At 36.5% G+C, this 72,089-nt stretch overlaps 4 protein-coding genes and 1 pseudogene across 5 annotated transcripts; 2 read left to right on the forward strand and 3 right to left on the reverse strand.

Moving 5' to 3' along the window:
- The first annotated feature begins 14,779 nt into the window (after window positions 1-14,779).
- Window positions 14,780-20,394, forward strand: LOC136222602 (transcription factor MYB30-like; annotated as a pseudogene).
- A 6,166-nt stretch (window positions 20,395-26,560) lies between these two features.
- On the reverse strand, window positions 26,561-31,984 carry LOC136223159 (uncharacterized). Of its 2 annotated transcripts, none has more exons than XM_066011024.1 (7): window positions 31,803-31,984; window positions 30,970-31,439; window positions 30,723-30,883; window positions 29,728-29,823; window positions 28,636-28,892; window positions 27,358-27,578; window positions 26,561-27,235 (listed from the first exon to the last, which is right to left on the reverse strand). In XM_066011024.1, the coding sequence occupies exons 2-7, from the start codon at window positions 31,321-31,323 to the stop codon at window positions 26,879-26,881; spliced, it is 1,446 nt and encodes a 481-aa protein (XP_065867096.1). In that variant the 5' UTR covers window positions 31,324-31,439; window positions 31,803-31,984; the 3' UTR covers window positions 26,561-26,878. The 2 variants fall into 2 exon arrangements, with proteins under 2 accessions (XP_065867096.1, XP_065867097.1); XM_066011025.1 differs by having other exon boundaries at window positions 31,798-31,984.
- Window positions 31,985-42,078: 10,094 nt separating this feature from the next.
- On the forward strand, window positions 42,079-42,852 carry LOC136223657 (uncharacterized). Its single transcript, XM_066011772.1, has 2 exons — window positions 42,079-42,413; window positions 42,501-42,852. Exons 1-2 carry the CDS (start codon window positions 42,126-42,128, stop codon window positions 42,639-42,641), a joined length of 429 nt encoding a protein of 142 aa, XP_065867844.1. The 5' UTR covers window positions 42,079-42,125; the 3' UTR covers window positions 42,642-42,852.
- A 7,765-nt stretch (window positions 42,853-50,617) lies between these two features.
- Window positions 50,618-54,724, reverse strand: LOC136224135 (ubiquitin-conjugating enzyme E2 7). The gene is made up of 6 exons (XM_066012393.1): window positions 54,509-54,724; window positions 54,289-54,391; window positions 53,416-53,513; window positions 53,227-53,327; window positions 51,299-51,376; window positions 50,618-50,951 (listed from the first exon to the last, which is right to left on the reverse strand). Exons 1-6 carry the CDS (start codon window positions 54,552-54,554, stop codon window positions 50,874-50,876), a joined length of 504 nt encoding a protein of 167 aa, XP_065868465.1. The 5' UTR covers window positions 54,555-54,724; the 3' UTR covers window positions 50,618-50,873.
- A 14,453-nt stretch (window positions 54,725-69,177) lies between these two features.
- On the reverse strand, window positions 69,178-70,941 carry LOC136224592 (uncharacterized). Its single transcript, XM_066012965.1, has 4 exons — window positions 70,615-70,941; window positions 69,842-70,538; window positions 69,648-69,764; window positions 69,178-69,570 (listed from the first exon to the last, which is right to left on the reverse strand). The coding sequence occupies exons 1-4, from the start codon at window positions 70,893-70,895 to the stop codon at window positions 69,424-69,426; spliced, it is 1,242 nt and encodes a 413-aa protein (XP_065869037.1). The 5' UTR covers window positions 70,896-70,941; the 3' UTR covers window positions 69,178-69,423.
- Window positions 70,942-72,089: the final 1,148 nt, after the last annotated feature.

Here is a 72,089-nt window from a genome sequence, read left to right on the forward strand (position 1 = left end):
CATTGTTAGTTACAGATCACAAACATATGATTAGACGTGAATTTTAAAAAAATATATATATATTGTCTTTTGTACGAGTTAGACAAAAAATTTCAAATATTTCAACGAATTTATAAATATTAATTTTTAATTTTATTATTAAATCACAAAAAAATATGAAATCTCTTTTTTAGAACTAACTATAATATGTGCAATTGATGTAGAATAAGAAATAAAATATGTGTTTTATAATAATATCTGAAATTGACTGAACTTGCCCTTAGCCGCCAACATGATGGATAAAATTGCACCATTTTAGACTTTAAGAGTAAAATTGTTCTTAGTTGTAAATGTTATGGGCATTTTTTCACGTTTTTCCTTTTATAATTTCTTTTGTTGATTAATTTAAAACATGTCCATATTAGACATTTTAAATCTGAACAGCAACAGTTCAATATAATTTTACCAAACACTAGTAATTAAACAGCCAATAACAAACAGCTAACAACAACCGCAACAGCTGAACCAAACAGGCCAAGTCAATCAACCATTTACATACTGATAACATTGAGATATTATCCCGAGGACTAAGAGGGATATTCACCTAAGGAAACGCCGCGTATTGATCAGATCCGACTGGCGGATCTCCGGATCTCCTAGGACCCATCAAAGGAGACCCGCCGGCGAACCTATGAGGCGAATCTCCTTGAAACACTCATTCGCCATTATAACGGTTGGGCCGACCTAGCCATAAAGACCATTAATGAGCTATCAATTAGCTAACCGCCAGCTTAAGGATAACTTGTAACCGCCATTAATGGAACATTATTGGAGACTTTCTAGTTACTGAAGGTTACAACTTTCTAGCTATATATAGCCTACGTCTCAGGCTATCCAGGGACACATTCCTTACCCCCTTTGTCAATTCAGTTTGCTTTCTTGTTCCTCAATACTGACTTTGGCATCGGAGCTTCCCCCCGTCGAACCCAACGACGCTCCACAGGGACGGAAGTTGATCAGAATTTCTCTACTTGTCATCAATTGGTGCGGTGAAGGTGGAATCCTTAAACAAATAAAGGGTTTTCATTCACGGTTAGAAGAAATATGACAAATGGAGATCATAACCCCTCCTCAGGGGTTGAAACACCACTAATAAATAGTGCTGGTCGCACTGATTCTAATGCTCCCCCAACGCAAGGTGAAAGTAGTGTGCCCCCGGACGCATTCATCAACATGTGTGCAGAAGCTATAGGGGAAAAGTTTGGCCCTGAATCAGGTGACCGCATGCGGTCGTTCATGACCATTCCCCCGTTTTGGAGTTTGCCGTCTTCATCTGCAATATCTTCTTGGCCCCAGATGACTATAGGACCAAACGCCTACAATTCTTCATTTCTCCAAGCCCACAATACGGAATCCATGGTAACTACCACGACGGCGTTAGGAGAACGACCAATCAATCGAGAGTTATTCCCTGCTGGCGCAGGAGGGAGTCAACAAAACAATCAAACTCTGGCTGGCGGATCCACTAGCCGTGGGATCAATTTGGGCGGATCGGATATCCCAAGGCGGCCACGGTCAAATCTCTCCTTGGGTGGATCAGAAGGGCGAAAACACAAAAAACATAGAAAAGAGAAAAATAGGCGGTCCGAATCGCCCTCGCCCCGAAGACCGAGATCCTCCCGCAAAGGCAGATCACCCCCACCTACTGGACGTAGACAGAGCAAAAGGCCAGTAGATACGCCACATCCAAGCGGGCCACCACCACCACCCCCACACCACGGGGATGATGGGCATATTCCTTCAGGAGGCTCAAGAGGGGGTAACGGTCAGGCTCCCCCGGGCGGTGGAGGTGGGGATGGAGGAAGTGGCGGACATGGTGGACAGTCACCCTTAGATCCATCTTCAGGATCTAGTTCATCATCTTCTCCAAGAAGATCTCCACGGAGGGGTCGCCCAAGGGCGGATCCGGAGAATTTTGACGATAGAGTTCGAGCTGCGGTGCTTCGCATGAATGAGGAGAATGCTAGGCATAATCCGTTCGCCAATCGAGATTCGCCCTTCACGGCTTGGATTGAAGCAGAGGAAACGGATAGGCATTTTAAAATACCAAATCTCGCCATATATACGAGTGTTGACAACCCAGAGGCCCATGTCAGAAAATACCGAATATTGCTTCGCCTCAATCGTGCGACTGAGCCAGTGTTGTGCAAAATGTTTGTCACCACGTTAGGAGGTCCCGCTTATGGATGGTTCCAATCACTACCACCTGGATCTATAGATAGTTGGGACCAACTAAGCAGAGAGTTTTGTGCTAAATTCGCTGGCTGTATCCCTCCAGTGGTCAAATCTAGGAAGCTCTTTGAATTAAAATAGAAGGCGAATGAATCCCTTCGAGATTATATAAACTCCTTCAACAAATTGTGTATACAAATTGTGGATGTAGATATCTCCATGGCAGTGGAATCTCTGGTAAAAAATACCACTTGTAAGAGTTTACAAGAGGATCTAATTCGCAAGAAGCCTACCAGCATGGCAGAACTAATAGAGCGCTGCAAGGACTTTATGGAGGTAGATGACATTCGCCGTGAATCAGCATCTCCGCCTAGGAGGGACAAAAGCGAATCTCGTCATCGAGATAGGGAAAAGGACAAATATCAAGATTCCTCCTCTAGAAGTAGGCGAAGAGGTTCTAAGAACAAATCGGCATTTGTCACCTCCTTCACACCTCTCAATGCTTCCAAAAGTGAAGTACTTATGTGGATTGAGAACAGTCAATACAAGCGGAGCATTTCATACCCCGAACCAAAAGGGGGGGAGTATACCAATACTGGTAAAAATCCTAAAAATTATTGTAAGTATCACAGGAAAAACGGCCATGACACAGATGCATGCTGGGAGTTAGCTCGAGAAATAGAGCGTCTCATTGAAAGGGGCAAATTGGATCGGTTCATCCAACATGATGGCAAAAAGGGAGATGGTGATAGATCCAAGGATGACTCAAAGAAGAAAGGAAAGGGGACCATCAATGTCATAGCAGGCGGACCTGGATATCAACCAGTACTGAAAAAGGCAAAAACCACTGCTCTTGACAGGACATCATTGAATCGCCCATTTGCAGACGCAGGACTAGAGATCTCTCCTCATGCAGATGCCTTGGTCATTACTATGATGATGGAAGGCTGGGAGATGAAACGGGTGATGATCGATACTGGGAGCTCATGCAATGTCATCACAAGAGGAGCTTTTACCAAACTCATGGTCGATCCAGTCCAACTGGAACCAACCGTAGTGGATATCCTGGGAGTGACAGGACATACCATTCAGACAAAAGTCCGGGTAACGTTGGAGTGTGAGTTAGCAGATGAAGATCAAGTCTGGAGGGGTGATCTGGAATTTTCTATCTTGGATGGTCAGTTAGCCTATAATATTATACTCGGACGGCCCTTTATCTCCGAGGCAGCTGCCCTCATCTCCATACGCCACTTAACTCTTTACATCCCTACGACCAAGGGAGGTGTGATGATCAGAGGGAGCCAAAAGATGGCTCAGGAGACATATTCGGCATCACTAATGATCCGCCCCCAATCTAAGGACGAAGATGAGGAGGAACTCATCACAATGGCCTTGGGCAAGACAGAAATGTACCTCATGGCGGAAGAAAAGCAGGTCCGAATGGCTAAAGGGCTCAAAGGCGAAGTAAAAGAAGCAATCACCAAAGTTCTCCATGAAGCGGAGGACGTCTTTGCCTGGAAAGATGAGATCCTCCCAGGGATCAGTCCAGACATGATCACTCACAAACTTAACATCGACAAGGATGCAGTTCCCGTAGCTCAGAAACGGAGAAACCATGGCCTTGAAAGGCAGAAGGTGATAGAAGAAGAGATCACCAAGCTCCAACGGGCGGACGCCATTGAAGAGGTCCTTTATACACAATGGTTGGCGAACGTCGTTTTGGTGAAGAAGGCAGGCGGATCCTACCGCATGTGCATTGACTTTATGGATCTCAACAAAGCTTATCCCAAGGACAATTATACTTTGCCGTGTATTGACATACTCGTAGATGGAACCGCTGGACATGCTATGTATTCCTTCACAGACGTAAAGTCGAGTTATCATCAAATCCCCATGGAGCCTTCGGATAGAATCAAGACCTCGTTCATGACCCACCAGGCCACTTATTGCTTCAAGGTCATGCCATTTGGGCTTAAGAACGCAGGTGCCACCTATCAGCGGATGATGAACAAAATATTCGCAGAAAGCAAAGGTGATAACTACTCTGTCTATTTAGATGACATGATCATCAAAAGCACCACTGTGGAGAAGCATGCAGATGATGTAAGAGAGGTACTGGCCGTACTCCGACGCCACAATATTAAGCTAAACCCGGAAAAATGTACTTTTGGTGCAACATATGGAAAGTTCCTGGGATTCATGATTAGTGAAAAAGGCGTGAGCCCAAATCCCGATAAAGTTAAGGCTGTTCTAGAAATGCAAGCACCACGGAACATCAGGGAAGTGCAACGCCTCAACGAGCGGATCGTGGCCTTGGGCAGGTTTATTTCCTGTTCAGCTCGTAGGTGTCAGCCCTTTTATGAAGTCATCAAGAAGCAAAAGGCATTCGAGTGGAATGAGGACTGTGAAAAGGCTTTCGAGGGGATCAAACGGTTTCTCACGGAACCACCCATGATGAGCCGACCCCTAAAAGGTGAAAATCTCTACATGTATGTCTCAGTTACGGAGAAAGTTGTGTGCACAGTCATGATAATAGAAGAGGATGGCCAATAGTATCCTATCTATTATGTGAGCAAAGTATTGAAGGATGCTGAAACCAGGTATTCTAAACTTGATAAAATGGCTCTGGCCGTCGTCACCACGGAAATTCGCCTTAGGCCATACTTCCAGGCCCACACTGTCATAGTTCGTACGAATATACCCATGAGAAAGGTGTTGCAAAAACCTGATACTTCAGGAAGATTAATGGAATGGGCAATTCGTCTCGGAGAATTTGATGTGCGATATGAGAGCCGAACCGCCTTGAAAAGTCAGGTCTTGGCAGACTTTGTGAATGAATTCACAGAAGAAGGGGTGAATCTCCCTAAATCACAAGTAAAGGAGTGGACAATGTACACGGATGGGGCTTCCTCTGCAGATGGAGCTGGCATAGGTATCGTGATCAAGGGCCCCTAGTACATAAAATTACGGTACGCAGCAAAGTTGGATTTCCATGCCACCAACAATGCCGCGGAATATGAGGCTCTAATATTAGGGTTACGCCTGCTTAAGGAAATCACTCCCGAGCGGATCGTGATCTATAGTGACTCCAAATTGATGGTCAATCAAGTGATCAAAAATTATGAGGTGAAGGATGACGTTCTGGCCAAATACGTTGCCGAAGTCAAAAAGTTGCTGGACCACCTCGAAGCTAAGGAAACCAAATGGGAACTGGTCCATGTGCCCCGAGAATCAAACACTGAAGCTGATCACCTAGCAAAAATGGCTTCCAGTGAAGAAAGTTGGACAGATCCGCAATGTCCCTTCGAGGTTAAAGCAGCTCCGGCATTCACCTCCAAAGAAGTATCCCTACTCACAATAGTAGAGGATGATTGGCGGACAGCCCTTCGCCAATATTTGTCAGATGGAGCTCTACCCCACGATAAGGAGGAGGCTCGGCGGATCGTCAGAAAAGCGGCCTATTTCTCCATGATCAACGATTGCCTCTATAGAAAGTCATTTAGCCATCCATGGTTAAAATGCATTCTGCCAGAAGAGGGACAACAGGTTCTCAAGGAGCTGCACGAGGGATCATGTGGGGCTCATGAGGCATCCGCCACTATCTTAAAGAAGTCCAGGTTAGCAGGATTTTATTGGCCCACTGTCGAGCTTGATGCACAAAAATTGGTGGAATCATGCCATAGTTGTCAGATTCATGCGAATGAATCACGCACGGCCAAACATCTCCAGAGGCCTATTATTGAAGGACGACCCTTTGCCATCTGGGGAATTGACATCGTTGGACCATTTCCTCCAACTCGTCGACAGAGGAAATATGTGGTAGTAGCAGTAGATCACTTCACCAAGTGGGTAGAAGCCGAAGCTGTCTCCTCCATCACAGCCGAACGAATGGTGGAATTTGTCAAAGACAATATCGTGGGAAGATATGGCGTACCCCACACCATCATCACTGATAACGGAACACAGTTCAACTGTGACGAATTCAAAACTTTCTGTGAGAAATTGGGCATTTTGAACAGATTCACCTCCGTTTATTATCCTCAATCCAACGGTATGACTGAAGTTACGAATCGGACGATCGTAAAAGGAATAAAGAAAAGATTGGGGGAACATGATAAGAAGTGGGCGGATCAGTTGATAAGCGTCTTATGGGCGTATCGCACCACTCCTAGAACGGCCACAAGAGAAACACCATTCGCCCTTTCTCATGGCGTGGAAGGTGTAATCCCGGTTGAAATACTAGTCCCAAGTGATAGAGTTGCATTCTATTGCGAGGAGGCCAACAACCACAGACTAACAGAGAGTCTTGATCAAGTGGAGGAGCGAAGGGACAAGGCTTATGTATGTATGGCGGTATACAAACAGCGGATTGCCGCTTACCATGACAAAAATACCAAACCTGTAGACCTGAATGTGGGAGACCTCGTGCTCCGCAAGGCGGACAAAATCCAGTCTTGAGAAGGGAAGGTCAAGCTAGGGCTCACCTGGACGGGACCATATCAAATAGTGGACAAGATTGGGTTCGCCACATTCAAGATTCAAGACATGGAGGGGAACACATTACCACACACGTGGAACCTCCAAAATCTCCGCAAATACTTTGTCAGAAAATGAGATGTACGTACGGTCTTGAGTACTCTTTTTCCTTTAGTAAGCTTTTTTCCCATGTGGTTTTTCTTATTAAAGGTTTTAACGAGGCTCACATGTAAGACCTGCTTGCTGTAATAAGGCATGTCTCCTATCAATAAACATCAATTGTTCTTTTGTCTATGTTCTTTTTAAAAAATTTATTACAACAATATAAATATTCCAGTCTTAAAAAGAAGGGGGGCATCCAACGCTCTCCACATTGAGAAAGTACTGCTATCTTGTAGCTACTTTTTCTCCTCAAAGATAAGAGGACAAGTCTCATGGGCGGATCCATCTTTAGAGGATCCCCATTCGAGATAGAGTTAAAACGATCCTTGGACGCAAGGTCTTTACACTCTCTTACTCCCTTTCCAAAGAAGGGTCTACAAAGTCCTCTAGGCGAATCACTTCACCTCAAAGATAGGTCGCAAGATGATCCCTGAAGGCAGCTTTACTTCCTCTAAAGGAATAAAACAGCTTCAAACCTTCACAAAGGTTCGCACAATGGAGTATGGCTGGCCACCTACTCCAAAATAAATCCTAGACGCTTATATATATTTACTTACGCAAATGTAAAGGTAAAATAAATAGCTATCATGAGGATTAAACAAATTGTACTTAACAAGTTTTACAAAACAAAAAAGGACATCAAGAAATCACAGGAGCATCCTCCTTAAGATTCTTCTCGCCAGAAGCACCCGCTTGAGAAGCACCTGTTTAAGGGGCTTCCTTCTCGACAGCCACAGATACACTCGCCAAGGGGACTTCCTTTTCCACGGAAAGTGTTCCCCCAGGAAGAACGGTGCCATCGGTTATCAGCTCCTCGCCAGACTTCGGAGGTACTTCCTCGAGATCCACTAGCTGGACGGTGGTGGCAGGTTTGCTTTCTTCAACGGGTCCCTTCATCCATTTCCGAACATAGTCTCGGAGATATTCTTTGATGTCAGGGATTTTGTTAAATTTAAGAACATCTTCTGGATCTGGAACGGCAAACTGCGGATCTATAAAATCGATCTCAGGATGCGCCAGCGAGACATACGCCATGATCAGTTCGCCGTAAAAGAAAGCCTGCTCGCCAGCCATGTGCTCAGCTTCTCCTACAGCATTCTCGAGCTCCTTGGCATCAGCCTCGATCTTCTCCTTCAGCTTCTTTATATCGGCATCCTTAAGGGCCATGGCAGTAGTGGCGGATGCTATATTCGCCCTAGCATCGGCTATTTCCTTCTCCAGCCTATCTATGGTAGCCTTATCCGCCACACCTTGAAGGAGCTCCGCCTCCATAGCACGTATGCGAGTGTACATCTGTCAAAGGCAAATCCTTTCATCAAGAATGAAAGAACAAAGGTATAGCTTTTTCGAAAAAAGTTTCTTTCAAACAAGAGGACCAACCGTAAGAAGCTCAGTCTTCCCCCTTTGTGCATGAATTGATCCGGGAATCTGATTCTGATTCCTCTGCACTTCGCCCAATTGGGCCAGAGCCTCATCCAAGTCGTTGATGACCGACTCATTTTCCAAGGATCCCTCGGCCCCATACTTAGCGGACCAGTATTTGCCTAGGTCAGGCTTCGCCGTCTGCACAAAGAAGCAAGGATCAAACCTTAAATTCTAAACATAACGAACGGGCAAGAGATAAAAGCGACCTACTTGTTCCATCTCCCCCGCAGGCATGGCGGATCTCATAGCATCTGCCATAAACTTGGGACCACCAGGAGCTGCAGGCTTCCTCCGTTTCAGAGGCGGATCGACCATCGCATCCGCTAGACGTTTCCCTGTGTCCTTCTGAGGATTCGCCACTTGAGCTTTCTTGCGGGCCTCATCCTCCAACAACTTCCTACGCTTCTCTGCAAGAGCGTGATTGGCCTTAGATAAACCCCTGCCAAGGAAAACAATAAAGTAATCAAAGTTCAAGAAGGAAACAAAGTTACCTTGATCAAACTGTGTAATCTTCGAGTAAATGAACTTGTCCCCCTCTTTGTGAATTAGGGGAATATCGCTCATCATAAAGGCTAGAGCATCCGCGTATGTCCAGGCATCCGCCTTGACACTCTTCATGAGGTCCGCCACTACCTCATCACTCGCCGTCAATATTCGCATATCACCCGCCATATGCAGAGGTTTGGGATTCCAGAATGTTGGAAAACCCAGTGATTCGCCCTCGTTTATCTTCACGTAGAAGAATTTCTCATCCCAACAGTGGACATTGGACATTTTGCCACTGAATGGCGAATACAGTCCAAATTTTGCAAAAGTAAGAAACGACTCTGATTTTCGCTTTGACGGTTTGTGAAAAGCTCTAAAGATCCGCCCAGTGTATACTACCCCTAAGTTTGAAGCTAGATAGCAATCTAAGGCAATATCCAACCAGCCATTGGGGTGTAGTTGGCAGGCGGTGATATCAAAATAGGAAAGGATGTCCGCCATCATCTTGGGAAGAGGAAGTCGGAACCCTCCCTCCACGTGACTACAATACACAGTTAAAAGGCCACTTGGCGGACATGATGGATGTTGATGAGCCGCCGCTAATTGAGTCTCATAATTATTGATCCAGGGGAAGCGAATCGCTAGATCCGCCAGATCTGCGGCACTCATGCGAGACGAAGTGGACTCCGCTCGGGGATTCTTTTTTCTAGGTTGGGAAGAGGAAGTGGCCATTGTTCCCAAAAAACGTCTAAAACCTACGGCCGGCGCGGCACCAGTGGCCGAAGTAGAAAGAGTTTGACTCCTAGTGGAACGAGTTTGGTAGCGATTACATGCCGAGTTACGTAACTCAGCTAAATCGGAACAAGCTGTGTCCTCGAAGGAAGATGAATTTTCCAATGACGATGTAGTCCAACTAAAACTAACCACAATTTCGAGAGGAGGGGTCAAATTAAACAATTCAGAGGTTGATTCAGAGGACGAAGAAGAGCTCCTAAACATTCAGAAAAAGTAGAATAAAAAAGATAAACTTACATGAAAATGAAGCTTCGAGGATTCTGGAACTCTAAGAAGCTCTGTAAATGAAAACGCAAAGGAAAATGGAGAAATGAGGAACAAAGAGAAAGTGGGAAATGAAGAAAACGTTTTCTCTTTCCTTGAGCGGCGCTTGTTACATGTGTCGCTCCGCAATTGGCATCGAACAGAGTGCTCATTAATGCAGGTAATCATAACGGCGCGTAGAAGTTCAAAAGCCCTAAAGGGCTTTAAAGGAATTTAGGGGGGGCTTCTGATAACATTGAGATATTATCCCGAGGACTAAGAGGGATATTCACCTAAGGAAACGCCGCGTATTGATCAGATCCGACTGGCGGATCTCTGGATCTCCTAGGACCCATCAAAGGACACCCGCCGGCGAACCTATGAGGCGAATCTCCTTGAAACACTCATTCGCCATTATAACGGCTGGGCCGACCTAGCCATAAAGACCATTAATGAGCTATCAATTAGCTAACCGCCAGCTTAAGGATAACTTGTAACCGCCATTAATGGAACATTAATGGAGACTTTCTAGTTACTTAAGGTTACAACTTTCTAGCTATATATAGCCTACGTCTCAGGCTATCCAGGTACACATTCCTTACCCCCTTTGTCAATTCAGTTTGCTCTCTTGTTCCTCAATACTGACTTTGGCATCGGAGCTTCCCCCCGTCGAACCCAACGACGCCCCACATGGACGGAAGTTGATCAGAATTTCTCTACTTGTCATCACATATAAAAAAGCTACTCGATATAGGTACATTCTGATTATCTATAAATAATCATTTATGAGATACCGCGAGGTACATAATTAACCACATACATAAACACTTTGTTTTCAAATCTATTTACTTTCTCCAAGTAATATACTGACTTAAGCATTAAAGAGAGTCCGACATTTCTCAGATCGTTTGTTAATTCTATTCTGATGCTTCAAATTGAATCTGATAGTGACATTTTGAAGATTAACAGACATGAGATAGTTTCTGGTAGAAGACACAGGAAATTAAAATTGATTCCATATCCAAATAATGATATAAAACTAGTTTTTTCATCACAACTTAACTTTGTCTTCTCTATTCGAAATTCCAAGGGTCACCCACTTACATACTGCATGCTACGTGTATTAATTCACTTTACTTCCTTAATAACAAATCACTTCACAAAAAAAAAAAAAAAAAATCATCCACTAAACATTGCAAAAATAAAATCCCCAAAAAATGCAATCAACTAAAAAAAAATGAGTTTTACGATCCCCAAATTACTTATTACCACTCTTTTTGAACATTTTTGTCCTTTTTATTTTTCCATTCAAAAACTTAATATCCTCTCTTTCCCGAGCAAAAAATTGGATTTATAAAAAATGGACCCGAGAACATCGAGGAAATCGAATAACTACAGTTCCTATTTACACTAATTGAAATTCGTCTCCAAAAACTAACCGATTTAATCAATATGTAAAAAAAATTCATCCAAAATGTGTTAAACGGGTTATTCACACCATTCCGCCTATCCGTTTCTACCTAGGCGGAAACGGATAGTTCATCCGTTTCTACTTAGGCGGAATGTGTGAATCACCCGTTTAGCACATTTTGGATGAATTTTTTCTTCGAATCCTGAGATGAAACTCGTGTTTTCGATTCGATTTTTAAATAAAAATACTTATCTGGGAAATCATTAGTCTTTTTCCTTTACCGTGTTTAAGTCCCATGAATGTTGTTCGGGTTTTTGAATTTCGAAGCAATTTGAGAGAATTTCAGTTTTTGAATTTAAAAAATGAAAAGGGCAAAAGTGCTCAAGAGAGGACGGTGATAAGTAATTTGATGGCGGTAAAAAATATTGATATGGAATGACTCAATTCTACCAAAGAGTACATTGGGACCTCATTTACATTCCACACGAGAAATTGTACTCTGGATCGGAATCAGTACTCACATACTACCATATCAGCAGATGGATTGATGTGGCATTATCTGAGTAGATGGGACCGATACTGGCGTCAATCCATTGTAAAAAATTTCGTTCCACACATATAAGCACGTCGAACCAATAACCGTCTCAACCCTAAGGATGTTCCTTTTGAGGCAATCCATTAATGATATTGCACTTTTATCTCTCTAAAATTTGACTAACTTTAGTATCTAAGTTTTCACTAGAGGCCCATCTAGCTCAGCACAGAAATCTTCAAATGACTCCATTTTCTTGGACACATCCGATAAAATATGAAAAATAGTACAACATATAAGAGGCGAACAATTTGAGTCTCAATTGATTTGTTTCATTGAGATAGTGATTGACTTACAAGGTGTTTGTTAGAAGGGATATAAGAGGTGGGATATGGATAAAAAAACGAGATAATTTATCATGTGTTTGTTTGGCTAATAGGAGAGTGAGACAAGGAAGTAATAAGTCTCTTATCCAACTAAAGTTATACCTAGAGGGAGTGGTATAAGACATGAGGATAACTTGAAAAAGTCTAATTTGCCCCTCAAATTTTATTATTTATTCCATTTATGTGTTTTGAAAATTTAGTAGGGTGTTCCAAATACTTCTCAAGTTGATTTTAATCTTAACTTTTAAAAACTTAAGTTTGTATATATATTATTGTAATATGAGTTTGTATATATATTATTGTAGTATCAATATCGAATAAAATTAATTAAATTTAATTTATCACCTTAAATATATTAGTTATTCCATTTTTTGTGTTTTGAAAATTTAATATAGTGTTCTAAGTATTTTTTAAGTTATTGCATTTTTTGTATTTTGAAAATTTAATACAATGTTTCACGTATTTGTCAAATTAGTTTGATAGATTAAATTTAATTAATTTCATTCCACGTTTATTTCTAACCCTATCCTATTGAATACCAAATATGGATTACAATTTGAATTCAAAGTTATATAAAGACTAATTCAAAATTTAGTTACAGATTTTGCAAAACTAAATACCTACATTATAATTTACGTGTCAGTCCCCTGCAAGTTAATGAAAGCAAAGAATTGCGTGTCAATCACAGTAAATTATGGTATCGGTTCATGGAAATTTGTGGTGGAGCTAGGCATAAACTTAATTCATTTGAATTGATAGGAATAATAGTGGCAGGTAATGAAACCAAATAATTGCGTGTTGGATAATGAACTGTAGGGATCACAGAAAATGGTGCTTGTGATACATCTCATGGTATTAGTGACTGGGGACATGGACTAGCTTATAGTTGTGGATAAGGCGAGCAACTCACGAGCTAACTCAAGTTTAGTGAAACACACTCTCATCAAAAAGATGATGGCGTGAAAGCACATAGTGATATTCATCACGAGCTAATTCAGATAGGATCTCACATTGCTTAGAAATCACTTTGTGGTGATATTCATAAAGAAATCCTCACAAACTTAAATGTGCTCCGAAGAGTACCTTACTTTTGTGAAAGGGTGAGAATCTACCTAATGCTTAACCACCACATGCGCACCGCTACCGGGCCGAATTGGATTGATATGTTGTAAACTCCTTATTTTTATTGAAAATAATAATAATATTTTTATTATTATTTTAATAAATTCAGTTCGCGACTCTGTTTCATTGTTCTGTTTCGTGATTTTATGTGCTTCTCAATTTTGGTTCCAACATACTATAATCTAGAAAAATACAATATTAGAAAAGGATGATATCATTAAACAATTTTTATAGGAACAGCAATAATTCAACATTGGTACATGTAAGCGGGTAATAACATATGTTGCACAGTCAAAATATAAGTCTAGAATTTTGTTGGCAGACGAGTATGACTAAGTAAAGATAACACTGTTTCAACATGTCCCTTTTTTTTTACTTAGCACGCTCATTTTTTTTTGGGGAGCGTACGGACAAGAGACTTGTTGATAAATACCATTATGGGGGGTTTGGTATTCTTTTGGTTTAGGGATAAGGATAAAAGTTGGGATAGAGATAAAGATAAATGATTGGGATAAGGATAAAAATATGATAGTCGAGAATTATTATTCACAGGGCGTTTGGTATTCTATTGGGATAGAGATAGAGATAAAGGTTGGGGTAGGGATAAGGATAAATGGTTGGGATAAGTATAATAATATGATAGTCGAGAATTATTATTCAATGTTTGGTATGTGGGATAGGGATGATGATAAAATAATACATTTTACTATTTTAACCTTATTTAAACTACATAACATTAATTTGAGAGATAAGATGGACTTTTCCATCCTATTAAAATCACATGAGCTTATCTCACCTCCTTATATCCCCTTGTGGGTATATGATTTGAAGGATAAGACTCATATCTCTCTTGTCTTCCTAACCTATTTCTAAAACAAACATGTGATAACTCATCTCAGTTTTTTTATTCCTATCCCTATATTTTTATCCCCTCTAACAAACACGCGGTTATTAGTTAAGAAAGAAGTAACAACCTGAAATTTGCTTCTCCCCCGAATCCGTTTGAATTGACTTAATTGGTCCGCCAAAATATATTTTTGGGAATTTAATGAAGAAACTTATAATACTTAGGATTTCAAACGAATATAATATAGGGAAAAGTACAAAAATAAACCATGTGGTTACACCTGTTTTCGAACAACACCCATGTGGTTTAAAAGTTTGCAATATGGTACGTTGAGGTTCATTCCGTTAGCAAATACATACCAAATTGACTAACGGTGTTAAAAGTCAAAGGGAAAATAGTTAATTGAGTCCTTATATTTATTTATTTTATAATTTAATCCCCTTTATTATCTAATTATCACAAACAAACCCCAAACTAAAAAATAAAAATCAATTACACCATCTTCTCCATCTCTTTTTAATTTTTAATTTTTCTTCTTCTTTCTCTCTCCTCTTTTTCTCTCTCTTGTCTCCCTTCTCTTTCTTAATTTCTTTATAAAATCAATTGAATTTTGCTAATCCATCAAAACCAAAGAAGTACATACGAACTGAAAATCTCCCGCTTCCAATACCTTAATTAATTACCTCCGCCCAGGTATCAAACGTGGTAATTTCACCGATCATGAAGAGAAGATGATAATTCATCTCCAAGCCCTTTTACACAACAGGTATGAAAAAATTAATTTAATGGTAATGTCTACTCAATGGTAATTAATGTGTCTCTGATGTCTATAGCTTCATATCTTCCACAGAGAACAAACAATGATATTAAAAATTACTGGAATACACATTTGAAGAAGCTGAAGAAGCTTCAAACAAGCACTCAACCTCAATCTAGAGATGGGTTTTCATCATCTTCATCTATTGAAGTATTTGAGAGAATGAAAATGGATAAAACCGAATGAATATTATTGAGGAGAAATACAGCTTATATAGCAGAGTACAAAAACTAAGTTGAGCTATGCTGAGCTGAGCTGTGCTGAGCTGAGTTGAGCCGAGCTGAGTTGAGCCGTGCTGAGTTGTCAACTTATACAGCTGTCAACACCCGCCCCTCAAGTTGAGTGAGTATATATCATCAAACCTAACTTGGATAAAGCTGTATGCATTTGAGCACCAGTAAGGTTCTTAGTTAACAAGTCTGCTAACTGCTCATGTGAAGGTACATAGGGTGTGGAGATAAATCCTTGTTGCAAAAGCTCCCGCACTATATGGCAATCAATGTCTATATGTTTAACCTTTTCGTGGAATACTGGGTTAGCAGCTATGGCAATAGCAGCTTGATTGTCACATCGAAGTTGAATAGGTAGGCTTACAGAAATCTGAATTTCTGGTAGCAGGTAACTAAGCCATTTTAACTCACAAGTTGTAGTTTCCATGGCTCGATATTCAGCCTCAGCTGAGGACTTGCTCACTGTAGGTTGTTTCTTGGACTTCCATGAAATGAGACTATTACCGAGCAAAATACAATACCCAGTCACTGAAGGTCTTGTAGTTTGACACCTGCCCCAATCTGAATCACAGAAAGCAGACAAAACAAAAGTATTCTGAGCTGAATAAAACAAGCCTAACTGTTTTGTGCCTTTTAGATACTTAAGCACATGAATAGCTGCATCCCAATGCATCTCTGTAGGAGCATTCATATATTGACTAAGTTGTTGTGTAATGAAAGCCAAGTCAGGACGAGCGAATCCTAAGTACAAAAGCATGCCAATGATCCTCCTGTATTTGTTAATATCATGAATTGCAGGAGATGAAGTATTAGCATCTGGATCATCTAATTGTATTCCACTTGGAAGAGGACTGGAAACAGATGTACAGTTCTCTAAACCAGTATCAATCAGCAAGTCGGTAATATATTTGCTTTGTGAGAGCAAAATGCCATCTTCAGACCTGTGTAACTCCACTCCAAGAAAATACTTGGCAGTACCAAGATCTTTAATGGTAAATTCCTGGTGTAAAGCAGCTTTAATGTCTTCTATTTGTTGCTGGGAAGAACCTGTCAGCAGCATATCATCCACATAGATGACAATGGCAGTAAAATGTCCATGTGATTGTCTAGTGAATAGACAATAATCATGTACGGATTTAGTGAAGCCCAAATTCTTCAAAACAGAAGTAAAAGCCTTATACCATTGTCTGCCTGCTTGCTTCAGCCCGTATAAGGATTTAGTCAATTTACAGACTTGACCTGGTTGTGCCTTTGTGTAACCTACTGGTGGAGCCATATATATATCTTCATCTACATAACCATGAAGATAAGCATTGTTCACGTCCACTTGCTCTATTGGCCAACCATTTGCAGCAGCTACAGCAATGAACAATCTTACTGTCACTGTCTTTGTAACTGGAGAAAAAATCTCTGTATAATCAACACCAAATTTCTGATCAAAACCCCTGGCCACCAACCTTGCTTTATACCTTTCAACACTTCCATCAGCATTGTATTTAACTCTGAAAATCCACCTTGAAGTAACAGTCTGTTTGCCCTCAGGTAACTTAGTTAGAATCCAAGTTTCATTATCCTCTAAAGCTTGCAACTCCTTTTTCATTGCTTCCTGCCATGCAGGATGAGCATTGGCCTCTGCAAAAGTGTTTGGTTCCTTGACTTTGATGATCTCTGCCAAGTAGGCTGAATGATCATCAGTACAAATCAAAGATTGGTCAACATGATTGACAACAAAATCCTGCATCCAAGCTGGAGGTTTAGAAATTCTGGTTGTGTGTCTTACAGGTGATATTACAGGTGTTGGTGGTTCTGCAGAAACAGGAAAAGTAGGAGGAGTATCATTTGTGGGTGTCAGAGTTTGCATTGTTGTTGGAGAGGAAGGAGCATGTGAATTTTCAGAGACATTAACTGAGGGTGTATTGGTAGGTGAAGTAGTGGGGGGTAAATGTATAGGTGCAAAAGAGATATCTGAAGGTAAGACAGCGGTTTCAGAAGGAGGAATAAAGTCATCTGCTGTCTGATTCTTAGTATTATCTCCAGAAAACATGGATTCATAGAACTTAACATCACGAGAAACTCCAATCTTATGTGTTTCCAAGTTATACACCTTACAACCCTTTTGACCAGGTGAGAATCCTAAATATAAACCCTTATAGGATCGAGCTGCAAATTTATCCTTATGAGTTTGTGTATCTGTAATATAACAGAGACAACCAAAACTCTTGAGATCTTTGTAATTAGGATCCTTATCATAAAATTTGCTATAAGGACTTTGCCAAATTCAGGACTTTAGTCGGCATAAGATTGATAAGGTAGGTTGCATGCAACATAGCCTCTCCCCAAAACTTGTTTGACAAACCTGCCTGGAAAAGCAAGGATCTAGCAGTTTCAGCTAAAAATCTATGCTTCCGTTCCACCACGCCATTCTGTTGCGGGGTGTTAATGCAGGATCTTTAATGAACAACACCAAAATTCTGCAATATTTGTTGAGTTTGTTGACCAGTAAATTCAGTGCCATTATCTGTTCGTATGGTGCAAACTGCAGCATCAAATTGTGTCTTGACCATATGTAAAAATCTTTGAATTAATGAAGGAACTTGATCTTTGTTAGCAAACAAAAAGATCCATGTAATTCTGGAGTAATCATCCACAATTGTCAGCATATATCTAGCTCCTGTGATAGATGTTTGTTTGTAGGGACCCCAGACATCTAGATGTAAGAGTTCAAAAGACTTTACAGATTTTATTTCACTCTTAGAAAAAGAAAATCTATGCTGTTTAGCCTTGTGGCAAGCATCACAAACAAGATCAGTTTGTTTACATGACAAATCTTTGATATGAGCTATTTTGCTAGATGAAATATGACCTAGTCTATTATGCCAAAGCACCATATCATTTTCATCATTATTTTGTAAAACAACATTAGTAATAAAGCTATGAGAAATATCTTTCTTACTAGCTACTCCCAATTGTTGTATTTGGTATAAGCCACCTGTTTGTTCTCCAATAGCTATGACCAAATCAGAATCCAGGGCCTGCAATACACATTTTCCAACAAGGAATTTAGCACATAGTTGATTCTTTTCAACTATTTTTCCTACTGACAGTAAATTATACTGAAAGGTAGGAATGTACAACACATTCTTCAGCTGTAATTGTGAGTTGATATCAACAACTCCAAAATGTGTAACAGCTTGTGTTGATCCATCTGGCAAATAAACTTTTCTAGGCATTCTTAGGCTCTGAATGCTAGAGAACAAATTTTTGTTGTTGCACATGTGAGCACTAGCTCCAGAATCAACTATCCATGTTTGATTATCACTAGTTTTAACAGCATTAGAATTAATTGAGAGAGCATGAAAGTGTACAATACCACTGCAATCTCCCTTAGCAAAAGCAGATAAATCAGTTCCAGTAGCTCCCGTGCCTCCCGTGCCTTTGCCGCTGAAATATTTGTGCATTTCCCTCTGCATCATCTCAGAGAATCCTTTATCAAACATTCCTGAAGAAGAGCCTTCAGTGAGTTTGTCATTTTGCACTTCACATGGAGAATCAATCTCATAGGCTACACAAGCTGCTTGAGGCTTCTTTCCTTTATAGTTCGACTTGAACCATTCCGGATAGCCAACAATTTTGAAGCATTCTTCCTTGACATGACCTCCTTTCTTGCAATGTGAACATTGCTTATCTGCCTTCGCAAGAGCAGTTTTCTTCTTAAGAGAATCAACATTGCGAGTATGAACTGCATTAACAGTTGAAGTAGAAAATTCTACTGTGTTCTCTGAGTTAGTTTGTTTCTCAACACGTAGAACCATAGAGAAAGCTGTATTTAACTCTGGATAAGGATCGATCAACAAGATCTGATTCTTAACATGCTCAAACTCATTATTTAAGCCACCAAGAAACAGCATCAATTGATCTTCGTTACAGTACTTCTGAACTCCACAACTACAAGAAGGAATAGGCCTCAAAGTTGCCATTTCATCCCAGACTTTCCTTTGCTTTGTGAAATAAGAAGTGACTGACATTGAACCTTGAATAATACTGTTTACCTCTTGTTTCAGACGGAAAAAGAGGATTCCATTATTCGCACTAAAGCGTTGTTTGATATTTTTCCACAAAGCATATGCAGAAGTAGTGTAGAGAAAACCTTCAGCAAACTCCTTTGAAATACAATTGCAGATCCAGGAGGACACAAGGCTGTCTTCTTCTTCCCAGCGAATATGCTCCGGCGTATCTTCCTTTGGTTCGAAATCTTCCTTTAAGATGTAATCAAGTTTTCGCTTAGCTCGAAGAGCTCGAATCATCGCATAACTCCATGAGATGTAATTCCTAGTGTTGAGAAGCGTAGGAACCAGAATCAAACCAGGATTTTCTGTTTGTAGTGTTGATCGAAACGGATCTGGAATTTGACTCATCTCGAATCTCTGATGCGATGCTGTTGGATTTTCTTCGATCGATTCTACTGAAGAATCAGATTGATCGTCTTGATTTTCTTCGATCGATTCTACTGAAGAATCAGATTGATCGTCTTGATTTCCTTCGGTCGATTCTACTGATGAATCAGAGAAATCATCTTCAAGTCTCTCATCTTCGAATTCTGTTTGTAATGCACGTAGATAGGAATATGAATGCTTTACCATTAAAAAAGCATGAATTCCTCAACCTTGTGCTTTGATACCATATTGAAGTATTTGAGAGAATGAAAATGGATAAAACCGAATGAATATTATTAAAGAGAAATACAGCTTATATAGCAGAGTACAAAAACTAAGTTGAGTTATGCTGAGCTGAGCTGTGCTGAGCTGAGTTGAGCCGAGCTGAGTTGAGCCGTGCTGAGTTGTCAACTTATACAGCTGTCAACATCATCAATGGTTTCTGAACCAATCTCTAGAGGACAATGGGAAAGAAGGCTGCAAACTGATATTCACACTGCCAAACAAGCTCTATACGAGGCCTTGTCGCCGGAGAAGATAAACTCCGACAGTTCTTTGGCGAAAACTACACAGGTTGAAGTACTGAAAACATATCTAAGTTGCTTGAAGGGTGGATGAGAAATATGCCTGAAAATAAAGGGGAAACTACACAGGTTTCTCCAAGGGCGACTACTGATACCATGTCGAGTAAACAAAGTAAATGGGAGTTTAACAATAATGGGATTGAATTAGCAGAAGCTTTTGAATTTAACAATAATGGTATCAGTAGTCGTCCCTGGAGAAACCTGTGTAGTTTCCCCTTTAGCAGAAGCTTCTGAATCAGTTTTTGGTAATTTTGTCTTTTGATTCATCAAATTCAGATTTTTGTCATGATCAGAGGTCTATGTCTCCAATTGGAAGCGGAAGATTTTCAGTTTGTATGTGTTCTTTGTTTTGTATGGATTATAAATTAAGAAAGAGGAGAGATAAGAGAGAGAAAAAGGAGAAAGAAAAATAAAAAATTTAAAAAAAAAGATGAAAAAGATGGTGTAATTGATTTTTATTTTTTAGTTTGGGATTTGTTTGTGATAATTAGATAATAAAGGGGATTAATTTATAAAATAAATAAATATAAGGACTAAATTAACTCTTTTCCCTTTGACTTTTAACACCGTTAGTCAATTTTGTATGTATTTGCTAACGGAATGAACCTCAACGTACCATGTTGCAAACTTTTAAACCACATGGGTGTTGTTCGAAAATAAGTGTAACCACAAGGTTTATTTTTGTACTTTTCCCTATAATATATCCACAAATATTTGATGTAGTGGCAATAAAATAAAACGTAATTGGAACAATTTTCAATAAATGTAATTGATGTCCACCCCATAATTTATTAGTTCATGAGTTTGTACCTAGTTCATCTTTTTAAAAGCACACTATAACATCTTTAAGTTTTGACAAAACTAATTACATAGTCCTTTTATCCATAAATACAATAAATTTATTAATATACCATAAATTAGTTTAGTGTTTCATAATATTCGATAAATCAGATAAATTATATATTAAAAAATTAATATATTATTTAACTATTTTTTTAAACGAATTAATATTGAGTTGATTAGTAAAAAACCTCAAGTCGCATAAACTAAAGATCTTGAGTTCGAACCTTAGTATATGTAAAAAAATTAATCTATTTTTAATTAAAAATACACTGTAATATAGTTTTATTACTAATATTAATTATAATAAATAAAATTAGATAAAACTTAATTAAATATATAAGAAAGTTAATTAGTGGTAGAAGGACAAATTTGTCATTTTCTATAAAATTTATGGATTGGGGATTAAGTAGCTAGTTTTGTCAAAACTCAAGAATGTTATAATGCATTTTGAAAAATAAAGAGACTAACCAGTCTAATATGCACAAACTCAAAAATTAATAAATTATTTACCTTAATTTTTAACATGAAGTTAATCTTCGAAGATACTGAGCGGTCTGTTTATTTCTGAAATTGATTTTCTTGCAACAAAGTCCGAAATATCTGAAGGTGTGACATTTGGATCCAATAAAAAGAGCAATATGGATGCATTTTCAATATGATGTTGGTTAATTCGAGTTTCATCGTTAAGTGCTCGCACACTTTGATATCATTATCAACAAACTTTCATTTTCAAGATTTTTATAAGATTTCTGTTTAATTTTATTTTCATCAATTTGACATTTAAAAATCAAAGTTTTCATCAATTTGATATTTAAAAATTAATAAATCTAATATTTTCTTTTTCCCAGAAAGAAAATGAACTTTGAGTTATGTATCATAACAGAATTTGTTGTAAAACTCACATTAATGATGTTATCAATATGATTTTTCATGAATAATTTAGTAGTCTTTTTATTCTAACAAAAAAAAAATAGTCTTCATATTAGCTAATATATTAAAATAGAGATAAAAATAAAATGTAAAAATAGAGATAAAATAGAGATACGCTTAAGTTTTATTCTATTCAATGGTTTAGTCTCGTCTATTTAAAATAGAGATAAAATGCAAAGATACGTTTAACGTTTACAGCCAATAGGTATTTTACCTCCATCATTGGCATCCAAGAAAATGTTGGCAAGTTGAGTCAATTTTAATCATCATTATAAAACATATATTTTGTTTATTATTCTGCACCAATTGCATATGAATTGGTTCTAAAAAAAGATTTCATACTTTTTGTGATTTAATAATAGAATTAAAGATTAATATTTTTTATATCCGGTGAAATTATTTGTTTTTTTTGTCCAATTCGTACAAAATACAGTATATTTTTTACTTTTTTCATGTTTAATCATATGTTTATAAAACAGATATTTTGTTTATTATTCCACACCAATTACATATGAATTGGTTCTAAAAAAAAGATTTCATACTTTTTTTGATTTAATAATGGAATCGGAGATTAATATTTTTTATATCAGGTGAAATTATTTGAATTTTTTTGTCAAATTTATACAAAATACAATATATTTTTTACTTTTTTATGTTTAATCATATGCTTATATGATCTATTACTAATTAATGATAAAATGATGCACATATGAAGTGTAGATAACAATATCCATGACTGATGAGACACTTTGATAAATTATTTCTTAAATTAACTTAATTTGTTAATAATAGGAGTAAAATTATTATTCGCTATCAACATTAAAAATAGAATTACACCGTTTTAGATAATAAAAGTAAAATTAATCCTAAACTGAAAACCTTATAGGTGTTCTTACACCTTGTTAATATAGATATTACCAACTATCAATATGTGATTAATAAATTTTATTTTAAAAAATACTATTATTTTAAACATAGAAAGCACTTTTACATATTTAGTTTTTAAATTTTTATTATTTTATATTTTTTTCTCTCCTTTCCTCATTCTCCCTTCTATCTAATTTTAATAAAAAATATATATATAGATTTTAATATTTAAATATATATTTTAAAATACTATATTTTCATTAATAACTATAAATACTATCAAGAAAAAATGGGGGAGAAAATAGAGAGGGAGAGTGAGTGTGTTTAGAGAGAATGAAAATAAATTAAAGAGAGATGTGAGAAAGTGAGAAGATGGTAAATTTGATATTTTGTTTTTGTTTTGAGGTTTGTTTGTGATAATTAGATAAAAAGGAAGTTAATTTATAAAATAAATAAATATAAAGATCAAAATAGCTCTTTACCATTTGATTCTTTTATATACTATTTGCTGCTTTATTTTTCTTTTGCCTTTCTATCTTCTTCTCTCCTAACCAAAAACCCTAACATTTTTAAACTCTTATTCAATTCCAGACAGTTCATTGCATTCATGAAATCAAAAAATCCCCACCAGACCATGAAATCAGGCTTACACTAAAGAAGAAAGAAAAATCTCCACCAGACCTAGATATGATTCGAATCCATGACCTCCCAAGACGTAGGTAAGCTCTCAACCACTAGGCTAAGAGGTTCACCACAAATATAAAGATATGTTTAATAATGATATTGTTATGAAATTTGTAAATAATTTTTGTGAGTCTACTAGGATTCCATATACAATTATTCTTTTTTTTTTGTTTTGTTTTAAATTGTTTAAGCCTCAAACGAGCATGAGTTCACAAATCAATTACTCTCTTTATGAGACTGGAAAAAAGATAATTGAGGTTAAGTGAATGCAAATATAATTTCACCTTAATATATATTATACATAATTTTATATATTATTTATTTATTACATCATTTGTTGAGTGATTTGGTCTGACCGGCAATCCTTTTTGACAACTTTAGTCCTATACAATAGGACATGAAACACTTAATGAAGGACATTTAAACAATGTCTTCCACTGACATTGTCCATTTTGTGTCATTATGAATTGCAATTTACTTTCTCCATTTCAAAATAATTGTCACTTTTGATCAAATTTTTCCATTTCATATTATTTGTCAGGTTTAGTTTCCAATGCAACTTTTTCCTATTTTACCCCTATTAATGAGCTTAATATTAATTACACTTTTTGCTATTTTAAATTTTCAATGTATGGAGAGAGGTTCAATTTAATGAGAGAAACTTTTTTTTTTTAACATTTGTGGTCTCAGTAATAACTTTTCTATTATTCTTTGTTATTTTGGTCGGTTTGTTTTAATGGAAAAAATTTCGAATCAATCCAAATTTTTCCAATGCTTCTTACTGTTATCTTTTACTCTTTCGATCGTCTCTTTCAATGTGAAAAACTTTATATGGCTAAATAGTAATGTGCTTATTAATTGTTTCACGTGCTCCTTGTTACCATTTGAAATTCTGTGAAAGTCCTATATGTTATAATGGAAAACTCCATTTGAAACTATTTCATGTTAGTTAATATCAATTTAATCATATGAATTTCTCATAATCACTGGCGAATACAGAATTATTCGGTTGGGGCCGATTTTACACGTGGTGTGTAAAAAAATTTTACTAAATCAGTGTCTAATATAAAAAAAAAATTCAGATTTAGAGAGGGCATAATATGTCAAAAAAAATTAGAAATTTAGATTTAAGAAGGGTCTAACAAGCCAAAAAAAAATAAAAATTAGGATTTAATGATGGCCTAACAGGCCAAAAAAAATTAGAAATTTGGATTTAAGGATGATCTAGCAGGCCAACAAAATTAGAATTTTGGATTTAGAGAGAACCTAACAGGACCCGGGCTAATTTTGGAATGCTAATTCAGCACCCGATCTAAATTTCTTAGAAACAGGAGGACCGGAACACCACAACACCTCAAATTTTGTGGAGACAGGGGGCCGAAACTACTCGTGACCATGGTGATTCCGGCGGACCCTCGGGCCCCTGTCTCCACCACTGCTCATAATTATTGCAATTGAAAAAAATCTACATTACCGTGATTAATATCAACTTGATTATATAAATGGGTCAAATACATGAATATCATATTAAGTAAAAAAGTACAACTAAATCATATCACCAAACTTAATTCTTAATATGTCATTATTCTCTCTATATTATGATTTTACATTATAATTTAAAAATTCTAGACTCCAATTCATAAATTATAAACCCTAGAAAATATATTCTAGACTTCTAATTTATAAATTCTAATCCTTAACATATATTAAAAGTACTGATTTTACTAGTTTAATATAAATCAAAATTAGAACTAGATATAATTGTAGAAAGTTTTTCAAAGTTGAATTTCTGTGTAAATTTCCCTATATAAATTTCCCATACTAATTAATACTCCATCATCCCGGTTTTAATATGTATGTCGTTTAAAAAATAGATAAATTATAAAACTGACCCAATTGATAGACTCGTTTACATATTTAGACTCTTTACATTTTCTCTTACTAAACTAGACATTTTCAAGTTAGAAAAAAAAGGGCGGCCCGGTGTATTACGTCAATCCAAGATCCATAAATTCCTTTGTATATATTAGCTTTAGGTATTCTAAATTAATTTGCACCTGAGATTTTATCTAACCCGATGGGTTTTGCAATTTACAATTTTGTTTCACAGTGAAAGCAACTACTAAGCAATTGTCTTTGTAGTGGGCTTCCACTGCGAAATGATTGCATAAACTGCTGAGACAATTGCTTAGAAGTTACTTCGATCTCTTTATATTTACTCATATACAACAACTAAAATAATATAGTGAAAGAAACCCTGAAAATTAGAGAAAAAGAGAGAATAAAAGAAATATAAGAGATGTTAAATGATAATATATACTAAAGGTATTTCCCAAAAGTTAACTTTGAAAAGTGTATAAAAAGTGTTGTAATGAATCTAAGGGTTAGGCTATGTTTACTTTGTTTTTGACAAAATAAGCCTTATTTTATTTTTTCCACCATTGGATGGTGATGAACTTTGACAAAATAAGCTCATCCATTGGTAAAAAAAACAAAGTAAGCATAGAAGACACCATGAATCTAAATATATAAACAGATCTCTCAATTAGGCCAATTTTGTAACTTACCCTTAAAAATTACACCAAAATCAATAAAACTTTACTTAACAATAATTTAATTAGACTATTAATATGAACAAGGGTTAATTTCAAATATAACTCCTGTGGTTTCAAGTTTTGGCAAATAAATACCTGTGGTTTGATTTCGAGCAAATATGGTATGCTCCGTTTTTAAAAAACGAGGAAACAGTGAAGATACGGGTATTTGCCTAAATTAAACGTTTGTTTATGGTTTGTTATTGCAAAAACATCCAAACCACAAGTATCTATTTGTAAAATATTCAAACCACAGGTACTTATTTGTAAAAACACGCAAATCACAATAATTTATTTAAAAAACGGAGTGTACCACATGTATTTATTTGCTTGAAATCAAACCATAGGTATTTATTTATCAAAACTTAAAACCACAAGGGTTTATTTAAAATTAACCCTATGAATAATTTATAATACTTTCCTTCAAAAACTCTATTTTTATCTAAAATTTCTCTTTTTTTCTTAACTATTAGAACTTAATAAAAAAGTATTTGCATTAATTACTAAACTGTGAGAAAATATTATCACAAATACAAATAAGTTAGTAATACAAAACAACGTATAAAAGACAAACTGAAAATCCTAAAACAACACCTAACTATTTAAGACCGGAAAGGCATGGGTCACTTCACCTGGAGAAAAAGCGTATTACTTCCTCCGAAAGATCAATAAAAAGCCCACATATGGCCATTATTTACAAATAATAACATTCTAACTTGCACAAAGTAATCATTTAGAATAACATATATTAGCATCAAGGTATATTTAAAGGTCTAAAGACTATATCAAATTGAGGAGGACTAGAAGGGGCGGTTTTCAGGATCATATAACACGGCTAATACTGCCATAAATATCCAAACCATAAGAATGCCAAACACAGCAGTTCGCACCAAGTGATCCCACGTCTCATTTAAGGGATAATCGATCTCAGAAGTAAGATGAGGCGAGAGCAGATCCTCACCATCGTTAAAATCTTCACTTGATTCTATCCTGCGGATCTCATTCACGCGTCGTGCCCGTGTGCTGGTGTTTAAGCATATCTTGCACTCACAAATGCCACCAAGATATGCTGGGAGTGTCTGGAGATACGCACAAATAACCTGGTGGTACCTACTTCCTTCAATCCTCAACTTCTTCCGAGTTGCCGGTTTCAAAACCTGTTTTCAACCATACAACACAAATAACACGAGTCACAACCATTTCCCAATCTCTAAGAATATAAAATTGAAGAGCCGAGAGCAGCAATTAATCAACGCCGTAATACGAGTAACATACTTACTTGAATAAAAGTTTGGGCAACAACTCGAACAACTGGAGGAAGCCGAATTACAAGCAAATGGCCAAGACAGTTGGGGAAATTATCTTGTAAAACTGAAGAACAGGATCTCACCATCTGCATAGGAACTCGTAGTGGGGATATCCCATGACAATCCACCAGAACTGTTATCTGAGGATTATCCCTGTCAACCAAATTTAGGACTCCATACTCTACCTGGGAGACTGGCTCAAAAGAAAAACAAAAAATTTAGATTACAAAAAGACGAACAAATTATGGAGCAAACCCATTTTTAGCTCACTACTAGGATGAATCTTTTGATAAGGGACAATGTGTGCAAGCATTACTCATAAAGGTCTCAAGCATGAACTTAACCACAATATTTGCCGGAAGGCCAAATGATGAACAGGAAAAAGCAAAGCAAATTGCAGAGTTTTTTCAATTCTACTAACCATGTTCCAAGACTACTAACTTCATCAATTAAACCCTAATCTAAGAAAACGAAAAATGACATTGGTTGATTCAATGAGCACAGATTGAAATGCCTGTATAAAGACTGCAAAATCAACTTCATCAAGTAGAAGGAAGGCCAAAAGCTTACTAAGCCCCCTGAAATTCAGGGTTTATTCTATTGAGCCCTCTAACTTCTATTTGCTAACGTCAAAACCCTTAAATTTCTGTTTCATGCAGCATTAAGCTCTTAATTAACCGATCCATTAAACTTCTATAAAATAATTGTTGCTATCACTTAAGCGCTTAATGTTAGCAAATAAAAGTAAAAAAGCTCAAGAGAACAAAACCAAAAAATTCAAGGGCTTAATAATTCATTCAGGCTAAAAAAATTTCTATTCCGGTCAATTTCTTAAATTTCTCCAGTTTTAAAAGAACAAAAATATTTTCAAAGCAAAAACAGCTTTTATATCTACTAGTCTAACATATCATATGTTATGCTAAAATTGGAAAAACTTGATAAGCCGTGTATTTTTTGGTTCACTTGGCACAAGATTGGTGCAGGAATTTAAGTCCTAACGAAACATAATAAACTTTTTTGGCACTCCAAAAAATATATAGGAAAAATATTTACTTATTTTCACACATCCACAGAATGGAAAACGTATGCAATATTACCACCTATAAGAAATCTCTAAGAAATATGTGAGCTCGATTCAGAAATTCTTTTTACATAATTTCTTGACAGGGCTCTTCGAATTGAAGAGGCCATGGTTTATATGGAAAACACCAAGAAACTAACAATTTAATCAAGGGAAAAAAGGAACTCACTAACTGCTTGAGCAAAACGAGGTCTCTCATTAGATGGCAACTTGAGGCAAGCAAGTCCTAGGCGTACAATGAGGCAAGGTCTGTTCTCCACATCAAACCCATGCCAGAAGACCATACTTGACCATATCTCAAGCTCTTGCTCTGAAAGAATTCTGTATGTCTCCCTCCAACGGATTGTTTTCTTAATGGATGCTTGCAAGCATGAAAAGTCCCCATTTGCAGCAGTGAAAAATCTATTGAGCTCATCCTCATTAATTCTGCATAAACATCTATGTCATGGTCTGCTGCAACAAGAGAAATCAAGAAGTTTAAAAGTAACACTCATTTGGCAACAGAATAACAAGGCACAGGAGGGAAATTGTTTTAGGAATCATCTAGGAGAAGATAAAGGAGGCAAAGTTTTTTTGTCATCCTTCTCTTTGGAGTGAAAATCGTTTGTTTATGTTTTCTCTATCAAATCCTAACCGATGTCTACGAGCTGCTTAAATAAACACTATATTGGTGCAATCATTCAATTCACTATTGCATTCTCCGGTTGAAAAGAAACTACAATAATAAACTGTGGACACGTTCCCATCATTTCCTTCCACTTCTATCTTTTCCCTTCTCAGTTAAGGGAAAGAAAAAAGCACATCAAGGAACTAGGCAATATTGTTCTCTTATTTTTTTTTATCCCCATTTCTTTCTACAAAAAGCCACAGTTATATATTCCAAATTAGTAGCATGTGCTAGTGGCTTTGAGGGGGAAAAAAACAGATAACTGGTGATAATACTCTTTGGAGGTCAAGTTGCATATTAGGGAAATGCAAATGATTACACAAGCATTCTAGATCACATGCCTTATCAGTTTATCAAACTTGTTTTATGAATTTAGATCTTGGTTGGATGACAAGAGGCATGTTCAAGTTGATGTTGTTAGAACATCGGAACTTTAATGAGGAAAAAGTCAGTGAATAAGGTTTTAAAATACATGCAATATAATAGAACTGAGCAGTATTCAACAAGATCATAAAATTTAAAAAGCTTGAAAAGAAATTGAAAGCCATATTGCTCTTCTTCCAGCATTCTTGAAACATAAGAACAGAATATCACCTTTCGGGTAATGCAATCCCTTGATTTTCTAGCTCTTTGTGTAGTTGGATTAACCAATTTTCAGATTCAATAGTTTGAAGATTCTCGTCACCAGTCCTGAAGATCAAATAGAAGTGATTATAAACCAAGCAGACAGCAGTAATTGCTAGATGGCAAAGTTTCTCAAAAGGACAGAGAAAATTAACGGGGTTCAAGACCATAATGGCTCCAAACAAATTATTCCAACATATACATTGAATTCAAATGCTTCTTTTAAATTTACATCATGATGAAACAATTAATAAATGAAAACTGGCCTTGCAAATGTCATCCAAAAACAATTTTGAGGAGAATAAAGAAAGTTGTGAGAAGCCATAGATCACATGCATAGAGAACAACAGGCTGAGTTCATAGAACATCCGTTTTGCAAGCCTGCCAAGTCCAGAAAGATGTTTGACAAACCTTATGGTGCTCTAAATGTAGCACCAGACATCAATAGGAACAAACCTACGCCAAAAGTTATCTGGCAAGGCATTTATTCTCCTCCAACAATAAATCATACAATTATTCAGCATCATTTGACCAATAAATCTAAGATATATAACTTGAAATGCTCAACCTGGGAACTTTAGTTATAAAAACAAATAAAAACATCTAATATGTAACTTCAAAACAAGATAGAACACCTAATAGTAACTCAGAACACAAATAAATTAAAAGCCAGAAAGGCTTAGTCAATCATTTGTCATGAAGCTTTAAATGGTTATCCATATATCAACAAAAAAACAAACTTAAAAAGCGATACTTGTAAGTTTCTACCATCAACTCCATATAAATAAGTAAATCATCTGCTGCTCTGGTTGTCAAGCAGTTATTTATAGATATAGGACCCTTATGCAGCAAATGGAAAGAAAATTGATGTCCTTAGGCTTAACCACAATTTACTCTTTTGATAATTTGAAATAAATCACAAAAAAATAAGAAGTATCAAACTGACAGCTTTGCAGGTTGTGTACCTTGCATCCAAAGAAGCATGTTGAAGGGTTGACTCAGAATTTATTTCTGAATCTGATCGGTCTGGAAAACCATTAATGCTGTTTGATGCGCCAGAGTTACAGTCTGTTTGTTCTGAGAATGCTGATGCTACTGAAAGGAACAATAAGGGCCTCGAAAACATCTAGAAGAATAAAAGTGGAAAAATAAATATTCTTGTAAAATTATTCAAAGCGAGTATATTGAATGATGATTTTTCAAATGAGTTACCTGAACGCCTTTGACCAATCCCTTTAAAGGAGCCCATTTCTGAATCCACTTAAAGGGTGGGTAGCATAGAAATTGCAAGGCCTGAATACCACGCCATACAGGGGGAAACTTTGACCTAGAAACCCTTCTAACTGTCTCTAAAGCAGCAACTTTGAGTAAAAAGATTGCCACATTACCAACCGCACCACTAACATTTCTATTGTGGCACTGCAAAGCTATGTGCTTGTAAGCACTCTGTGCCAATTCCTTAGAATCAGCACCTCCTAAATTCCTCTTATAAACATTTTTCCTGGCAGCAACATTACCCGCCTCAGAATTCCCGCTTGAACCAGAATTACAAGGTGGGTCTCCCATGGAAAAATAAGTTCTAAAGAGTAGTTCACCTTTATTATGAACGCACTAACCAATCATTACACAGAAACTACCAAGTAGTTGATTTTTCCAAAACAACTCCCTATGCAATTATCAACCTGCAAGTAATATAGATCAAGTACAAAATCAACATTTACACGTTATTATAAAAAAGAAAATGAAATTGTAACCATCATATAAGCTATGAAAGAACCAAATTGGATATTAAAAAAGCTGAATCTAAAAAAAAAAACTAAAAACGTCATTCTCAAATTTCAAGAGAAACCAAAAAGTTCAAAGTGTTGACAATTGGCGTAAAATTATATTAAGCTATATTGGAATTTGTAATTACCTCTACATGAAAGAAACGGCAAAGAACACAAATATCGTTTTCACAGTGTTAGCATTAAACTATACGAGCTCACCATCCCTAAATTCAGAAAAGAATCATGAAATTCGCTCAAATGTGAAAACAACCTGACCTGAAAATCTGAAGCGATGATGCGATCGATCTGCAGAGGATGCCAGATTGGAGAAAATGAAGACATGAGAAAATAAGACAGAATTGAGGAGATGAATTCAGCGTTTCATTAATTAGAAAGACCAACCGCATGGGTGCTTTCTACTTTCTAGTTGGGTATTTTTCCGTGATGTGTCGGTCTTTTATGAGAAATTGAAAGAAAGATCATTTTTATTGGACTATTTTAAAAAAATAAAAAGGATAGTTTTGAAAAAATATCTATTGCGACTCTAGGCAGCATTTAATGTTTGAAAAAAAAGTATCAATTTAAATATTAATAACAAAAAGTGATACATTATTTATATTATTCTATTAAGTTTAAATTTTTGATTTTCGTATACAATTGATATAATCTAACATAGTAATACGAATGATGTGTCACATTTTGTTATCGAAATCTAAATTAGTATCTTTTTTAAACGTTTAAACATATATTATTATTATTATTTTGTACGTAGTGCCCAAATTGATACCGACTCTTCTGCCCACTTCGACTGTGAGTTTCCATTGATCTTACCAATGTTTAAAGTGACTCCTCGGTAGACCTGTTCATGGGCCGGGACCGGGCTCGGGCCGGGCTCAATCGGGTTGAGCTTTAAAATCATTTTCCCAGGTCCAGCCCAACCCACACTATTTAAAGGTCGGGCTGGGCCGGGTTTAGCCCGAGAAAAAAATTATAAATCCCAGGCCCGGCCCAGTCCGCCAAATATTTTTTTTTAATTATTTAATATTGAATTTTAATTTTTTTTCATTGTATAAAATTTAGTGTAAAATGTTAAACTCATACAAACAAAAGCATGAATTAATATTTTCACAAAGCACAACCACTGATATATAATTTCGTTTTAATAATATTTAATATTTTAAAGCAGTACACAAAAAAACTGATAAAAACTAATCTATTTATTAGCTTAGAATGTGAAAGTAAAAGATCCAAAGAAATCAATGGATCAGATTTATTGTATGGTATACAATTATAAAATGATAAATAAAATTTAAAGTATAAATTATAGAAGTCGGGTCAGGCCGGGCCGGGCTAAGTATGGGTTTTGAGATAAATCTCAAGCCCGTCCCATCTTATATTCGGGCTTGTTCGGGCTTGGGTCGGGCCGGACCAAAAACTAATTATGCATGGCCAAGCCCAACCCATATACAGCGGGCCTGGGCGGGTTGGGCGGGCCGGCGGGTCCTTGAACAGGTTTACTCCTCGGTCATGTGTCTGCCCCTGCTGCAACTGCAAGTTCTGATGTGCCTGTGTTCCCTATTGAAAAATAAAAAATTCATTCACCAGGTTCTGCGTTTTCTGGCACTGAACAGAACACGACGAATGAAACACTAGAATCTCCACGGACACCGATGCTGCCTATTCGAGCCGCTGACTCTCAGTCCTTGGTTGCCAGTATGTTACCATCAGTGAGTTTACAAGCCAATTTGGGTCCTTACCGGCGTCGGACCAATCTATGCAATCTGCCACTTCGTCTCCTACTGGGTTGGTTTCACCCATTTTAGATGCTTTGCGGAATCCCAACAAGCGCTTGGTTATTCGTTCTCATGTTGGGACATTTAAACCTAAAATATTGACTGTTGCGATTTCCACCAAACCTTCTACGTACCTGCAGGCATCTGAGATTCCTAAATGGAGACATGCAATGGTTGAACAGTATAATGCTCTTACAAAGAATGGCACTTGAGAACTTGTTCCAATTCCACCAGGTACTAATTTAATTGATAATCGCTGGTTGTTCAAACTCAAGACAAATGCAGATGGCACAATTGATCGATACAAAGCACATTTGGTTGCAAGAGGTTATCATCAACGACTAGGTATTGATTATACTGAAACATTTACTACGATTGTCAAACCTACGACTATTCAGCTTATACTGTCTTTGTCAGTTTTGTTTGGATGGACAATGTTGTAATTGGTTCTTTCGGTCAGAAATTCTATCACAGTTAGACCTTCTGACGGATTCGTCTATCGTTTCCATTAGACTGTTTGACGTAAAAACGTCAATGAAAACGTCAGGACATTGTGATGCATTTTCCGTAGAATTTCCGTCTACAGTATTGACGGTCTTACGTCACCGAACCGTCAAGAGTTTTTGTCAGCTCAAACGTCACTGAATTTTGCATCGACTGTTTCTCCCATGTTTTTGTTTCGTCAGCTATTTCGTCAATAAATCTATTTTTTGACGGAAATTAACCGATTTATGACGGAATTTCCGTCAGAGATTGAGATTTTTCTAGTAGTGATGAGCCTATCAGCTGGTTTTGTTGATCCTACTCAACTGTGCATTGTTTGTAAAGTTCATAAGTCTATTTACGGTCTCCAATAGTCACCGCTAATGTGGCACGTAAAGTTGACCTCCAATCTTGTTTTGTTTGGTTTTCGAGGTCACAAAAGTAATAGCTCCTTGTATTGTTATATACAGGGTACATAGTAAATCTATTTTCTATTAAAAGGTAAGTTAAATGCGGAAAATATATCGCACGTGCTTTAGAATATTATTACATAATTCACAAAATAGATTAAAATATATTTAAAAAGAAGTTCTTACTTGTGCAACTATAAAACTTTTTCTTCTCTAATATTAGAATTGCATACCCTAATCTTGGTCGTTTTACTTTTTAAGATGCGTGCAACATATCCTCCGCTTTTAACTTACCTTTTTGCAACTAGGTGATTAATTGATTACACTTTACGCAAGTTCAAGAGGTTAACTGAATATTTTATGAAAGTTCAAGAGGCTATCGTAGCACTTGGAAAGTTCAGGGGGCTAATCAAGCTTTTTGGACAAGTTCAGGGGACAGATGATGTATTAAGCTTGTTTATATGAGCCAACCAGCTGGTTTTGTTGATCCTACTCAACCGTACAGTATTCGTTAACTTCATAAGTCTCTTTACGGTCTCAAACAGTCACCGCGGATGTGGCACGAGAAGTTAACCTCCAACCTTGTTTTGTTTAGTTTTCGAGGTGACAAAACTGATAACTCCTTGAATTGTTATATACAGGCTACATTTTTAATCTATTGTCAAATTTACGTTGATAATCTTCTAGTCACGGAAAATTCACCATCTTTGATTCAGAAATTAGTTGGTTTTCTTGAACATAATTTTGCTATTCGGAATTTGGGTAAGGTGCATTATATTTTGGGGATCGAGGTGTCTATATTGCCAGATGGTTTATTGTTGCACCAGTCTAAGTACTGTAAAGCGATTCTTGACAAAGCTCATATGGCGAATTTGAAGGTAGTGGCTAGTCGGACTAATCCAACCGAGAAACTACAGTTGGACGATGGACCTTTGATTGATAATCTGATCCTGTATAGGAGTGTTGTGGGTAGCCTTCAGTATTTGACGTTTACACGTCCTGACATGGCATTTGCTGTGAATAAAGTGTCACAATTTATGCATTAACCAACTGAAGTACGTTGCGAAGTTATGAAAGGTATTTTACGTTATTTAAATGGCAGTGTGGTTTACTACTTGAGCATTTGTAAAGCCCTATTGATAGATTGCATTGTTTTTCTGATTTCAACTAGGGAGGTGATAAGGATGATCAGAAATCAACTAGTGGATATGCAGTTTTTTTAGGGCCAACTTACTTTCATGGACTTTAAGAAAACAAAGAAGGGTGTCTCGCTCCTCTATAGAGGTCGAGTATCGTTCTATTTCTACGGCTACTTTCAGATGTCGGGTGGTTACAGATTTTACTGAAGGAGATTGGTTTTCTGACAAGAAACCGTCAATTTTATAGTGTGACAAGCTTAGTATGGTTTATCTTTCAGCTAATCCATTTTTCCACAATTTAACAAAATATTGGGAAATTGATTTCTACTTTGTTCGTGATAGGATTCGTTCAAAATCATTAGTTGTTCGTTATATCTCCACTGAAGCTCAAAGTGTTGATGTGTTTACTAAACCGTTAGCTTGATGATAATAGAGTTATATTTGTATAAAAAATATTCGAAATAAAATTATATTTGTATAAAAAAATGCTTATAATATAGGAGTTAAATTATTTAAAAATCTTAGTCATCATGATTATATAGACTAAATACTTTATTTATAAAGAGTTATATACTTATGTTGATTATAATTATTAAAACATATTTATCCTCAAATTTTTCATTTATCAACTTTTAAACCAGATGAATTATTTTTTATAACTCCTTAAATATAATGAACTAATACTTGAATATATAAAAATGAAAGGCTTTGATTAATTAGAAGTATCTCTTTGACTGCACCTGTAACCCCCCTTTACGCGATCCGCGTTTCCTCCATCGCCGCCGACGACCGATCTCCAGCCGCAACGTCCGCCTGATCCCCCGACGCCGATTTTCTCTCTTCTCTCCGCCGCCGCTAGGTGTGGGAGGTCGTCTGTCCCTCCGGCGCTGTGTGGGTGCTCGTGAGCGGTTCCGGTTTTCGCACAGGTTTTGTGTGCGTGTCTTGCGTTCTGGTTGCGAGGAGTTTCTGCTGTGTCCGCCGCCTCTCTGCACCCGGTTTCCGTCTTCCTCTGATTAGGGCCTCTGTCGGCTCTGCTTGTGTCTATTGCGCCGGTCTTTCTTCACGGGTCCAGCTCGGATCTTCTGTCTCTACCGGATTTCGGTAGCCGGGTTAGTGCTTTTCTGCCCTTGTGACTCTATTGAGAAATTGTTTGTCCTCTGTTTCTGCATTGGTTGTTGTGGCTGGACGTTTAGTGTGTTGGGTTTTCTTGCTTTCTTCTGTGCTTGTTTCTAGCCTGTGTGTTTGGGGTATTGTGTTGTTGCTTCTCTGTGTGGCTGGAGTTTGAGCTTGGGTGTTTTGCTGTTTGTGGGTGTTGACTGGTGCTGTCTGCTATCTTTGCTTCCCTGGTTTTTTAGTGCATTCATGGCTGGCGTGGAGAAGGCCATAGGCAACCTGTCGTTATCGGATGGGGAGGAGGAAGCTCTATACCTTAGTGGGCCTTCCTCCAACCCAATTGCTAAAAATGGAGGTCTAACCTTGATTGGTAGGTTCCTCACAGAGCGCTCTATTAATACTGTAGCCATGAAGGCTAGAATGGCCACAATTTGGAGACCAGGCAGGGGAGTGGCTATATCAGAGCTCTCAACCAATAAATATGTCTTTGAATTTTACCATGCTATAGATTTGGCCCGTGTAGTGGAAGGGGGCCCTTGGTCTTTTGATAATCACTTGCTTGTAGTTTCTCTCTGGAAAGATGAATCGTCACCTGACCTGGTTGATCTGTATATTGCTGATTTTTGGGTCCAGATTTATGATTTGCCTATTGGGTCTATGTCGGAGGGGGTGGGTAGACAGATTGGAGACTTTATTGGTAAGTTCCAGGCTTATGATATTAATAACAACACCGGGTTACGTAAACAATTTATGAGGCTAAGAGTCTCTATTGATGTGAGGAAGCCGCTGAAAAGGATGAAGAAAATCCGAAAGGGAAAGGAGGAGTGGGCTTATATATCGTTCAAATATGAGAGATTGGGTTCTTTCTGTTATATATGCGGGCTATTGGGTCATACTGACAGATTTTGTGATAAAATCTTTACTTTGAAACCTGAGGAGATCACTAGGGAGTGGGGGGACTGGTTGAAGGCCCCGGTACGCAGGAGCGGGGATGCGTTGAGTGTGAAGTGGCTAAGAGAGCCGGGCAGTCAGGCTACGGCTTTCAACCCTGGTTACGGGCCTTTGTTGGAGAATACTGTTAAAACTCTCAAAGTAGGGCAGTCGAGTGGGGGAAAGGAAGCGGGGAAGGAGAATGCTCCTGTGGGACAGGAGGGGGCAAGCTTGAAGGGCAAATTGGATGTAGGGAAAGGGAGTCCAATTATACAACCAGTACAGGAGGGGGAGATAGTGAATATGGCTGTGGATAGTGATGATGAGGGGCTTGAATTGGCAGATGACCGTAAGCGTAGGAGGGCAGGTCCAGACTCGATCTCAGTACAGGCTATTGTGAATAAGCTGCAGGGGAACGGGTCCGATCAGGTTCCTAACACCCCAAAGGGGGACAGTTTCTACGATCCATGTAGATTCTACCTCTTCTAATGACACAGAAACGGCGCGGTCTGTGGAGCAGGCCCGCCGAGGATTATGAATTGTCTAAGCTGGAACTGCTGGGGGTTGGGGAACGCCCGGGCAGTTCGGTCCCTTGGTGAGCTTGTTAAGACAAGTAAGCCAGATTTGGTTTTTCTGATTGAAACTTTGGTTACTAATTCATGTATTGAGGGTTTGAAGAGGAAGTTTGGATTTGAAGGTTATTTTGCAGTTGACTGTAGAGGCAGAAGCGGGGGAATTGCTCTTATTTGGAGGAAGTCTGATATGGCTTCGGTGGTTTCTTTTTCTGATCACCATATTGAGGTTCAGATGCATGACGCAGAGAAGGGGGATTGGAGGTTGGTGGGTTTCTATGGTCACTCCAACCGAGCCAATCATGTATGGTCCTGGAGGCTCTTGACTCAATTGTGCTCCAGCTCGATTCTTCCCTTACTGGTTATCGGGGATTTTAATTGTATCCTTTCTGATTCTGAGAAGGTGGGGGGCCTAGGCTACCCCCAAGGGTTGATGCGCCGGTTTCAGGAGGCGGTGGAAGAGAATCTGCTGATGGATCTCCCTACACAGGGAAGTCAATTCACGTGGGAGAGGAGTCGGGGTTCTAGACTGTGGGTCAGGGAGAGATTGGATAGGTCTTTGGTCACCAGTGCTTGGGCGGACAGATTCCCCACTCATCGGCTTCGTACTCTGATCTCAGCTTATTCTGATCATGCACCCATATTTTTAGAGTTTGACAATCCGGTTAACAATGTGAGGCGTGGTCACTTTCGCTTTGAACAAGAGTGGCTGTCTGATCCTGAGTTCAAGGTGTTGGTGAGGACCTGTTGACTTAGTAATAGCTGTCATAACCTCGCTGCAAAACTGGCAGCCTGTGCCAGCAGTATGGAACAATGGGGCAAAAAGTACCGGTTGAGGTTTAGAAAGCAAATTGAGGGCTGTAAGAGGAAGTTGGATAGTCTTATGGATAGTAGTGTTTCGACTGATGTGGTCAGGTTCCTTCAGGCCAAGAGTGAGTTGAATGTCCTGCTTGAATCTGAAGTTATACATTGGCAACAAATGGCCAAGACCTTCTGGCTGCAGGAAGGAGATCAAAATACTAAGTTTTTCCATGCCTGTGTCAAAGCTAGAAAGCAAAGGAACACCATTCGGCACCTTAAGGATGTGAATGGCCTGACAGTAGATGGAGTGGAAGATATGGGGATTATTGCCAAAACCTATTTCTCTGATCTGTTTGCTGGCCCTACTAGACCTTGTTATGATGCAGTGAGTACCCTTGTCCCTCTTGTTACGCCTGAAATGCAGGCTGATTTGTGCTCCCCTTTTACCTTTGAGGAATTCAAGATTGCTATGTTCCAAATGCACCCTGATAAATCCCCTGGTCCTGATGGGTTAAACCCGGGTTTCTTCCAACACTTTTGGGACCTCATTGGTCCTGAGATTGTTAACGCATGTAAGGGTTATTTGGCCTGTAAGGAATTTCCACCGCACCTAAATGACACAATAATTGTTCTTATCCCCAAAATTGATAGGCCTGAGGGTATGAAGGATTTTCGCCCTATCTCCCTGTGCAATGTGCTTTATAAATTGATTGCCAAGGTCCTAGCTAATAGGCTAAAGCTTGTTTTACCTTTCTTGGTATCTGAGACCCAATCTGCTTTTGTCCCTGGCAGGTCTATCTCTGATAGCATTATGGTGGCCTTTGAGTCATTACACTTTATGAAAAGAAAGAACAGGGGTAGAATTGGTGAGGTGGCTTTGAAATTAGATATTAGCAAGGCCTATGATAGGGTCGATTGGACCTTCTTGAAACTTGTTATGCAAAAATTAGGCTTTCCTGGGTTGTGGATTGATTGGATTATGTTGTGCATTTCGACTGTGTCTGTGTCGCTGAATGGTACTTTTGTAGGGCCGATTACCCTTGGCAGGGGCCTGAGACAATGCGATCCCCTGTCGCCGTACTTATTTATACTGTGTGATGAAGTCTTAGCTAAACTGATTACTAGGGCGGTGGATGAGGGTTCCCTTCACGGGTGTCTCATCGCTAGGGGAGCGCCAACCATTACACACTTGTTTTTTGCAGACGACAGTTTCATGTTTTTCAGGGCCTCTATGGATGAGTGTCATAAGGTTGGGATGATCCTATCAAAGTATGAGGCTGCATCTGGTCAGGCTATCAACCTACAAAAATCTGGGATTTTCTTTAGTCCGAATGTTGGCCAGGACCTGCGAAATGAGGTATGTAACTCCCTTCAGGTTTTTCATCCTCTGGATATTGGTCGCTACTTGGGCCTCCCCTCACTAATTGGGAAGTCTAAAGTGGCGATCTTTAGTTTCCTTAAAGATAGACTTAGGAAGAGGTTGGGTGCATGGACTTTTAGATTTCTTTCTGCTGCGGGTATTTGGTGGGGTATGAAACCAGGGGGTAGGAGGTCGATTCATTGGCAAAGCTGGGATAGGCTTTGCAGGGATAAGAGAGAGGGAGGTTTGGGCTTTAGGAGCCTCCAGAAATTCAATCTTGCCTTACTAGGCAAACAGGCTTGGAAGTTGATGGTTACTCCAAATTCTTTAGTGGGTAGAATGTTCAAAGCTAAATATTTCCCTAGAGACCCATTTCTTTCCTCCAAATTAGGCAATAATCCTAGTTTTGTTTGGGGGAGTGTTTGGAGAGCAATTGAGGTGTTAAGATTGGGGGTTCGTTGGAGAATTGGGGATGGGAAGTCAATACAAGTGTGGAAAGATCCATGGGTAAATACTGTGGCCCCATTTATGGTCCAGGGTGATGCTATTATGCACTTTGTGATGGTTATGGTGATGTGAATCAGGATGATGGGTGGAGTAGAATTTGGAAGATGCATGTTCCCCCAAAAGTTAGAATTTTGTGTGGAAGTTGGTCTCGGGTTGTATGGCAACTAGGCAGAGATTGGCAGGAAGGGGACTGTCAATTCCAACGCAGTGCCCCTTCTGTCACTCCGATACTGAGCATGACCATCACCTCTTTGTGGATTGTGTTTATGCACAAGAATGTTGGAACCTATCCGGGATCAATACGGATGTATTCCAACCTGATTATCTAACGGGTTCTATTTTGCAGGTACTCTTGTCCAATGATCATGACACCATAACAAAGGTGGCAATGACACTTTGGGCTATTTGGAACCAAAGGAATCAAATAGTCTGGGAGAGCAAAGTCCAATTACCAGAAACGGCAGCCTCTCTTGCGAACAACTACCTTGTTGCTTGGCGTCAGTCCCAGTTGAAGACCCTTCCTGTTGTTGCCCGTCATTCGTCCACGGCCACAGCATCCCACGCCGATACCGCCAATGCACAAAATCATCCGAGCACAGCACCTCAGGCGGACGCTGTGATCCCTGCTTTCCCTACTGCGCAGCGCCGGCCACCCGACGCCATTACCGTCGATGCAAATGCAATGGATGGCACTGCTGCCCGTAGCCACGAGCACATGACGCGGTTGACAACGACACAGGTACGACATACTAGTTGGTCTCGCCCCCCTTTAGGCTTTTTCAAATGCAATTGTGATGCGGCTTCCTTTAAAGCTGACTCTCGAAGTGGGGTGGGAGCTTTACTTAGATCCTCTGATGGTTCCTTTATGGCTTGTCGTAGTCGCCATGTCCCATTTATCGATGATACAAAGGAAGCTGAAGCATTAGCCCTACGTGAGGCATTGCTCTGGTGTGTTTATCTTAATTGTATTAATGTGCTGTTTGAAAGTGACTCTCTGAGTGTGGTTAATAGTGTCAATTCAGTCGATCCAGACTTGTCTGTTTATGGGTCTGTTATTCAGGATTGTAAGTTTTTGTTAAGCAGTCGACACGATTATAAAATGTCTTTCTCTCCACGCCTAGCGAACATGGGAGCTCATGTCGTTGCACGACATGCCCTGTCCAATGCTAACGAGTTTGTTTCTTTTTCTGCTCCAATTTGGTTGCAGGAGACTATTGTGGCTGATTCAGTTTAAGGAATGAATATCATTTTGGTTTAAAAAAAAACAGAAGTATCTCTTTGACTAAAAATTTAAGAAGAAATAAGAAATAATTGGATAGACTCGTCGTCATATATAAAACATGCATGAACGCCACATGGAAATGGCATCTGATCCACGCGTAAGATCCTCCTTAATTCAGCACAGTATCATCAACAAACTCCCCTAAATATAATCTTAATCCCTCTTTCTCATCCAATTTTCACAATTTCAATCACCAAACAAAAACAAAAATGGCATCCAATCTCACCCCAGCATTCGCATACACCATTCTCTACGTGAAAGACGTCGCCAAATCTGTAGATTTCTACGGCAAAGCCTTCGGCTATCACGTTCGCCGTTTAGACGATTCGCATAGATGGGGAGAACTGGAGAGTGGGCATACGACGATAGCATTCACTCCGATCCATCAGCACGAAACCGATAACAGGACCGGCCAAGTCCATACTCCGGAGAGTTCCAACGACCGAGCTCCGGTGGAGGTTTGCTTCTCCTATGCTGATGTTGATGCTGCTTATAAGGTATTTATTTATTTATTTCTTGTTTTTTTTTGGCCCTATTGTTTTTGGGAAGTGCGTAATTACCCAGCCCTGATGGATGATGGACAGAGGGCGGTGGAGAATGGTGCGGTGGCGGTGAGCGAACCGGAAGATAAAGAATGGGGGCAGAGAGTTGGATATGTTCGTGATGTCGATGGAATTGTGGTGAGGATGGGAAGCTATGTTTCCAAACCGGCTAAACAAGACTGATTTTGTTAAAAAAAATTAACATAGTTTATTAATTAGCTTATATTATATATACATCTTTTTTTTCTTTAATATATTATATTGTTGCACAAACTTGGATACTTTAAAAATCAGTTGCTGTTTAATAAAACCATAAATAAGATTTGATTTGTAAGAATTCTAAATTAATGTAAAAGTTCAAAGGGATGATCAAAATTTCTGTTCTGCAAGCTAACAGTTGAATTTTTTTTTTTTTTTTTAATATGTGATGGGAGGGAATTTGAACTGTGCTTGCATAAATCGTTGCTATTTTCTGAAACATTTGAGAATTTCAATTGTTCTGAAACAATTTCAAAATACCTATCCGGAATTTTTTTTTGAATAAAAAAAAACAATGCATTAATGAGCCAAATCATGGCAAAATTGTAACAATGAAACAGAAATATAACTCGGTAATAAATTAAAAAAAGAAGGGTAAGTGGATAAACGAGAAAACTGTGCTAACACATGTGTCATTCCATTCGCTTGCCGCCGTATCCATTTGACTGAGTAAGAGTCATTTGATGTTAGAATCGATCGTATTTGAATAATTCTATCCCTAAATTCGGAATCATCAACATAACTAGAGTTTATTGCATCAATCACTTGTTTAGCATCAGATTCGAAAACCACATTTCTTCTTCTAACAGTTTCTAGCCATTGCATAGCCTGTAATAGTGCTTCAGTCTCACATTCTCGAGTTGTTGGACAACATAACAAACCGGCACATCTTCCCATTACAAACTGTCCATTTGCATCTCTTACTGCTGCTTCCATCCCTGCACGACCATCAACGTTAAAGCATGCGGTATCAACACAACACGAGAGAAATTCTTCCGATGGCGGGTGCCAAGCCGTGCAAGTAGCGAATGAATTATTTCCTGCTACTGTATTTCCAATCCGTTGTTCTCCTGTACCAGTCCGATTCTTCAAGGCATTTGCTTCTGACCAATCATTAAGTACTGTGCAAGCTTGAGCCACTATCTGATCTGTTGTGCGAATCTCATACTGCCAAAGACGGGTATTCCTAGCCTGCCATAAACTCCAGAGGTGCATCAAAAATGTTTTCACAATTTGTTCTGGTGCTGTTCTAATCATATTATGAAACCATGCTGTCAGATTCTCAGCCACTATTGCCTCCGCATTAATTCGTTCCAGCATTCCCGCCTTCTGACATACTCTTATAGCTCCTGCACATTCAATAAAAAGATGCCATCCATCCTCCCAAGGTTCGTTACATATCACACAAGTACTACATACCTGTAACCCACGAAATAGAAGATTCACACGCGTTGGGAGACAATTTCGTGCTAATTGTCAATCAAAATATCGGACCTTTTGTGGAATTTCAGCATACCACAATTTTTTCCAAGCTCCCTGAACATGAAATCTTTCACCTGCTTCCAAAGTTGTAGCCAACCTGTAAGCACTTTTGACTGTGTAACGTCCCGTAGAATGGAATTTCCATATTAACCGATCCTCACTACTCAAAGTATCAACGGACAGTTTATGAATTTCTGTAATATCTCTATGCTCGAAAACTTCCTCCAATAACTCTTCATCCCAATCTCTGGAATTATGGATAAACAAATCACTAACTTTCAAATACTCCAGCCCATCCACTATAGGGGTTCGTATATAGCCATCCTCCTCATTACGCAACCATCTCTCACTCCACACATTTATTGATTGACCGTTTCCAATTTTCCATCTGATTCCTTCTCTAATGATTAGTTGAGAACTCCAGATATTTCGCCATATAAAACTTGGTGAATGCCCCAATGAGGCTCCCATAAAATCCCCTTTTGGATAATATTTAGCTTTGAAAACTTTACTAACAAGCGAAGATGGATTGATTAATAACCGTCATCCCTGTTTTCCCAACATAGCAAGATTAAAGGCTGTATCCGGAATTCTATTAACTTCATCGGTTAGATTATTAATCCAGGTCTCAATAATCGTCGTAATGCTCTAGTGTGAGCTTATTAATCCGGGTTTCAATAATCGTTGTAATGCTCCAGCGTGTGTTAATCATACTCGTTTTATCCTGTAGTTGTAGTAGACGATCGGGGGAACAAGGAGTCACTTGAAGCGAAGCGAAAAGGACAAAGGAAGTCGACTGCAAGGGACGTTGATTGGTTCTCTGGGAAGAACCAATCAAAAAATTTCATGAATTTCATTATACCCCTTCTAAGATCGTCCCTTTTCGTCTGAGGGGAGCTGCTGGGCTCCTTCTTGTTTTATTAGCATCAAACCCACTCAACAGGATATTACATAAGCTGATATCTCGGCTACACATCTCTCCAAATTGTGCACTTCTTTGCAAAAAGTTCATGGAAAGTTGGTTGATGTATTGAGGCTGATTAACACGTTTCAATTGGTTCATGGTTTAGGTAACCTTCAGGAACATTTGTGTCAACATTGGGTTCCTAACTCCTACACTGATTTTCTTCAGATCTGAAATGGATGGTTTTAGATCTGTTTTTCTGAGTGTCATTTCAACTATATTAAGTTTAGATACGTTTGATATTTGGGATAACCTATTAAATTCTTTTTAGGACTTATTAATTTAAGTTCAATATACAAAACAAAAATGATATCAATTTAGTTCTCGAAACGTAATATAATATTCATACTAAATTGACAACCATAGTAAAATGACTGTTGTACATAAATTACAACAATAGTAAAATGACTAGTAAAATTATGATTAAGAACAACGTATGTTCAACACTAAAAATAAATAAATTTGGGGGTTAAAAACTTGGTATGGGTAAAAAATTTGGGGAAAAAAGTTTTAATAAAAAGAATTATAATTTAGAAACCTAATTAAATAAGTAAATTAGTTGTTAAATACGTAAATTCTAAAAAATAAAAATAAAGCAATACATAGGATGAAATTAATTATGAAAAATATTTAAAAATAAATAAATATTAATAAATTTGATTTATTTATAAATTTGATGTCATGGTTGGAGATTGGTCATTGGTGTCGTTTGAGAGCTGGTGAACAAAGAGTTGAAGATCATTAGACTTTCTGATGATTCCACAAGTAATGGGAGCGAACATATTGGAGGATTAATGTGGGTATTTGTCAATTAATTAAAAAAAACAGAAGTTACACCGTCGTGAAAATCAGGTTTTGGGAAGATACTTTCAACGTCAATTATTTAGGCTAGTCGTTTTGAGTGAAACGAAAGCTGTAATCTAAAGATTATACGATAAAATGATAAGGAAGACACTAAAATTGAGTTTAAAGAAAATAATTGATTGCGCAACAACTTTGGAATAGTTGTTTTTTGGAGTTAAATTCAATTGAAATGAAAAAAATACCAAAAGCTTGGTTAGGAGAGAATTGATCATTTAGAATCAATTAGATGGCTTTTAAAAATGATTTGTAAATAGAGAATGGTTTGAAATGGGTTTGGAGGATCTCGAATTACGAAAATAGCTCTTTTTTTATAGAAATTGGGACGAGACAGACCTTGAGCGGGGAGAGCATCCATAGCCCAAGAACTGTCAAACCCGCAATATATTAAAAAAAGAAAAGGTAAGTGTTTGAACAAGAGAAGAGGAAAGAGAACAAACAAAAGAATGGGGGAGGAGAAAAGTTTAGGAAAGGTAAAGAAAAACGCAAATGAAAAAAATTGCAGATGTCATCATTGATAAACCTGTGACAAAAAGCAGGAGCTGAAGGCCACCAATTGATCACTGAATAAGAAACTCCAAATTTTGCCAAAGCATCAGCAACGCGATTTCCTTCCCTAAAGATGTGTGTAAAAATAATGTTCATCCTAGAACAAATACCGAGACAGTGCAACCATTCTTGTCGAATACTCCATGGAACATCCATGGAACGAAGTCGAAGCAGATTAACTACGTACATGGAGTCTGACTCAACCCAGAGTTGATACCAATTTTTCTCCCAAGCAAGTTCAATTGCGAATATAGCGGCTCTCAACTCAGCCATGTAAGCAAAAGAAGGAGGGGTAGAAAAAACAAAGCAACCTTTGGGAAAGCCTCGATAATTACGAAAGATACCGCCCGCTCCCGCCTCGCCAGGAGTACCAAAAGCAAAGCCGCCCACATTGACTTTAAACCAATGAACTGGAATAATGTTGGGAGCCGGAGGCGGCCTTGCAGAAGCCAGAAGATGTGATAAGATATCAGCATCTCTCATCGAAGAGCAAAAACCTTTAGAAGAGGTCAAAGACTCTCGAATCATTCGAAATAGGGTGATATCCGAGTGTTGAATAGAAGGAGGAACCTCCTTAAAGGTTGCTTCATTCCTGCAGTGCCAGATTAACCATATACAAGAGACAGCGGCAACACGTCAGATCATCGGATTGGAATTTGTTGAAGTTGATGTAGAAATTGCACTCGTTGGTATTGTTATATAAACGTCGAATAACAGGGAAACTTTGGGTGGGAAAATGATGGTTGTAGGAGACTATTTTGGACAAAATAAAAACTAAGATCCATAGTTTGGATGTCAATGAAGATATTAAGATTGATATTGCGGGAAATGGTGACTCGTGGCGGCTGAAATAATTTTTAGAAAACGGTTGGGTTGTTGTTTGATGGAAATTACGTAGATTTTGAAACTAATAATTACCAAAAGCTTCGTTATGGGTGATTTAATCAATTGGAATCAATGAATAGATTGTAAAGATGATTCAGAAAATGTTTGCAGACATAAAACATCTTCCGATTTTTGAGTTGAAATTTGAAGCTCAGATTGAAGATGACAATGACAGATTGTTAAATGAACAAAACTAATCTAAATAGATGATTAAGAATTATATAGTAGGTTTAAACTAAAGAGTTTGAATGATCGAATACAAATATATCTACAGGAGTTGGAGAAACAATTATTGAAAGGTATAAAAATAATTAAGCTTTTGAACTAAAATTGAGGATTAAAAATCGAAGGAGATAAACTTGAATTTGGAATTGAAGGCAATAAACTCAAAATTGAAATAAGTAATGATTTTGCTGAATTTAATTATTGATAAGTTGTTTATATGATTGTTTGATTTTGTTTTTGTTGGTTGGGATTTTGAAATGAAGATAGCCAATTTAGACATTCATTATTCAAGTTATCTAAAAAAACTTAATCTCTTACCCATTAGAGTATCTCCAATAGAGGGTGCCCAAAAGAGTGCTAAGTTGGCATTTAGTTTGACAATTTTTAAAGGTCGCATATTATTAGAGTGATGATGGGTGCCAAAAAAAGTTGTCAAAAGGTTGTCAATTTTTGGCAACCTTACTTCAAGGTTGTCAAACATTTTTTAATATAAAAAAGTTTGATTTACTTGAATACTATTGGTTCATCTTTTTGATGAATTTCTCTCTCATTTCACTATTGGTTGATAATATTTATAATTAAATAAATTATACATTAAGTCATGATTTATGGGTCATTGTGGTAACTTTTAAAGTTGTTTTACTATTAGAACATTTTTAAATAAAAGTTGCCAAGAGTGATGTGGATTACTAAATTAATAAAATATTATATTTTAATATAATGTGTTAATTTTTGACACTCTTTGGAACAACCTCTATTGGAGATGCTCTTAGCACAAGCCCCAATTTTTGTTCTTTTTTCTTTTTGTGTTTCTACTACAAATTGAAAATTCATAATTCATTTGTTACATGTTTGTTTGATGCTCATGAGTAGTCTTTGAAAAGTTTACAATCTGAACTTTCAAAATTCCTTATCGACATTCTAAAATCCTGTCGAACGTATACCCAAAAAATCCACCCAAAGATGGTTGTTCGGGAATATTAGAAAATACTCCATCCATTCCATTATATAGGCCATTCTAGCAAATTAGTTTTTTCCCCAAATATAAGTCATTCTAGGATTCCAATGCTTATTGCCCAATAGTGACATGAGAGAGAATTTTTTTTAGTTAACCAATATATTTCTTAATTTGTGTGAAATACCCTAGAATGACTTATATAATGGAATGGAGGGAGTAACAGTTTATTCTCACATATTTATTTCTTTTTTTATTCTTTTTCTTTTTATAATTTTTATTTCATTTTATTTTCAACTATATACTAAAATATAACCTATAATTTATTTACAAAAAGTAAATTTAAAACTACTCCTTATCAATATGAAATTTGTTTTTCTAGAATCAATTGATATATAACTAGTGCAGAATAATGAACAAAATATCTACATTTTATAATGATGTATAAAATCAACTCAATTTGCTAATAGCTACCAACATTAAATGTAAAGTTACTCCTAACTATCACTTTATCCTCATAAACAATTATTCTTAGTCATTAAGATATCAATACTTCTTATTTATTTTTTATCATTAAAATTATTATGTACGGCTCGGTCACACTACGTGTCCCCGCTGAGCGAGGATCCGGAGAGGAGTCCCACCATAAGGATGTACTGGGGGCAAGCCTTCCCCTGCCAATTTATTTGGCAAGAGGCCGCTTCTAAGACTCGAACCCGTGACCTCTTGATCACACGACAACAACGTTTACCGTTGCACCAAGGCTCGCCCTCAATCTTCAATAATAAATAACTAATAAAAAATAAAATGAGAAAAAACCTCCTCAATAATAGAGAACATAGACTTTTAGAGCGCGTTTGATATTTAATGGGATAGAAATAAAAATAAATGTTGAAATATAGATAAGAACAAAAGATAAGATAAAAATAAGATAGTTATGAATTACATTCCATATTTATTTAGGGACCGTTTGTTTTATCTGTTGTTTGTTGTTGTTGTTTGTTGTTTCCTGTTACGGTTTGCTGTTTGAAAAGGCTGCTGTTCCAAAAAGCAGGGAGTCCCTGCTTTTATAAAAAGCTACTTTTCGGCTACAAAATGCAAACAGGAGGTGTCTAACCAAACACCTTAAACTCTCATTTTCAAAATGAAAAGGCAAACAGGAGATCGAAAAGCAGCTACCAAACACCCCCTTAATTGGATATGCATAAAGATAAAATAATACTTTACTATATTATCTCTATTACTTAAACTACGTAACATAGATTTGATAGATAAAATTTAAATTTTCCATCTCATTATGTCACCCCATTATACCACCCCTAATTTGAGAGGAAATATCACCCCACCCCTAGACATAAAATATTTAAGGAATAAAAAGTTAATCAATTTCTTATCTCATTATTTTATCCTTAAAATAAGAAAACTCTGGTATTTTTTTATTTCTATTTCACCTCATCTATCCCACCCATCCCACCCACGTGCCAAACACCATCATGGTAATTTGAACAAGAGAATAAACTAAAAGAATCAACCAAATTTATAAAATAAATAATGCTCTAAAGCATAAATGCAACTGACCCATTAAATCAGTGACAAAATAGCTCATGACTGACCAAGTGAATATGATCCCTCACCATTAAATCTAAGCTTATTAAAATTATATGGTGGAGATTAAAATTATCGTAAGGCTTAGATTTATCCCCGCTAGATCTAATAATGAGTGATCAAATTCACTTGGTCAGTCACTGACCAGGTGAAAACCACCGTAGCTCACCTAATTAAAGTCCGGTAGAACAATTCCTAATGTACTCCATCCATTTATTCAATTGAAAAAATTTGTCCGTTTACAAAATATTTAACTTTCATCCTAAATAAATATTAGGATAAATGAATAATAAATTAATAGTTATCTTCCAATGCAATCATAAATCCACATTAAAATTTCAAATAAACCAACAGAATTGATAGTACATTAATATCTATGAATTAGAGCATACTAAATAATTTATCATTTCAAATAAAAGTTGCAAATCAAAAATAATAATTTATCTTCCAAAAACAAAACAAAACAAAAAAAAGATGCTTTTTTTAAAGCAATAATTGAATATGCTTAATCTAGTAGATAGTAACAAAATTCAAACATTTGAAGCAAGCCCTTGAATGTGAATGCAAGCATACATATGCAACCACACGCACTGATAAAGTATGGAATAAAATTTAGAGATGAACATTGAACACTACCCAAAATGTCTTTTAAGATACAGTGATGTGATGTTATAACAATGACCATTCATTCATTGCAAAAGGAACAAAAAAGGTAAGTGAAGTAGATATTTTAGCAAGAATCAACCTCATTTGACTTCTACATTGTATAACATTCCGCTCCCTTCCCCTCCATCCTTCCTTGCTACACCACCGACAGACGGACGGCCACGAAGAAACATTCCCAAAACCATCACAACATTTCTTGTGATTTTCTCACGCAACGGCTTACTTTTTTCTTGAATTCATCTCTCCTCTCTCTCCATTCCTTCTGCATAACACCATCAAATCACATCATCAAATTGTAATTTCATATAATAAATGAAACACCAACAAATGTATAATACTGCATTAATAGATACTGTCATATAACAAATTATGACATTAAAATACTTATCAAATCGAATAGTATTTCTTCCATTCACTCTACTTTAAATGTAATGCATAGAGTAATGAGCTATAAGTTTCATAGAAGACATTCAATTTTACAAATACTCACTAACCAGACTATCTCTCAACTCAACGCACAACAGCAAAAATAGGACAGCCCAGGGGCCAGAACTGACTCTTAAGTTCCCAAGTACAGAAATGGTGACAATAAAGCAATAAATCACTTACTGCAGCTTCAACATTAGCAGGAGACTCGTCATTGGGACTCGAAAGCATTGATATGATGCTCAAAACTATGCTTTCAACCTGCATAGTAAAATGTATGTATCTGTAAACAAAGGCTATAGCCAAACAAATCCATAATAGTTTATTATGCTCAACAACTAGGATCATTCTGGATAGACCACTAGTTGATCATTTCATAGCCCACAGAGAAAATCTACAATCTTCTTCAGAACACTAATGACAAATGTGAAGACATAAAAGACGAAAACTATCAAATTCCATGACATGTTTATATTCTAAGCAATCTAATCTACAATCTTCTTCAGAACACTAATGACAAATTTGAAGACATAAAAGGACGAAAACTACCGTATTTCATGACATGTTTATATTCTAAGCAATCTAACTTCAATAACCACAAACCCAATTATGATGAAAAAAAACTATTGAATAAAAAATTTACCCTCCCAACAACCCTCCCATCCAGACTAGGGGTGAGCATGGTCCGGTTTGGTCCAAAAACCGAACCAAACCGAATTGGACCGAACCAAATTACCTCTATTTTTTAAGACCAAACCAAACCAAATTATAATTCGGTTTGGTCTGGACCGAACCGAATTATTTTGGTCCGGTTCGGTTTGGTTCATGTTCGGACCAAAGAAAGCACTAGAAACCTACAACTACTTGTGTCTTGACTAACTAAATAATTATATAAAGACAATAATCATATAATTAGTTTTTCTTTTGTATATATAATTAGTTGAGAGAAAAAAAAACATATTTAATTGTTTTTTCTTTTCTATATATAATTAGTTAATTAATTTAAAATCTTAAAACAAAAAGTAATATATATTGTATTTTGGTTTGGTTTGTTTGGTTTTGTTCGGTTTTGGACCAGACCAAACCAAACCGGACCGAAAACCAAACTAGCTTAAAAATTAGGACCGAACCAAACCAAATTATAATTCGGTCCGGTTTGATTCGGTTTTTTCGGTCCGGTTTTTTCGGTCTTTGGATTTTCGGTTCGGTTCTGCTCACCCCTAATCCAGACTATCAAGAGAATAAGTAAACAAAATTCTAATTAACAGATTATGGCAATTTAAAAAGGCAACAAATATGAATGCACAAAATAATTAAACAGACAAAAGTCTTTCATATGCCATGCGTTTGGAAGGTAGAAAATTCCATTGTCCCACAGCCACACACCAGATTTCCAAATTTACATTGCAAGTGCACTGAACCATGAAGCTCAAAATGGCAAATGTTCTTAAATAGGTGGACAATTATGACAAAACAAGTATTTCTTGAATATTGTGATCCCCCAATCAAGCTACAAGCACCAGTAGGTAGATGGCTGACATAAAACTTTATTAAATATTGTTATAAGAATGGTCAAAATCCAATTTGCAATGAAGTTCCTCCCTATCATAAATTACTAACGAAACCATTAACTGAAGTAGTAAATTTTGAATGGTAGAGGTTCCTATTTCTCACATATCATTAGAATTTTACAGATTTGGTAGCAAATTTAATTCCATACACAATGAATCTTGTTTGACATATAATTAAATGAGAATTATTGGATAGAACTCATGAACCTCCTATACTCAATGAGCACTTATCTTGAGAACCTCACTTGCAAGGTTTCACCCACAAATTTGGAAGGGAAAACATGCTGAAGTCTTGAGGTTGAATTATATTGTTAACTTTTAAGGTTAAATTTCAAAGTTTTAAACATTGAAAGGACAAACACAAGCAAAATGGATTTGAGTTCAGGATTCAAATCTATAATTCAACAACAATGCATAGTATTAGCAGGATACTAGTACGATCATTCAAACTCGTCTCAAAAGTATTATACCAGGTTTGTCTTCATTTATTTGCAAATAGATACAGAGATGATTCATTAACTGTGAAGAATAATGACATACCGTGTGGACAGGCATCCAACGTTCACTTGCAAGCTCATAGCCATTTGGATCATCTCCTGGTGGATGAAGAATTGATATGCAAACACGCCCATCAGAGTAAACTGCAATTCAAGCATCAAACAAAACCAATTATTAGCATTAAACTGAGATAAAATATCACAATCTACTATGAGTATCAAATTGACCAACCATTTGGATGCCACATTTCTGAGGTAAACTTCACTGTTGGTGGGCTATTTGGATAATTCAATGGAAAGCTCATGATGGCATTAAAGAATCCTCCTTCACTGCAATCAAAACATTTGTCAAGAATTCATAACAAGGAAACAAAAATCAATAACATTCATATTACTCTCGACAATAGGTCTAGTTGATCACAAAGAACATGAAGATAAAAAGAAAACTAATATATAATGGTGCTAAGAACTTAAATCTCTCAAAATTACCAGATTCAATAGTATAAAACAACAAATTGCTGAAGCAATTGAACAATCCATGGTGTCATAAACTTAGGATAATCGACCATCTTTTCAAACTAAAATGCTCAACACATTGATCAAACACTTCTGAAAAACCAGAAATATGTATAAAAAAGCCAGTTCCAAATAAACTCTTTGACTCTAGTCAATTATCACACTTCAAGCTGAAAACTACGTTGAAGAATGAAAATGTTCAAACTCAAGCAGGTTCCAATCAAATCAACATTCTCAAACTATCAAAATAATCAGCCTTCCTTCATTTCTCAGAAAAAAGATTCACATTGAAAACAAGAACACCCCAAAAGGTTACTGCAATAGTGTAACTCTACGATTAGCGAATCACAATAAAAACACTCAGTATTAAAATAAATCCCTGCTCAATTAATCAAATCCCTTAATTTAGAACCCCTAAACCCCAAGAATTTCACTATATTCCTCTCCCTCCGCCTCGTTCCCAATCCAAAACGATCAAAAGCAATCACCAAGATTAGCATCAATACCAAAAACCCTCAGAACCAAATCAGCATTCTCTAAATCTCAAAACGAACTTTGAAAGAATAAAATTCCAGAAAACAAGACGTACTAAAGCGTATCAGGCGGTCCAATAACCGTAACGCTCCATTCAAATATATTAGTCTCATCGACCAAGCCTGCGGAGAATCCATCAACAGGATTTTTACAAAGATCTGCAGCCAGCGAAAACCGATCAATTGAATTAAACCTCGATCCAAATTCCACAAGCAAAATCGAGCACAAAAATGAAAAACGAAAACAAATAGAAAAGGAAACCGAGTCTGAGATACCTTTGAGCTGTTTTTGGAGGAGGAGACTGGCCTGAGATGATGCCATAAAAGAAAGAACCGACTTTGATAGAGAAAGAAAGTGAATATAGAAGAAAGCCGACACTTCTTCAGCAATTTATATATAGATAGATAGGGGAAGAAGGTTCTGAATTTAGACGATTGCTTCTCTCTCTTTCTGTTTCTCTATCTGTGTGTGAGCTTATAGGTCATGTATTTGTGTGTCAAGCTCAAGCGGCAGATGCTCTCAGTTTTATTCACTACGGACTACTTTTTTAACACACGTATTTTTACCCAATCAGATACAGTCATTGCTTTAGCAGTCAGCTTGCATTTGTCAGACTTTGGTATCAGTTTGAGGACATGAGCATAATTGTTAAAATAGGAACGTACCACTTGATTATTCCTTCCATTTTCTGTTTCTCGAAAGAGAAAGTCCTCACTGTAAATTACACGCATCCTATTTTAATATTATAATCACAGAAGTTCAATTTTTAACGGTATATTGAACAATACACTTTTTAATATTATTGTCTACTCAATTTTAACTAACTTTTCAAAATAACCGTTAATAATTTTAAAATGAAAATATTTATAAATTAAAATTGTTCATAACGACATTTACCATGAAAACAATATTTTTTATTTTTCAAAATCATATTTTTTAGAGTTTTCTCTCATAATCAAACAATACCTAAATAATTTCAAAACGAAAAAAAATTAAGAATTAAATTTTTTTAGAATATCATTAACTCTTCGAATTTTTCATTTTGAGGATGTAAACGATCATTTTGAGGTGTTAAATGGCTATTACTGTTAAAAAGTGTAAAATTTAGTAGTCATATTTTTGAGAATTGAAGTTCAATAACCATAATATTAAAATGGATAAAATTCAGTATTCATGAATATAATTTACCCCAATATATGATTACAAAGTTGAAACAAAAGTTATGTGGTTAAACTGTGATTTATTTATTTTTTTTGAAATCAAGGCAAAATCAATGTTTTTTAGATCGATATTTTTTTAGTCTAATTCGAAATAAAAACTTTCAAGAATTAAAATTATTTAATATCACATTTACTATTGGAATCACGTCTTTTATTTTTCAAAATTATCATTTATAGGCTTTCTCTCTATAAATATTAATTTTATTTTATTACCAAACAATACATAAATTATATCAAAATTAAAAGGTTGAAGAATTAAAATGGCTTGGAATATCATTAAATTCTTGAATTTTTTTATTTTAAGATTGCTAACGGTCAAATTAGCAATATCAATCTAAAAATTCTTGATTTGTAAATATCTACAAGCATGATCCTTATTTTGATAAATGAAAAATAAATAAAAACGAAGCCCAAGGTTTTTTTTTTTAATTAACCCCGATTACAAGAGTAAAAAAGCACTTAAGTTAGACATTTCCACAACATGAGTATTAAATTTTAAAAAAATTCATCTGGCCATAATAAAATTACAGCCGCATGTTTAATGTCCCGGTGGCACTAGAATGATGATGTGGATGATTTGTAAGGGAGTTCGATGTCACATGTAAGCCATACATGAATGTTTTTTTCCACATGGCATATATGTGTATGGCATGTGGCATTTAATTTCAAAAACAATAAGTTTGGAGTTAGTTAGAGCATTGTCTAAGATGATTTTTTTTTATGTCTTTATTGTGATATGCAAGAAACCGCAGAAGTTTCATAAAATTCTATTAATTACCTCAATCCTCTGACTCGTCATTTCCTCGAAATGCTAGTTCTTGATGTAAAGACAATCAATAGTTGTTGTTAGATGTAGTATGTATTTCTTTAGAGTTTGAACCGAATGAGTCTAAAAAGTTACTTCAATGTGTTGTTCCTGATTTATCAAGTCTTCCCGTTTCTTCTAATCTTGGTTATTAGCAATTTGGGCACCAACTGGAGTTTGAAACCTTTCATTCCTTTTCCAATTTGTAAATCCTTCAACAATAAAACATATCCTTATTTGCTTATTCCTCAATATCTGATATATAAAGATAACAGTATAGGCAAAAACCTACATCTTTAGAAATGTTATATCCTAATCAAGTGTTATATTCTGTAAACCAAATAAAAAAATCGCCTTAATTTTTGTCTCACTCTTTTTTGTGAAAAATCATGTTCATGAGGTTGACATGAACCTTTTATGAAAATAAGATCTTCGAACTTTATCTCGATTGTTTGGATGATAATCTATAAATAATTTCCTTAACTCATGATTAGAAGTAATTAATGTTAAGTTTCTAGTCATCAAGAATATTAGAAATAAAGAGTGAATTGTGGTGGCCAAAAAAGCTAGTAATAAAAGAGTAAATTGTATAGATGGTCACTAAACTTTATTTACTTATAGTAAAATTAACAAAATTAATATTTGATTTCAATAAAGTTATTCTGCCAATTTGTATTTTAAAAATTCAGTCAAATATAGACGTGATACAAAAGACGGTTGATTGTATACTAACTAAAACACTACATCGGATAAGTATATAATTTTTTTTTCTAGAATTCGACTTAGAACATACCACATGATTGCTATGTTTCAGTCACAACAAGCATAAAAGCTAGACATATCTTATATGATCTTTAGTTGGCATAGAAACAATTGTCTTTTGTGTTATGTCAACATTCTACCAAGTTTTTATACTCAAATTGAGCATTGATAATTAAGTTAGTAATAAGATAAGGAATTAGTAAAGACGCTGGCTAAAAGAGAGAGAACGAGCATATCCTTGTTCGGGGACTTTTATAGGTTTGGGGCTTTAGTGATGTCGACATGATCAGTTGGGTTATCCCTGGGCTCTTGAAAGGGCAGGGTCGAGAGCAAGAGACCTTTGCATGTCGTGGTTGGGTCTAGAGTTGGCCTTCAATGTTGCCATTTGGGTGAGATGAGCTAATTTGGTAATTATCCCAATTTTTGTACTTGTATATACTAAAATAAATAAACAAATATTGTTTATTCTCTTAATAAATAAACAAAGTGTCAAAATGGCTTGACAAGTTTGGGTTCCTGAAAGAAACCAAGAAGAGCCAAAAGAATCTAGCAACTAATAACATCCTATGCACCGTTTTAATACGAATATCATTCAAATCAATTTCTATCCGAGGTTTTTTTGGAAGAACTTATATCTTCTTTTACATTAACATTTTTATCAATTGTTTGTTTAATGATTGACTCTTTTCTAACGAAGCATCTTTTTATAATTAAAGTTTACGGTTTATCTGTAGTAGAGAAAACAAAGGTCCGTACTCTAAGTATGAATAAATAGAAAAAGATATATTGTTAGTTGTTTTTTTTTTAAAACAAGATATATTGTTAGTTGGTAGACCTTATTGATAAGTTTACACCATATTTATTTTTACTTATACAGAGTTTTAACTTTTCGCAGCATGACTTTTCTTATTAATTTTGGGTACTTCAAAGGTGCTTAACTATGGTGCAGTACTTTTTTTTTTTTCATGTTTATGTTTTTTGGCTTAATGCTCTTCCAGCCTCTTTAACTTGTTCAAATTAGTCATTTTATTTCTTCCAACTCATCGAATGTCCTATTTACCTCATTAACTCTAAAAAGTGGTATTTCTCATCCCCTTAACTTGTTCATTTTACCCTCCAACTCATCGAATGTTTGATTTACCTCATTAACTCAGTAAAAGTGGTATTTCACACCTCTTATGATTTATGTGGTTATTTCAAATGGTTTGATAAAGGAATTTAGGACTTCAAATAAAAAGAGGAAGTGCAGATTGTAAATCACGATGAAAAGAAGAAGTGTAAAAGTCTCTATAATAAGGTATTTTTGTCTTTTCAAATATAACTGTTGAGTTATCAAAAAAATTGACCAAATTTGACATGTGGCATTTGAGAAGTCGGACTTCAAGCGCGTCCCTTACATCGGTCAATTCTAACCTTCGAGAATGAAAATGGAAGGGTGAGAAATACCACTTTTATGGAGTTAAGGGGGGTAAATAGGACATTCGATGAGTTGAGTGGGTAAAATGACCAAGTTAAGGGAGTGAGAAATACCATTTTTTTTAGAGTTAAAGAGTAAATAGAACATTCGATGAGTTATGAGGTAAAATAACTAATTTAAACAAGTTAAGAAGGAACATTCATATTTTTTTTTTTTACCGTTTGAATTGTTTGTGAATTTTATTCTGATTTCTATGTTTTCTTCTTGAATGATTGTTGTCATCCAAACTATATGTTATGTTTAATAGTTATATAGATGTTTTGACTTTCTTGTTGCATTATGAAATGAATCTTGTTTTTCATTTGGTTTATTTTAGGTGTTAATCCAAAATTTATGTATGCTTCAAATTTTGGGTAATTGGCTAGTATTCCATATTTATAATGTCACAGGATTTATTGGCTTACAATGTAAACCATAATTATTAGGTTGGGCTATTGGGTTGGGCCATTGGTCCATTATATTGGGAAATTTATACACAAATTCATATTTGAAAAATTATTTACAACTATATATGAAGTAATGATTTGAAATTATGTCAAACTAGTAAGATCGGTATTTTAATATATTTTAAGAATTGAAATTTATAAATTAGGCATCTAGAATATATTTTCTAGGATTTAGGATTTATGAATTGGATATAGAATTTTTAAATTAGGGTAAAAAAAATACTTTATTTATAATATATTGAAAATAATGACATATTAAGAATTAAGTTTTATAATATGATTTAGTTGTAATTCTGTAGTTATTTATGATATTCATGTATTTGACCCATTACGTTTTATCCAAACATAATAATGTATGCTTCAAGTCTCTAAGTTTACCAAAATTGGGCTATTGGATTCCATTTTATATAGACTTTATTAAAGTTTAAGCAATTACAATCACCCTTACAAAGTTAGTAATTTTACAATTACCTTTATAACATTTAGCAATTACAATTACTTTACAAAGTTATAATTACCTTACGAATTTAGCTATTACAAAGTTACAATTACAATTCCAATATTTTAAGCAATTCCAAATTTAGCAATTACAAATTTACAATTATAATTACAAAGTTAGCTATTACAAAGAAATCTCACCAATTTCAAATTTACAATTGCAAAGGAATCACATCAATTACAAATTACAATCACAATCATCTTTACAACATTAGTAATTACAATTCTTTTTCAATTAATTTTACAAATTCAGCAATTACAAAGTTACCATTACAATTACAATTCCAATATTTTAAGCCATTCCAAATGAATCTTAGCAGTTGCAAATTTATAATTACAATTACAAAGTTAACAATTACAAAGGAATCACAATAATTACAAATTACAAGTACAATCCCATTAAAACTCTCCTTACAAAAGAATTCCATTATAAAGAAATAGAAGAAAAACAGAGTGAGAAGAGAAGAGAAATTACCTTCTCAAGAAGAAAAGCAACAGACACGCATAGACATGTTGAAACACATTTCCACATGATTTTGATTTCACAAAATTATTTAACAAGAATTAAATCTCCATGATAAAAATATTCTAACACATTAAATTTAAATGCTTTGATTTATTTATACTAATGTGTTTGTTCAATGTTGAGTTATTTAATTTATGAGACATTAAGTTGTAAGGTCCAAAGGCCCACAAGAGAAAGTCAAGCTCAAGTCAACGAATGAAAGCCACACGGCCCAAACAGATCAAAACGCAGCTCAAGCTGAATGAAACGCAAGCCCAGCAAGAAGAAGGATCGAGAAGCCTTCGTCCAAAAGCTTCAAGACGAAGCTGCTGAGTTTTGCGACAAGAAAGTCAGGTCAGCGGCTGACCTGAACAAACTTGAATACAAAGTATTTCTACTTTGGGTAAAGATCAGAAGACGCAGGAAGCTGTCTGGAAGACTTTGCCATAAATGTGGAAACATTCTAACCAGCCTGACGAAAAGCTACTGAGCACTGCCGAAGACAGAAGATGCAAGAATTCGATTGGCCAAGGACGTTGAGCACGTATTGAGTGAAAGCGACAGGAAGCCGTTTCCCTCCAACGGTTATTTCGAAATTCGAAATTACCGGTGCATTAAGTGTCACTATAAATAGGCCACCCAAACGCTTCATTCGATGCAGATCTTCAATCAAGTCGAAACGCTGACCAAATTGATATTCGAAGTTCTGTTAGAAAAGCAAAGCAAATCTTACACCAATTCCAATCTTGTGTAAAAGTCTAGAGTGATCTTATTCATCTAAAGTGTCTTAGCAATTGTTGTTTAGGACAAACAAACACTTATCATTTCTAGAAGTATAGAAAGGAGAAGCTGAGTACTCGGTCATAGTACTCAGCGGTAGAAATAGGATTGAGTAGAGGAATAGAGGAAGGTACTCTTGTATACTCAGTTGCTATTGTAAAAGGTTTGTGCTCTACCTTTAAAGAGCTCAGTAGAGGATTCTGAAAAGCTCGGAAGGAATTCCGGGGACTGGACGTAGACGGAGAGGCCGAACCAGGATACGTCTGCTAAGTAATATCTTTCTAACCCTCAATCCTTTATATCTTGCTTGCTTAAATACTGCATAGTAAAACACTAAAACGAACACACGCTGAGTTGAGTGAACTGAGAAGCTGAGTTCAGGAATAGACTTAAGTGTTATCTCCTTACTCAAGGAAATAAACAGACTTAGTCACTAGTTGACTAAGCTTAAAACTACTCAGCACTGTTATGCTTAAAGACTACGTTAAACGTCTTGTAAGAAAAAGAAGTCAGCCTTAACGGATAAATTTTTTAAATAGTTCATAACGTCCTTGGAACTAATATTGTCACGTTATACGGGACCAACAAGACAAACAGTGGTGAGTAATGAAAAAGATGATTAGGAATCCACAAATTTTAAGGAATCAAGGATTTGGTTTTTGGGGATTGAAATATTGTTGAAGAATGGGAAGGAAGAGGGCGAATTTTGTAATGGCTGGTGGTTGGAGTAGGGACTGTCAGAGATTAATATAAAATATATGATTGGACCTTAACTAAAGTTCAAGCTTTTAGTTAAGGCAATTTCCTATTTTGGGATTTCAAATACTTATATTTTTTTCCTTATAAAAACAACACCAGTCGTTTTTTCAATAAGAAGAAAAAGAAAATAAAAGAAAATAAATTTGTATCCTAAAAAAAAAAGCTAGGACAGACAACAATGGAGGTCGGAGGGAGCAAATTTTAAATCTTTAGATTTGTTTAGTTGAGTTTTTAAAATTACCAGTTCTTAGTGGAGGCACTTTCTCTCATTACTCCCACTATAAATCCGTCTGAATAGAAGATGTTAGATATTTCAAGTGGATTGCTCTTGATGGAATCTGAATCAATCCGACTCGACCCATTATTTTATGATAAATATGGAAATGATTAAAAGAAAACATAATTCTGTTAAAAACAAAAGAAGATATGTTCTCTTTCTCTCCAAGCTAGAAACAAAGACAATCCTCCAACCCTAACTGCTACTTTCTATTCTTGGTCGAATTGAAATTTCGTTTGATAGTCTACAAAAGGTATTTATACCGTGAAACTATTCTATATAGTTCATCAACTTCATTTGATGTGATTATATTATTAGATTCATGTTTATAATCTTAAACATGATTAATTATGTTAATAATAACATATTTTCTTTAGGTTCCTATAGTTGAATCGAAATAACATCTAAGTTCTCATCTTTTTATTATTATTGATTAATCTTTGCATGTTTCAAATTGATAGATTAAGCTATTGGCCAATCATAATTGCAAATATTAGATTTATGGTTAATAAGATAATTAACTAGGATATCAAATTTGGTTAAAAACGCATTATTCTTAAAATTATATTTTTTTATCCGCATCTAAAATTATATTTATTTTTGGGTTAAGGTGCAAAAATACTTCTAAAGTTATGGGCCATGAGCAATTTTACCCCTAACGTCTAAAATGGTGCAATTTTACCCCTAATGTTTATAGCCAGGAGCAATTTTACCCCTAACGTTGATAAATTGGGTCAATTTCAGAAATAATTCATCAAGCTGTCTTCTCGGTCATGATTCTTATCATCTACACACATGTACGTCATTTTATCAGTAACAAATCATAAACATATGTTAGGATGTGAAAAAATAAAAAAAAAAATATACTGTCTTTTGTACGAATTAGACAAAAAAATTAAAAAAATTCACCGAATTTATAAATATTAATCTCCAATTCTATTATTAAATTATAAAAAACATGAAATCATTTTTTTAGAATGAATTGATATGCAATTTGTGCAAAATAATGAATAAAAATATCTGTGTTTTATAATAGTGTCTAAAATTGACCCAAATTACCAACGTTAGGGGTAAAATTGCTCTTGGCTACAAACGTTAGAGGCAAAATGGGCCAGCAATTAAGTTAATGGTGAAGCATATGCTTAGAAGATCCTCTTATTATTCGGTTATTCCCCTCCTTAGAAAAAGCATCCTTTTGAATGCTATTACATATAAAATTCATCAATCTCTCCTTCACTCATTCCCTTTCAGAAAATTTACATTAATTCATTGTTTAGGTGTCTGTTTTTTCTGAAGATGGAAAATAATAGCGATGATGATCAAGGTGATCATGACCGTTAATTGAAGTTGAGAAACCATGGATTGGGCAACTTTTGATCCTTTGGCAATCACACAGAGACCTCAACAGTGAAAAGCTGCTGTTAACTATATGTAATCAAAAGAGAATCTTTTTTTTCTTTCTCTCTTTTCTTTCTTTTCCTGCCGATTTATGCTTTACCTATTATGAAATGATGTTCAAGTTCTGATGAGTAGAGCTTTTAATTTGATTCCATGTATGTGTGTTAATTAATTTATTATCTCTTACATTAATTAGTTTTAGTTCTCATTTTCATTATTAAAACTTATACATTTAAGAAATTTTTTAAAAACATACATTTTGAACTATAAAAAAATAAAGGGTCAGGAGCAATTTTACCCCTAACGTCTAAAATGGTGCAATTTTGGGGTAAATTTCACACATGGTATACAACCTTTGCTCTAAATCACACTTTGGTGTACAACCTTCAAAATGTCACACTAATATACACGAACTTAGGGGTGACCTCACACTGTGGTGTACAGCCGGTGAGAATGACCGGTCAACGCCAGTCAACCCGCCACGTCACCCAAATCCCACTAATTCGAATTAAAAAGGTGGGCCCCTAGATGTGTAATGTCTAAAATACCCTCATTTGGTTTTCCCTCCTAATTAATCACATACCCATTCCCAATACACGTCCCTTCGTTTTCTGATCAACTTTTAAACAGAAAAAACGTTCTGGCTATCCATCATTTCTCCATTTGTTCGAAATCAAAAGCTTTCCGTCTCTCTCTATCTCTTTCGATTTTGAAGGTTCCACTTCCACTACAAACCCTAGGTTTTACAGTTCTTGCTCCGTAAACAATTCGAAACCCATATCGCAATACAAGAAGAAGTGATCGCAAGAACGGTGTTAATCGCAAGACAAGGAGAACTTCATCTATCCCCTCTTCGAATAAGGCAGAGGTAAGTTCACTACTTTTTTCGAATAAAGTTCGTATTTTTGCTCGTTGTTTAAAAGGATAACTGGGTAACTCGTGTTTGCTCTTCATAATAACTCTGTTTCGCATGAAGTTCGTATTTTTGCTCGTTTCGAATAAAGTTCATATTTTTGCTCGTTGTTTAAACGGATAACTGGGTAGCTCGTATTTTTGCTTTCTCTCACCATTAAAAGTCATATTGATTGAGGTTTTTGATTGTTGTTTAAAAAGGGTTTTTTTCGTCGTTTTAATGATCGTTTTTTCCGTCGTGTTCATGATCGTTATTTTCGTCATTTTAATGCTCGTTTTTTCAGTTTAAATGTATGAAGAAATATCGTTTTTTTTCGTCTGAAAATTGTGTTTAATGATGTTTAAAAGCTCTATGAAGAAAGCTCTTTTGTTGTTGTTTAAATAATTTCAACTGATACTTATGATTTTTGTCATTCAGTGCAACCGACTCCGTATGGAAGCGTAGTACACTAGACCACCACCGCTTTAAAAAAGAATCCGCAATGGCAAAGCCCTGTAAGTGTATTTATTAAGTGTTATTTATTAAGCTAAGCTCATTTTTTGTATGGTTTGGTTGGGTAAAGCGTGATTTAGAGCAAAGGTTGTATACCATGTGTGAAATTTACCCTGGTTTGGTTTGTTGGTTTATTTGTTTATTTGATGATTGGGTTTATTGCTTTATGGCTTATTTGATGATTGGGTTTATTGCTTTATGGCTTATTTGATGATTGTGTTTATTGATTTTGACTTTCTGTAGATCCTGAAGATGGATATTTTGATATCTTACTGTATTACGAAGGTAGATGGACAAAGCATGGATATGTAGGGGGTGACGCATTCAACTGGGAATTTTGTCACTGGGATACTCTGTCCTTGGTGGGCATTGCTGCCAAATTGGTCAGTTTGGAATGCACAGGTGTTTATCAATATTATTGGAAGTGTTACGACACGCCATGGGAGGATGGGCTAAAACATTTGAGATCGGATGATGATTGTTACGAGATGGCTCTGGCTGGTGTTGAGTGTGGGGAGATTCACATTTATGTGAAGGAGGTGACTGTAGATGACATTGTTACCTTTGATGAACCTGGATCAGAAGACGAAGACGAAGACGGGTTTGAGTATATACCAAGCTCGGTTATAATAGAAGAGATTGATGAAGATGTTCATTTACCTAAACAGGGGATCATAAAGCATAGTGGAAGGAAGTTGTTGTTGCTTGAGTACAATAAGGATTCTAATGACGGTGATGAAACAACTCCTATTACTGGTGGTGGTGATCAATCAAGTCCTATTGCTGATGGGGGTCAAGCAATAGCTGAAACGTTTGATTATGCTGGTGTAGATGATGCCCCGAATGATGAAGAAGATGACCAGGAAGATGAAGGGGACCAAACTGTAAGGGGTGATGAAAATGGGAACCATCCTGCTAGGGAAGATGAAGGGGACCAAACTGTAAGGGATGATGAAAATGGGAACCATCCTGCTGGGGAAGATGAAGGTGACCAAACTGTAAGGGATGATGAAAATGGGAACCATCCTGCTGGGGAAGATGAAGGTGACCAAACTGTAAGGGATGATGAAAATGGGAACCATCCTGCTGGGATTGATCCAAACGATTGTATATTTCCTATTGCCTATGCCATGGTGGAGACTGAAAGCAAGGAAACTTGGACATGGTTTTTGGACCTATTGGCTGAAGATCTAGAAATTGAAGACGGTAGCCATTTCACTTTCATGTCAGATAGACAAAAGGTAGAACTGTTTATTTCGGTATTGCGTTGTTATTTCCATATTAAGTATGCATAACTTGTGTCCTTCCATGCAGGGATTAATAGGGGCAGTGGAGATGTTGTTCCCCAATGCTGAACACAGGCTTTGTGTGCGCCATATGTACACAAACTTTAGAACCAAATTTAAAGGGAAAGAGTTGAAGGATTTAATCTGGAATGCAGCAAGGGCGCCATACATGGCTAAGCATGTGGAATGGTTAAACAAAATCGAACAGGTTTCACCCAAGGCAAGGGAATGGCTTAGACAAAGGCCAAGCGAACACTGGGCCAGGGCATGCTTCTCTGATAGGTATTACCATATATATTGTCCGTGATGGCTTTTGTTTGAATGAATTAACATGAAGAATGCTTGTTTACTGTTGCAGGGCACAATGTGACATGCTCTTAAATAACTTGTGTGAGTGCTTCAACAAGTACATCCTTGACGCAAGGGATAAGGGCATCATCACAATGTATGAGATGATTAAAGTCAAGTTAATGAAGAGGATAAAGAACAAAGCAGATATTATGAGGAAGAATAACAAGAAGTTCTGTGGAAAGATTTTGAAGAAGCTAGAAATCAACAAGGATTGGGCAAGACATTATGTTCCAACTTACTCTGGGGGGCCTAGAGTTCAAATCAATGGGCTAGGGGAGCAGTTATGTTCCAACTTTATGTTCCAACTTTATGCTAAATATTAGATTTATGGTTAATAAGATAATTAACTAGGATATCAAATTTGGTTAAAAACGCATTATTCTTAAAATTATATTTTTTTATCCGCATCTAAAATTATATTTATTTTTGGGTTAAGGTGCAAAAATACTTCTAAAGTTATGGGCCATGAGCAATTTTACCCCTAACGTCTAAAATGGTGCAATTTTACCCCTAATGTTTATAGCCAGGAGCAATTTTACCCCTAACGTTGATAAATTGGGTCAATTTCAGAAATAATTCATCAAGCTGTCTTCTCGGTCATGAATCTTATCATCTACACACATGTACGTCATTTTATCAGTAACAAATCATAAACATATGTTAGGATGTGAAAAAATAAAAAAAAAATATACTGTCTTTTGTACGAATTAGACAAAAAAATTAAAAAAATTCACCGAATTTATAAATATTAATCTCCAATTCTATTATTAAATTATAAAAAACATGAAATCATTTTTTTAGAATGAATTGATATGCAATTTGTGCAAAATAATGAATAAAAATATCTGTGTTTTATAATAGTGTCTAAAATTGACCCAAATTACCAACGTTAGGGGTAAAATTGCTCTTGGCTACAAACGTTAGAGGCAAAATGGGCCAGCAATTAAGTTAATGGTGAAGCATATGCTTAGAAGATCCTCTTATTATTCGGTTATTCCCCTCCTTAGAAAAAGCATCCTTTTGAATGCTATTACATATAAAATTCATCAATCTCTCCTTCACTCATTCCCTTTCAGAAAATTTACATTAATTCATTGTTTAGGTGTCTGTTTTTTCTGAAGATGGAAAATAATAGCGATGATGATCAAGGTGATCATGACCGTTAATTGAAGTTGAGAAACCATGGATTGGGCAACTTTTGATCCTTTGGCAATCACACAGAGACCTCAACAGTGAAAAGCTGCTATTAACTATATGTAATCAAAAGAGAATCTTTTTTTTCTTTCTCTCTTTTCTTTCTTTTCCTGCCAATTTATGCTTTACCTATTATGAAATGATGTTCAAGTTCTGATGAGTAGAGCTTTTAATTTGATTCCATGTATGTGTGTTAATTAATTTATTATCTCTTACATTAATTAGTTTTAGTTCTCATTTTCATTATTAAAACTTATACATTTAAGAAATTTTTTAAAAACATACATTTTGAACTATAAAAAAATAAAGGGTCAGGAGCAATTTTACCCCTAACGTCTAAAATGGTGCAATTTTGGGGTAAATTTCACACATGGTATACAACCTTTGCTCTAAATCACACTTTGGTGTACAACCTTCAAAATGTCACACTAATATACACGAACTTAGGGGTGACCTCACACTGTGGTGTACAGCCGGTGAGAATGACCGGTCAACGCCAGTCAACCCGCCACGTCACCCAAATCCCACTAATTCGAATTAAAAAGGTGGGCCCCCTAGATGTGTAATGTCTAAAATACCCTCATTTGGTTTTCCCTCCTAATTAATCACATACCCATTCCCAATACACGTCCTTTCCTTCCATGTCCTTTATCATCAGATTCATTTCTTCTCTTCTCTCTCTCCATGACTGATCTTTCTTCTTCCTTCTCTTCGACATTGGCAAATTATTTGGGTTGCAGAGGAAGATTTTAAAAAACCCTAACCTTGAAAACGTAACAGTGTTTGTGATGTCTTCAACCACGCATAGCATCAATCGATTTGGGAGCGGAAGGATCTGCCACTGCGGAATTGAAGCTCCTCTGAAAACTTTATGGAGCGATTCAAATCCAGGAAGGAGATACTTTAACTGTATCAATTTTGGGGTAAGAATCTATAACCTCTTCTCTTCATCTCATACTCTGACTTCTTTATGAATTTTAACCTAGTTTATGGTATTCATCGCATACTCGACAGAAAGCCAATGCTTGCAACTTCTTCGAGTGGATGGACCCAGTAATGGATGGTAGGGCAAAATCGGTGATTATTGGATTACTGAGGAAGCTAGACAGGATTGAGAACGAATGCAGCAGAGTGAAACATGAATTAGAGAAGGAAAGATGTCATGATGTTGATTTTCAAGAGAATAGAGAGCTGGTGATTGATATAGAAAGAAATAGGGGAAGGCACTGCAGCAAATGGATAGGGATTATGGTTTCTATAATGGTTGCTCTGTTTATGTTGTTTTTTATGGGTTGATTTGTGCTAAAGAAAAAACAGAGGATTTCTGTGTTAAACACATTATGGATTGTAATGGTCATATTTATGTTAACTAAATGCCTTTATGCTAAATACACTGTGTTAAATTCTTTGTGTTCAATTCATTTTTAGTGTGTTTTTTGTGCTTTGATTGGGACACATAATGCAAAAAAGACATATTTAACGAAAACATAAGGTAAAAACACCTAAAAAACAAGAGTGAAGATTGAACATGATGTTTTAAATTATAAATTACCATATTCAAGATGCCAAAAAAATTGCCAAAAACATAAGGTGAAGCCACCTAAGAACATTGCCAAAAAAACATAAGGTAAAAACACCTAAGAACATTGCGTGTAATAATTAAGAACATTGCCAAATTTGAGATTGCTGCTAAGAATTTGATTGCCAAATTCTCAAACTATTTCCATTAGCAAAAAAAACAAACTAGGGCACATTGTTAACCCAACAAGGGCACTGCACAAAATACACGTTTATGCCAACATGGGCACTGCACAAACAGACCGAATTTTATGCCTACATGGGCACTGCACAAAATGACCAAACTTTATGCCTACATTGGCACTGCACAAAAAGACCAAAATTCATGCCAACATGGGCACTGCACAAAAAGACCAAAGTTTCAGCCTACATAGGCACTACACAAAAAAAAGAGCTTTTTAACCAAAGTTTTAACCCAACATGGGCACTCCCTCAACAACAAAACTATCCTAATGCCATGGTCTTTGTGGATTTGCATATGAACTTCTTGTACGTCGTCCTCTTTCTGGACGAACATGGGTTCTAGCATTTGGTTGCCTGCTTTCTCTGCTTGGCTGGGTTGGTTGACTAGTTGATGCAATTGTCTGACTAGTTCCCTGATCAACACATCTATATTAGCATTTAAACCAAATTGCATTAAAATATGGATTACCGAAACAAAACCATCACTTACATCCATCATCCAGCGGATTGTGGTAGATGGTGGGGGCTGTGATGTTGCTGGCCTTTCAGAAGTAGTAGTTCCAGGTGGTGATGTTGCTTGCCTAGGAGTTGTCCTGGCTCTCTTAGACTACAGGAAAAAATATGAAGAATAGTTAGGTACATATCACATATGTAGAATATTTAGGGACATTACACAACTAATACCTGTGGAGCAGTTGATTGTGTAGCTTGTGATGTGCATGTCCTCTTGTTGTGGTTTTTACCTCCACATTTTCTACATGTCATGTACATGTTACCTTTCCTGCTCAATTTACCTCTGCTAGATGCCTCAATTTCTTCAGGATATTTCCTTCTTGCCCTTTGCCTTCTACCACGCTTGGACTTCACTGGTGAAAGAGGCACAATTGGCACAGGTGGAACTTCATTGGGCCATTGATCCATGCCATTAGTTGGTTCAATAATGAAACTGTAGACTCTCAGATACGTCTCAACTGAATAGCATTCTGCTAGGTAATTCTCTGGGTTGTCGTTTTGGCCTATAATAGCAGCACAACCGTGACTACAAGGGATTCCATTCAACTGCCACCGTCGGCATGTGCAAGTGTTATCTTCTAGATTCACGACAAACTGCTCCCCTAGCCCATTGATTTGAACTCTAGGCCCCCCAGAGTAAGTTGGAACATAATGTCTTGCCCAATCCTTGTTGATTTCTAGCTTCTTCAAAATCTTTCCACAGAACTTCTTGTTATTCTTCCTCATAATATCTGCTTTGTTCTTTATCCTCTTCATTAACTTGACTTTAATCATCTCATACATTGTGATGATGCCCTTATCCCTTGCGTCAAGGATGTACTTGTTGAAGCACTCACACAAGTTATTTAAGAGCATGTCACATTGTGCCCTGCAACAGTAAACAAGCATTCTTCATGTTAATTCATTCAAACAAAAGCCATCACGGACAATATATATGGTAATACCTATCAGAGAAGCATGCCCTGGCCCAGTGTTCGCTTGGCCTTTGTCTAAGCCATTCCCTTGCCTTGGGTGAAACCTGTTCGATTTTGTTTAACCATTCCACATGCTTAGCCATGTATGGCGCCCTTGCTGCATTCCAGATTAAATCCTTCAACTCTTTCCCTTTAAATTTGGTTCTAAAGTTTGTGTACATATGGCGCACACAAAGCCTGTGTTCAGCATTGGGGAACAACATCTCCACTGCCCCTATTAATCCCTGCATGGAAGGACACAAGTTATGCATACTTAATATGGAAATAACAACGCAATACCGAAATAAACAGTTCTACCTTTTGTCTATCTGACATGAAAGTGAAATGGCTACCGTCTTCAATTTCTAGATCTTCAGCCAATAGGTCCAAAAACCATGTCCAAGTTTCCTTGCTTTCAGTCTCCACCATGGCATAGGCAATAGGAAATATACAATCGTTTGGATCAATCCCAGCAGGATGGTTCCCATTTTCATCATCCCTTACAGTTTGGTCACCTTCATCTTCCCCAGCAGGATGGTTCCCATTTTCATCATCCCTTACAGTTTGGTCACCTTCATCTTCCCCAGCAGGATGGTTCCCATTTTCATCATCCCTTACAGTTTGGTCCCCTTCATCTTCCCTAGCAGGATGGTTCCCATTTTCATCACCCCTTACAGTTTGGTCCCCTTCATCTTCCTGGTCATCTTCTTCATCATTCGGGGCATCATCTACACCAGCATAATCAAACGTTTCAGCTATTGCTTGACCCCCATCAGCAATAGGACTTGATTGATCACCACCACCAGTAATAGGAGTTGTTTCATCACCGTCATTAGAATCCTTATTGTACTCAAGCAACAACAACTTCCTTCCACTATGCTTTATGATCCCCTGTTTAGGTAAATGAACATCTTCATCAATCTCTTCTATTATAACCGAGCTTGGTATATACTCAAACCCGTCTTCGTCTTCGTCTTCTGATCCAGGTTCATCAAAGGTAACAATGTCATCTACAGTCACCTCCTTCACATAAATGTGAATCTCCCCACACTCAACACCAGCCAGAGCCATCTCGTAACAATCATCATCCGATCTCAAATGTTTTAGCCCATCCTCCCATGGCGTGTCGTAACACTTCCAATAATATTGATAAACACCTGTGCATTCCAAACTGACCAATTTGGCAGCAATGCCCACCAAGGACAGAGTATCCCAGTGACAAAATTCCCAGTTGAATGCGTCACCCCCTACATATCCATGCTTTGTCCATCTACCTTCGTAATACAGTAAGATATCAAAATATCCATCTTCAGGATCTACAGAAAGTCAAAATCAATAAACACAATCATCAAATAAGCCATAAAGCAATAAACCCAATCATCAAATAAGCCATAAAGCAATAAACCCAATCATCAAATAAACAAATAAACCAACAAACCAAACCAGGGTAAATTTCACACATGGTA

The sequence above is a fragment of the Euphorbia lathyris genome, chromosome 3, assembly GCF_963576675.1.
Source record: "Euphorbia lathyris chromosome 3, ddEupLath1.1, whole genome shotgun sequence".
Lineage (NCBI taxonomy): Eukaryota > Viridiplantae > Streptophyta > Magnoliopsida > Malpighiales > Euphorbiaceae > Euphorbia > Euphorbia lathyris.

Bases quoted from the DNA above. Each gene is read 5' to 3' on its own strand.
- LOC136223159 (XM_066011024.1), bottom strand. From the start codon at position 31,323: ATGGGAGACCCACCTTGTAATTCTGGTTCAAGCGGGAATTCTGAGGCG. The intron at 30,884-30,969 runs GTAACTCATTTG...TTATTCTTCTAG, and splicing joins GATTGGTCAAAGGCGTTCAG to ATGTTTTCGAGGCCCTTATT. The intron at 29,824-30,722 runs GTACACAACCTG...TTTGATCTTCAG, and splicing joins CATGCTTCTTTGGATGCAAG to GACTGGTGACGAGAATCTTC.
- LOC136223657 (XM_066011772.1), top strand. From the start codon at position 42,126: ATGGCATCCAATCTCACCCCAGCATTCGCATACACCATTCTCTACGTG. The intron at 42,414-42,500 runs GTATTTATTTAT...GATGATGGACAG, and splicing joins ATGTTGATGCTGCTTATAAG to AGGGCGGTGGAGAATGGTGC.
- LOC136224135 (XM_066012393.1), bottom strand. From the start codon at position 54,554: ATGGCATCATCTCAGGCCAGTCTCCTCCTCCAAAAACAGCTCAAAG. The intron at 54,392-54,508 runs GTATCTCAGACT...CGCTGGCTGCAG, and splicing joins CCTCCAAAAACAGCTCAAAG to ATCTTTGTAAAAATCCTGTT. The intron at 50,952-51,298 runs GTAAGTGATTTA...GGTGTTATGCAG, and splicing joins CTGCTAATGTTGAAGCTGCA to AAGGAATGGAGAGAGAGGAG.
- LOC136224592 (XM_066012965.1), bottom strand. From the start codon at position 70,895: ATGCATAACTTGTGTCCTTCCATGCAGGGATTAATAGGGGCAGTGGAG. The intron at 70,539-70,614 runs GTATTACCATAT...TTACTGTTGCAG, and splicing joins AGGGCATGCTTCTCTGATAG to GGCACAATGTGACATGCTCT. The intron at 69,571-69,647 runs GTAAGTGATGGT...TGTGTTGATCAG, and splicing joins CAATCCGCTGGATGATGGAT to GGAACTAGTCAGACAATTGC.